The sequence below is a fragment of the Musa acuminata genome, chromosome BXJ1-5, assembly GCF_036884655.1.
Source record: "Musa acuminata AAA Group cultivar baxijiao chromosome BXJ1-5, Cavendish_Baxijiao_AAA, whole genome shotgun sequence".
NCBI classification, from domain to species: domain Eukaryota; kingdom Viridiplantae; phylum Streptophyta; class Magnoliopsida; order Zingiberales; family Musaceae; genus Musa; species Musa acuminata.
In genome coordinates this window covers 33405158-33477246 of record NC_088331.1, presented here as the reverse complement: position 1 = coordinate 33477246, position 72089 = coordinate 33405158, and the positions used below count along the sequence as shown (strand labels likewise).

The 72089-nt window shown below is 36.5% G+C and overlaps 1 protein-coding gene across 3 annotated transcripts; it reads right to left on the bottom strand.

Annotated features, from left to right (window-relative positions):
- Positions 1-17715: 17715 nt before the first annotated feature.
- On the bottom strand, positions 17716-59247 carry LOC103974022 (sucrose nonfermenting 4-like protein). Of its 3 annotated transcripts, none has more exons than XM_009388744.3 (14): positions 58933-59247; positions 58459-58868; positions 57791-57878; positions 57429-57614; positions 37576-37683; positions 37406-37465; positions 35699-35788; positions 33391-33525; positions 29510-29648; positions 29213-29386; positions 28404-28467; positions 28189-28258; positions 17986-18103; positions 17716-17902 (listed from the first exon to the last, which is right to left on the bottom strand). In XM_009388744.3, the coding sequence occupies exons 2-14, from the start codon at positions 58581-58583 to the stop codon at positions 17805-17807; spliced, it is 1455 nt and encodes a 484-aa protein (XP_009387019.2). In that variant the 5' UTR covers positions 58584-58868; positions 58933-59247; the 3' UTR covers positions 17716-17804. The 3 variants fall into 3 exon arrangements, with proteins under 3 accessions (XP_009387019.2, XP_009387018.2, XP_009387023.2); XM_009388743.3 differs by having other exon boundaries at positions 58942-59247; XM_009388748.3 differs by lacking the exon at positions 17716-17902 and having other exon boundaries at positions 18038-19874; positions 58942-59245.
- Positions 59248-72089: the final 12842 nt, after the last annotated feature.

Genomic DNA, 72089 nt, shown 5'->3' with positions numbered 1-72089 from the left:
TCTTCGAGAGGAAAATTATTCAAAACCTTGGCCTCTTGAATGGTCGTTACTTTAGGGCCCCAACTCTTTGGACTGGATCTCAATATTTTATCAACAAGTTCAAAGTTCAAAAAATATTTACCAAGAGCTTTTAAACTTTTGACAACATCTGTAAAACGGGTGTATATGTCAACAATAGTTTCACTTGGCTTCATCTAAAACAATTCATAAGTATGAACTAAAAGATTTATCTTAGACTCCTTTACTCTACTAGTATCTTCATGAGTGATTTCGAGTGTGTGTGTCAAATATCAAAAGTCGTTTCATAAATAGACACTCGATTGAACTCATTTTTATCTAAAGCGCAAAACAAGACATTCATAGCCTTTGCATTTAAAGAGAAAGTCTTCTTCTCTAACTCATTCCAATTGTTCATTAGAAGAGAAGACTTTTAAAAGCTATTTTCCACGATGTTCCATATTCAAAATCCATAGAAATTAGACAAATCTTTATTCTAGTCTTCCAATAGGTATAATCCATCCCATTGAACATGGGTGAACGTATGATTGAGTGACCCTCTTGGTTGTCGATAAATGTCATCTCTCTTGAGTTTCAAACCAAACCGTGAGTGACCTTGCTCTGAAACTAATTGTTAGGATCAAGAACGACACTAAGAGGGGGGGGTGTGTGAATTAGTACAGTAAATAAAAACATCGATTTTAAAAATATTGTTTGATAAAATCGTTTCGACAAAGTGAGTTTAACTTGAAAGCATACGAAAGAGTATAGCAAGTAAGGTAGTTTACAATTAAAATGAAAAGCTTAAAGTAAATGCAAACTAATTTTTTATAGTGGTTCGGTCGTCGTGACCTACATCTACTCCTGATTCCTCTTCCGTCGAGGCCACCGACATCCACTAGCGGTCTTCCTTCAATAAGCAAAGACCAACCACCTTCTTACAACTCTATTCTCCTTTTGACAAGCTCAGGAGAGAACCTTTACACCCCCACTACCTCCTCTCTTAAACTTTACTAATACTTAGTTTGAGAGGAGTTCTCACAATATTACAATAGTGTTTTCTTTTTGTTTTGCTCTTAATTATTGTGTAATCTGAGCAGGGATGAGAGGGGTATTTATAGGCCCTAAGTAGATTTAAACATGGAACCAAAAGGTGTCTCATCCTCGATTTTCGGGATACTAGCGATATCACCGCTTGTGTTGGGCAATAACACCGCTTGCATCACTGACACTGGGCAGTACCACCGCCTAGTCTGGTGGTACCACTGCTAGGGAGATTATGTCTAGGTAGTACCATAGCTTGATAATCTTAAAGACTGAGTCTGTGTGGTACCATCGCCCAGACTAGTGGTACCACCGCTTGACATAGTCTCGGAGACTATGCCACGATGGTTCCATCAGTTGGGTTACTATTTAGGCATTTCACTTGGCCCAACACAGCGCAAACTTAAGTCCAATTAGCCCCTAATTGAGTTGGCCCAATTCCAACCCAATTAGGCCTAAAACCTATTTCGATCTAGATAATTATTACAAAGCTAATCAAATTTTGTTCGATATGTCATTGGTTCATTGACGCTCGTCCGATTCTTCGGCACATTGTCCTCTTTTATGGCCTATTGCCTAATTGGTCAGTTGACCTCCGTAACTCCAATTTTCTTAGCGTAATTTCCACTCTTCTTGGCCCGATGCCCGATCTCATAGCCCGAGGCCTTCTATTGATATGTCGACCTATCCTCCAACTCGACGTCCAATCTTCTGACATATTCCACTCTGACCCAACATGATTCTTCTTGCTTTAATTGTCTCTCCCTAATCGAAGCTTCCCGCGTCACTCAAAACGAAGATCAAATAAACACTATCAATTGGTTTTATCAATAAGATTTGAGATTCAACATAATATACTCCGCCTCTATGGTTGAGTTAGTAGTAGTATCTTGCTTGGAACTCTTCTAGCACAATGATCCTCCATTCAGGATATACACATGCCCTAAATTTGACTTGCTATCATCGACATCAGACTAGAAACTCGAGTCCGTGTAGCCTTCAACCCTATGGCTACTACCTCCATATATCAGTAAAAGATCCTTAGTCCTTCTCAAGTATATAAGGATACACTTTACCGCTTTCCAATGCTCCAAGCTTAGATCCGCCAGATACCTGCTCGTGACACTCAGAGCATGCACTATATCAGGCCTGATATATAGCATGACATACATAATAGACCCTATTAATGAGGCATACGGTATCCTATCCATGTTTGCCTTTTCTTTGAGAGTCTTTGGGGACATATTCCTAGAAAGCGATATTCTATATCTCATTGGTATGAAACCTCTCTTGAAATTTTTCATGCCAAACCTTTTGATAATGGTATCTATGTATCTGGACTCATACAAGCTAAGTATCCTCTTAGATCTATCTCTATAGACCCGAATCCCCAAGATATAGGTTGCTTCCCCTATGTCATTCATGGAGAAGTGTCGAGATAACCAAGTATTTACTATGGATATCATTCCTACATCATTCCCAATGATCAGGATGTCATCTACATATAACACCAAGAAGGTGATAGCGCTCCCACTTACCTTTATGTACACACAAGGCTCATCTTTATTTTGAACGAAGTCATAAGATCTAATTGCCACATCAAATCTTATGTTCCAACTTTGAGAAGCTTACTTTAGTCCATAAATAGACTTAAGCAATCTACACACCTTATCTAGATAATCCTTAGACATGAATCCCTTAAGTTGTATCATATGCACCTCCTCCTCGAGGTTACCATTAAGGAATGCAGTTTTCATGTCCATCTGCCAGATCTCATAATCATAGTATGCTGCAATAGCCAATAGAATTCAAATGGATTTTAGCATGGCTATGGGTGAGAAGGTTTTGTCATAGTCAACCTCTTTCCTTTAACGATACCCCTTAGCCGCTAGTCTTGCTTTATAGATCTCCCCTTTTTTATCTACTCCGATCTTCTTCTTGAAGATCCACTTACAACCGATGGGTATAATACCCTCAGGTGCATCAACTAGGTTCCAAACCTTATTGGAGTACATAGAATCAATCTCAGAATTCATGGCTTCTTGCCACTTCCCGGAGTCTATACTCGTAATAGTCTCTTCATAGGTCTGAAGATCAATATCCTAAACATCCTCTCCTTTAACATGTCCCACATATCTCTCAGGAGGATGAGATACTTTGTCGGACCTACGTAAAGTCAGAACTTATGTGCTAGGTACTTGAAAAGACTTGGGCTGTGGAGTGGTGCTTGAGCTAGGTTCTCTAACCTCTCTCGTGTTCCTTCTCAAGGAACACCACTCTCTTGGCTACAAAGACCTTTTGGTCCACAGGATGATAAAAATAATACCGATAAGTTTCCTTTAAGTATCCCACAAACTTACACCACTCTGTCCTCGATTCTAACTTATCGGGGTTGTATCTTTTAACATGGGCAAGACAGCCCCAAATTTTAACAACCTTAAGATTGGGCTTTTTCTCTTTCCATATCTCATATGGTGTAGACACTACCGACTTAGTTGGAATTCTATTCAGAAGATAAACTGTAGTCTTTGTTGAATCTCGTATTTTGATGATGAAACTCCTTGATATATATTTATGATTTAATCTACGTTTTGAGTGATGCAGGATGCCTTGATCAGGATGAGACAATTAAAGCAGGAAAATCATGTTGGGCCGGAGGAACATGTCAGAAGATTGGACGTCGGGCCGGTGGATCGGTCGACGTATCGACAGAAGGCTTCGGGCTGTGGATTTGGGCATCGGGCCAAGGAGAGCGGATATTGCGCCAAGGAAATCGGAGTTGCGGAGACAACTGGCCGACTGGGCAATAGGCTGCAAGAGAGGACGATGCGCCGAAGAATTGGACGAAGTGTTGAGAGACCAATGACATGCCAGACAACATGATTAATGCTTAGGATTAATTGTCTCGATCGAAGTTTTTGTTTTACATGTGCAAGATTAACTACGATGAAAGTAAGACATGTAGCTGGAGTTGCGCTGGAGTCAAGACTATGATCACGTTGGGAGTTCGAGAGTTCGACGGAAGTTCGGACGGTCGTCGGAGGTTTTGTGGGAACAAATCCGAGAAGTCCAGAAGCTTGCTAAAGAAGCTCGTCGGAACTCGCCAAGATCAAATCGTGAAGTCTAGGAGCTTGCCGGGAGTCCGCAGAATGGTTTCCGAGAGTTTATCGGAAGACCGCCGGAAGTTCACCAGAAGCTCGCCGGAAGAAGTCTTGACTTGCGGACTTTGTAATAGCTTAAGAAATGTCTTTAAATTCGTAGTTAGCATGTTAATTAGGGTTAGGATTAGATGTTAATCTTATAACCCGGTTAGGGGCCAATTGAGCCTGAATTCGGACTGGTTTGGGCCAAGTTTGGAGCCCAACCAATGATCTGAAATAGTGCCAAGAGGTGCAACCGCCCAGGCCAGGAGGTAGCACTGCCTGGGCTAAGTCTCCCAGCGAGGAATTCGGACTGGTTTGGGCCAACTTTGGAGCCCAACCAATGATCTGAAATAGTGCCAAGAGGTGCAACCGCCCAGGCCAAGAGGTAGCACCGCCTGGGCTAAGTCTCCTAGCGAGGCTGGGCGGTGCAACCGCCCCAGCCAGGAGGTGCAACCGCCTGGGCTCAGTCTCCGAGTGAGACTGGGCAGTGCAACCTCTCCTGACAAGAGGTGGCACCGCCTGAGCTCAAGTTTCGAGCTCTGCCAGGCGGTGCAACCGCCCCAGTCAGGAGGTGCAACCGCCTAAGCTCGGTCTTCGAGCTCTGGCAAAGAGGTGCAACCGCCCTTGACAGAGGTGGCATCGCCCAGAGGCTCGGTCTTCGAGCTCTGCCAGGCGGTGGAACCGCTCCAGTTAGGAGGTGCAACCGCCTGATCCCGGAATTCTGGGAATTGACAGTTTTAAGCTCCAAATTTGAACTGGGTTGGGGCCTACAAATACCCCACCCATTCAGCACAGAAAGCACACAGACATACACCGAAATCTTGATCCTTTCTATGATTCTTAGAGCTCAAAATTGTTGTAAAGGCCAAAAGTTCTTCTCCCTCTGTTCTTCCAAGTTCTGAGTTGTAAAGAGAGGAGAGAAAATTTCTGTAAGGGTTGTCTCCTAAGCCCGTCAAAAGGAGTGAATCTGTAAAATGGTGGTTGGCCTTCGCCTATTGAAGGAAGGCCTCTAGTTGACGTCGATGACCTCGTCGGTGGAGGAAGCCAAAAGTGGAGTAGGTCAAGATTGACCGAACCACTCTAAATCTCGGTTTGCATTTCCTTTGAGCATTTTACCTTCACTACAAGCTTCTCAATAGCTTACTGCCTTCGGCAATTTTACGAACGAGTTTCTAAGTTCAGAACTTTTCGAATCTGCGTTTAGACGTAAATCGGCTTTTCTCGTACGATCATCATATTTCAGTTTACGTTTACGATTTGATTTCAATCATAACTATTTACTTCCTTCTACGATCTTACGAATAAGTTTCTAAGTTCATAACTTTCTAAATCTGCGTTTAGACGTAAATCGGCTTTTATCGTACGAACGTCGCATTTCAGTTTGCGCTTGTATTCTGCTTTCCATCATAAACTACAAACTGCTTTTGTAGATCTACTTTAACGTCATCTCGCTTAATCTTAAGTTAAAGTAATCTTAGAATCGGCTTTCACATCAAAATCATTTTTATCGAACGAACGCAGCTTTCGTTTTAATCGCTGAAAAATTTCCGCTGCACTAATTCACCCCCCCCCCCCCCCCCCTCTTAGTGCTCTTGATCCTAACAATTTGTATCAGAGCCCAGTTTTTCTTATTTCGGATTTACACCCGTGAGAAATGGCTCTTCATGGCTTTCAAGAGGGCTTTTCGATTTTTCGTCCACCGTTGTTTAACGGATTGGACTACACTTATTGGAAAACTCAAATTAGAGTTTTCTTGATTTCTATGAATTTGGATTTATGGAATATCGTTGAAAATAGCTTTCAACTTCCCTCTAAACCGATGAACGAATGGTCGGATTTGGAGAAGAAGTATTTTTCTTTAAACGCAAAGGCTATGAATGCCTTATTTTGCGCTTTGGACAAAATTGAGTTCAATCGGGTTTCTTTGTGCGAAACGGCTTTCGATATTTGGCGCACTCTTGAAATCACACACAAAGGCACAAGTAGTGTAAAAGATTCTAAAGTAAATTTTTTGATGCACGATTTTGAACTTTTTCATATGAAACCAAGCGAAACCATTGTTGATCTGTACACCCGTTTTACGGATGTCGTCAATGGTTTAAAATCACTTGGTAAAAGCTTTTCGGATTTTGAACTCGTTAACAAAGTTTTGCGCTCACTTTCTAAAACTTGGGATTCAAAAGTAACTGCTATTCAAGAATCGAAAAACTTGAACCAATTTCCACTTGAAGAACTAATTGGTTCATTGATCACATATGAAATGACATGCAATGCACGTGAAGAACTTGAGAACCACCTTCCAAAGAACAGGAAGGATTTGGGACATAGAACATTTGAAGACCACTCGAGCATAAGCTCAAGTGATGGTGAACTTAAACTACAAATGAAACAAAAATTAAAAAGTAAAAAGAACGGAACTACTTGCTTTGAATGCAAGAAGAAGAACAAAAATTGGGATGAATCGAGCTCCTCCGAAGACGAGGAGAAAATCAACAAAGGCGAGGTGGCAAACTACGCCTTTACGCCTTTCGACGCTGAGGTAATCAAAATGCCTTTAATTTACTTTGAAATTACATGATGCTTTTCATAAAGCATTTTTCTTTTTTAATTTTCTTGAAAATTGTATGTTTAATAATTTTATAATGAAAATACAAACAATTAGGAATCATGCTTATCATTCTAGTAATTTTGAAAATAATCATGAAAATTGCATGTTTATGATAAACAAAATGATTTTGATTAAAAATACCTTATGAAATCATGCTATATGTGGTTGAGAAGTAATAATGTGTATCATGTTGATTTCCATTGTTATTTCTCGATTTTGAGTATATGAAATCATGTTTAATTTGAAGTTATGATTAATGAGTATATATTTTTGAAATTATGTATGATGATTCTTGATATTTATGGATTATCGATTTTCATGATAATAACAGTGGCTTTAAAAAATTGATGCATGTTTTCATAAATGAAAAGGCATGCTAACATGAAATCGATCACTTAAAATGAAACACTTAAAAAGGGGGAAAATATATTATCAATGAAATCATGAATCTATTTATGTTATAAATTTTGTGAGCCATAAAAATGATTTTGATGATTTAAATTTGAAATGAGTTTTATCAAAATCATGATCTTGATTTATCAAATTGAATGAATTGAAAATGAATGATGATTTTTCTCTTGAATGATTGTGACTTGTATTCCTTGTATTCATGATATGATTTTTATGCAATTCTTTGTATTCATCTCATCACCGAATTATTTCTTTTCAATATTCCTCAAGTGATGATATGAATGCATGAGATATTCATGAATTTATTTTGATGTATGCAAATGAGAAGTTTTGATCATGCATGGTAGGATGCAATGTGACAAATTAATACCATGATGATTTGAAATATTTATGATTTGGAATGATGCATATGCTTTTTATTATGATAATGTATGATGTGTATCATGAATGCTTAAAAAAATTAAATAAATAAATGTTTATATCATGTTAGATGGTTTTACATATTATGCATGATAAGCTATAGTGATGAGTGAAACAATGATTGAAATAATATGAATGATGATTTGGAATCATGCATATAATAATGAGTTTATATGTTTTGAAAATGTGCATGTTTTAATTTGAAAATATAATGATGCACAAATGAGATTGATACTAACCTTTGTCATGATTGATGTAAAGGATTTTTCCCTTCTTTTTGACAATGACAAAAGGGGAGATAGCTAGCTTGCACAATTCAAGAAGAAAGCAAAAATTACACTTCTCAAAAGAGAAGAAATTGCTATCTTGAACATCACCAAGAAGTGCTATCTTGTAAATCTCAAGACACACAAATGCAATCATGCAAAATTTGTAATTTTGCACATCATTAAAATTTATGATGCTTTGGTGATTATGCATGTTCTAAAATGTTATAAAATTCACTAGCTTGCATGATGTTGAACTTAGCTATATTGAACATCACCAAGGAATGCTATCTTATCTATTTCAAGAAGCAAAAAGTTAACTTGCACATCTAGCAAAACTTATATTTCAAGAAGCAAGAGTTGCTTTCTTGAACATCTCAAAATTGCTAGCTTGCGGGCCTTAAAATGTAGAAATTTTTTACTAGCTTGTATATGATAAACTTGCTATCATACTACCATGATGATGAGCATGCCTTATCTTCATGATTATATTTGAAAAACTATGGCAAAAATATGTCCGAATGATTAAACGTGTTAAAATTATTTTTCAGACTTTTTTGATTGAATGATCAAATCACTTGATTGCCATAATGATTTTACACAATTACTTGCCATGATTACATGTTGGAAATTATGTGCTTGAATACAAAAATTTACATGATAATAAGCATGTTTTACTTTCATGATTGTAATTGAATATCTCTAGTAAAACCCTGACCGAATGTATCAAAATGTCAAATTTCATTTTCGGATTTTCTTGATCCTAACAATTGGATTTTCTTGATACATTATCCTCTTCCGAACTTAACAAGCATATGTCATATCAAGTTTAATTCACATCATTGATTTTTGACATATGGAATCATCTAGCAAATGCACTTATCATGTGAAAAATATTTTTCGAGAAACATATTTGATGATTCCCTCTTATAAAAGGAAGATATTTTTACATACAAGGATTTGACTCACTTACATATCTTAATCCTTGCAAAAATGAAGTGTGCTTTAATATCTTATCAATTTGAACTTCACATATGGCTTTCCTCCTTCATGTAAAAAGATAACAAATAAAAAGGAAGAAGCAATAAAAGCTATCTACATGTCATGTTTTCCTCGAGATGTTTGCATAATTGGTATCCTATCACTGACTGTTGGAAAATGACATAAGCCAACTTATGGCATCGCACTTATATTTAAAATTTTCTTATATCGTTCTTCTTGTTGTTGATGACAAAGGGGGAGAAATATATAAATTGATACTATGAGTGCCATATTTGAAGAATATGAATAGATGTCATGAATGCCATATTATGATGAGATATCAAAAGCAGCATTCATACGAATAGGTGCTAGGATATCAAGAACTTGAATCGCAATTTTACATGTTGATATCTTACCATTTGATGATAGTAAACTTGCATGATGATAACAATAGATATTATGTTTTTCATGCAATGAGTTAAACTTATATCACAAACACTTGATTGTGGTACTTCTCCTTTTTGTTGATGACAAAGGGGGAGAAGTATGTTGATAACATGACATGTTATGCATAAGTTTATGATGACATGTTGCTTGGATTTTTGAATCCAAGAGTTTCTATCAATATGGCATATTGATAGGGGGAGTTTGTTTAAACTCTGGGAGTTAAGGTTAACTCCGTTTATGATGACATGTTACTTAGATTTTTGAATCTAAGAGTTTCTATCAATATGGCATATTGATAGGGGGAGTTTGTTTAAACTCTGGGAGTTAAGTTTAACTCCGTCATCAAGTGGTTGTCATCATCAAAAAGGGGGAGATGGTTGAATCTCGTATTTTGATGATGAAACTACTTGATATATGTTTATGATTTAATCTGCGTTTTGAGTGACGCAGGATGCCTCGATCAGGATGAGACAATTAAAGCAGGAAAATCATGTTGGGCCGGAGGAACATGTCAGAAGATTGGACGTCGGGCCGGTGGATCGGTCGACGTATCGACAGAAGGCTTCGGGCTGTGGATTTGGGCATCGGGCCAAGGAGAGCGGATATTGCGCCAAGGACATCAGAGTTGCGGAGACAACTGGCCGATTGGGCAATAGGCAGAGAGGACAATGCGCCGAAGAATCGGACGAAGCGTCGAGAGACCAATGACATGCCGGACAACGTGATTAATGCTTAGGATTAATTGTCTCGATCGAAGTTTTGGTTTTACATGTGCAGGATTAACTATGATGAAAGTAAAACATGTAGCTGGAGTTGCGCTGGAGTCAAGACTATGATCACGTTGGGAGTTCGAGAGTTCGACGGAAGTTCGGACGGTCGTCGGAGGTTTTGCGGGAACAAATCCGAGAAGTCCAGAAGCTTGCCAAAGAAGCTCGTCGGAACTCGCCAAGATCAAATAGTGAAGTCTAGGAGCTTGCCGGGAGTCTGCAGAATGGTTTCCGAGAGTTTATTGGAAGACCGCTGGAAGTTCACCGGAAGCTCGCTGGAAGAAGTCTTGACTTGCGGACTTTGTAATAGCTTAAGAAATGTCTTTAAATTCATAGTTAGCACGTTAATTAGGGTTAGGATTAGGTGTTAATCTTATAACCCGGTTAGGGGCCAATTGGGCCCGAATTCGGACTGGTTTGGGCCAAGTTTAGAGCCCAACCAATGATCTGAAATAGTGCCAAGAGGTGCAACCGCCCAGGCCAGGAGGTAGCACCGCCTAGGCTAAGTCTCCCAGCGAGGCTGGGCGGTGCAACCGCCCCAGCCAGGAGGTGCAACCGCTTGGGCTCAGTCTCCGAGCGAGACTGGGCGGTGCAACCTCTCCTGACAAAAGGTGGCACTGCCTGAGCTCAAGTTTCGAGCTATGCCAGGCGGTGCAACCGCCCCAGTCAGGAGGTGCAACCGCCTGAGCTCGGTCTTCAAGCTCTAGCAGAGAGGTGCAACCGCCCCTGACAAAGGTGGCACCGCCTAGAGGCTCAGTCTTCGAGCTCTACCAGGCGATGCAACCGCTCCAGTCAGGAGGTGCAACCGCCTGATCCCGGAAATCTGGGAATTGACAATTTTGAGCTCCAAATTTGAACTGGGTTGGGGCCTATAAATACCCCACCCATTCAGCACAGAAAGCACACAGACATACACCGAAATCTTGATTCTTTCTGTGATTCTTAGAGCTCAAAATTGTTGTAAAGGCCAAAAGTTCTTCTCCCTCTGTTCTTCGAAGTTCTGAGTTGTAAAGAGAGGAGAGAAAATTTCTGTAAGGGTTGTCTCCTAAGCCCGTCAAAAGGAGTGAATCTGTAAAAGGGTGGTTGGCCTTCGCCTATTGAAGGAAGGCCTCTAGTTGACGTCGGTGACCTCGTCGGTGGAGGAAGCCAAAAGTGGAGTAGGTCAAGATTGACCGAACCACTCTAAATCTCGGTTTGCATTTCCTTTGAGCATTTTACCTTCACTGCAAACTTCTCAATAGCTTACTACCTTCTGCGATTTTACGAACGAGTTTCTAAGTTCAGAACTTTCCGAATCTACGTTTAGACGTAAATCGGCTTTTCTCGTACGATCATCATATTTCAATTTACGTTTATGTTTTGATTTCAATCATAACTGTTTACTGCCTTCTGCGATCTTACGAATAAGTTTCTAAGTTCAGAACTTACTAAATCTGCGTTTAGACGTAAATCAGCTTTTATCGTACGAACGTCGCATTTCAGTTTGCGCTTGTATTCTGCTTTCCATCATAAACTGCAAACTGCCTTCGTAGATCTACTTTAACGTCATCTCGCTTAATCTCAAGTTAAAGTAATCTTAGAATCGGCTTTCACATCGAAATCATTTTTATCGAACGAACGCAGCTTTCGTTTTAATCGCTGAAAAATTTCCGCTGCACTAATTCACTCCCCCCCCTCTTAGTGCTCTTGATCCTAACAGTCTTTAGAGCATATCCCCAGAATGAGATGGGTAGGTCAGCAAAACTCATCATGGACCGTACCATGTCTAATAGTGTACGATTCCTCCTTTCAGATATACCATTGAGCTGAGGTGTATAAGGAGGTGTCTAATGGGATAGAATCCCATGGGCCTTGAGGAATTGGGTGAACTTTGTACTCAAGTACTCACCTCCTCAATCTGATCGAAGAGTCTTGATACTATTTCTAGTTGGTTCTCCACTTCAATCTTATACTCTCTAGATTTCTTAAAGGCTTTAGACTTGTACTTTATTAAATACACATGTCCATACATTGAGAAATCATCAGTAAAAGTAATAAAGTAGGAGTAACCACCTATGGCATGAGTTGATATAAGTCAACATACATCACTATGTATGAGTTATAGGAACTTAGTGGCTCTCTCCCCAATTCCACTAAAAGGAGAGTTAGTTAGTTTTTTATGAAGGCAAGGCTCATAAGATGTATATGAATCATAATCGAATGGATCTATATATCTATCCTTTAGCAACTTTTGAATCATTCCCTCACAGATGTGACCTAGCCTATAATGCCACGGGCATGCACTGTTCACCTCATCTTGTTTCCTCTTGGCCACACTGACATTCATGATATGTGGAGTAGGGTCTAGTATAAATAAACCATTATATAATGTTTCTCTCGTGATGATCTTATCATCTAATAATATTGAATTATTATTTTCTAAAAAACTAATTTATATTCACTAATTGTCAAACATGAAATGAAAATAATTTTTTTGATAATAGAAGAAACGAAATATCATGCATCCAATGCAATAATAGCTCCACTGAATAGATGTAGAGTGGCCTCACCAATAGCTAATGCGTAATTTTTGCTCCATTGCCTATCTTGAGGTCCATCTCGCCTCTTGCCAATCTTTTAGGTCTTGTCAGAACCTACAACAAATTACAAATATGATAAGCATTCCCTGTATCTAATACTTATGTGTTATCATAAGAGTCTGTCAAATGGAGACTGATCATGAATGTCTCTAAAGCTTCTCCAAGCTTCTATTTTGCCTTCTCTATAAGGTGTTCTTTGCGGTTCCTCTTCTAGTGCTCATCTTTGTCATAGCAAAAGCATTGCCCTTTGTCCTTTGTTGGGTCTTTCTTAGCAACCTTTGCTTTACCTAATTTGCCCTTGCCCTTCTTAAGGGACTTTTTTGTTTTCCTTTTCTTTCTGGTCTCACCAGTATAGGGAACTAACTTATCTTTCTTGATAGTGCTCTTTGCCTATTTCAATATATTGAGGAGATCAGGGAGAGTCACCTCAAGCTTGTTCATATTAAAATTTATTATGAATTATGAAAATAAATCTAGTAAGGACTGAAGCACAAGGTCCACACACAGGATATCCTCTAGGACCATTCCTAGACTTGTGAGTTTCTATATCCACTCAATCATTTTTATGACATCGTTCTGAGTCGGTGTCCCCTTAGTCATCATAGTGCAGAAGAGGCTCTTGGATATCTCATATCGCTGAGTCCTTCCCTATTCCTCAAACAATTTATAGACATGTAGAAGAATGGATCTAGCATCTATCTTTTCATGTTGTCTCTGTAACTCAGGAGTCATGGAGCCTAACATATAACACTAAGCAAGAGTGGAGTCATCTATGCACTTCACATAGCGAGCAATCTCATCCTCGCTTACCCCTTCCTCGGGCGTCGGCATCACTGTATCAAGGACATACATGATTTCCTCCGCTGTGAGAATAATTCTTAAGTTGCAGAGCCAATCCATATAATTCGGACCAGTGAGGCAGTTGACATCAAGTATGCCACGTAAGGGATTTGAAAGCGATATTTTCTGAAAATAAAGATACAAAAAAAAATAATATATAGATTTTATAAAAATAAACAAATAAGATATAGATTTCCATCTTAATGTGCTCCTACTATTTTACTAGCAAGTCATGCGACACCCTCAGCACGTGAAACGGAAGACTCCGACAGACTTCTAGTGGGGATCGGGATCCAATCAACGTCTTAGTGTAACCTTAAGGGACTCGACCAATCACACTAAGCCCAAAAGGTAGGCAACTCTTGCTGATCACAACTCCTTATGATTCTCATCCTATTTGGCCTCTGAACCACCATGGTCTCGAGGGACTCGACCAACTATGATGTTTAGTTAAGTCAACACCATCGTTACAAGATGAGTCAGATTCAATGATATACCCTTGAGGGACTAAACTAAGCATGCCATATCCTCAAGTCACCAGTTACATCTCTTATCGTAAGCAAGATAGCGAATCGCGATATAGGTGAGCCTCGAGGGACTCGACCAACTCAACCTACATCGAGAATCGATCCCTACCTATAACGATGAAAGGCCACGTGGGTCAATCTAATTGCCTCATATTTACCAACTTAATATTGTCGAGAGAGGGGTTTCTTTGATTTGGTCTCTAATATGATATGTCACACATATACATATTTAATATATATCTACATCGTATGCAAATTTATATGCATAGTAAGTGTACAAGCAATCACACCATATGATCATGGACCACAACCTAATGTTATTAAGCACAAGCCAGTGAGCCTAATCACTTACATGAAGGTCTATGTGTGCAACGATGCATCTCCATGCCCTGTGATCGTCCATTTCGTCCTCGTCAATTTTGTCAGCATCTCGACGATACATCTCAATGCATCGCGATCATCCGTCTCGATATCGTGAGTCCTGCTATCGCTTCCACGCTCCCGCTATGCCTCCTAGTGTGATTACAACTTAATCATAGGCATGTAAGCCCGACAATAAATGAGAAATAAAATGAAAACTCGTATGCCCCAATAATAATAATCACAAGTACACACATCACACGGTCCATGATCATCCGTCCACATATCATACTACACATCATCATGTAGGACTATTAGATAATAATAATAGTAATAATAATAATAATAATAATAATAATAATAATAATAAATTTTTTTAATTAATTAATGTTTTTTGAAATCAAAGACATGTAGAGAATTTTCTAAATTATAAGAGAAATTTTTGGACAAAAGATTTATTCCAATTCATTATAGCTTCAATTTTCTTCTGCCTTATATTTTTAAAAGCTCATGTTCCAATTCATTATAGCTTCAATCATAAAGTTATCGAAACGATAGAATATTCAGTTCACAAGATCCATAAAAATAATTAGTGCATTAGTTAAACCAAAACACATCACCAAGAAAGTTTCTTATTAACTATTTCTTGTTCTAAAGATAGTCTTCTATATATCTCCTTCTTTTATTTTTCAATTAATGATATCTAGATATCAAATCAATCATCCAATATACTTGAAAACTTTAAAATTTATCAAATAAATCATCTATCAAGGATATTTATTTTTGCTGATCACTTAGTTGAATTATCTATAATTAATATTTAATCTCATCTCGCCATATTTATTTATGAGGATATTTGTTATCCATATTTCCTCTTCACAAACAAAACAAGGACAACGGATAGATATGCATTTGGTCGAATAAAATCATTATCCAATAGTTCTTGCATTGGCCTCTTTTAACTCTTTTAGTTCAATTGGAGGTTTAGAAATAGGTACAGTGTGATGGTGAAAATAAATAGTGAACTTGATTTTTCAATTATAAGGCCATTCAAGAAAATTCTCATAAAAGACATAAGAAAAGTCTCTCACCATAAAGATATCTTCCTACCCAAGCTTCATAAATATTTTTTGAAATATAAGCTAAAAATCTTTATAATCTTTAGTCAACCATCTCTAAGCATCTAATCAAGGGAGTGAAAAGGTAACCACCTTTGAGAAACAATTGACATTAGCATAGTAGACCGTGAGTTACTCTAAATCTAAAAAGACCATTGAAGTCTTAGAATTATGTCAAGTTGAGAAGTGTAACTTCTGACTCCACAAGGATATGTTTTTTAAAACATGTGCTATCCAGTGTAGCCATTTCTATTAATACTAAATAAATTAGCATCCCTCTAATGATTGAGATATCATGAGCTTTATTAGATTAGTTGGTTATTATAGAAGATTTAACGAAGGATCTTCAAATATAGTAGCTCCCTATACTAGATTGACACAAAAAAAAAAAAGTTTATTTTAGATGATTAATGTCGATGGAGTTTTGAGGAATGAAAACAGAGATTAACTAGTGTCTTTGTTTCAGTGATTCCTATAGGACAAGGATTTGTGACATTTAGTAATGTTAAATGTATGTTTAACACAAAATTAGATATTAGTAGAAAATGCATCTAAACAATTAAAAGCACACAAAAATAATTATCCCACAAATGATTTAAAATTAGCAACTATTACTTTTTACATTAAAAATAGAGATATTATTTTTATAGATAGTTTTTTGAGATTTTCATAGGAGCCTTAAATACATCTTGACAAAAAAAAAATTAAATATAAGACAAGGTATGTGGATGATTTCTTAAAAAAATTATGATTTGAATATTAATTATCACCATAGGAAAGCCATCGTTGTAGTTTATTCCTTGAGTAGGAAGTCACCTAGTATTTTCATTCATTTAAATATTTCAAGAACAAGGTTGAATCGATCCAAAATGGAGGTAAGTTCTCTGATTCTCATCGGTTTTTAGTTATCATATAAATTTTATAGTTTAACATTTAGAAGTTATATGATCTGATTTAGATAAACTGTAAATTTTCTGAAACTTTAGATTTATTATTTGTTATTTTTAGATTTAAATATACAAAATCTATGATTTGTTAACTGTTTAGAAACATAAATTTAAATCAAATTTGAATTATATGTATCCTCTCTGACATGAAATTTATTCATATTATTTTATCTGAAATATTCATTTATTTATTGAATTTTTAAATTCATAAAACATAGTTTATTAATACTTTAATTCATAAAATATATTTTTTTTAATTGCAAAAATTATATTTCAGTTCTTAATCATCTAATCTGATTCCTAAAATTTTATATTTTATTGATATTTTTATATTGATCGGATCATGCTAACCGAACCCTATCAGCCTGCACGGTAGTGCAACTCGGGTTGAGCTTAAATCCTGGCCCATAGCTTGGCCCAGCACAGTTTGGCTCGGGCTCACTGCGTGTGGCTTAGAGACCGGCGTGGGACCAGTGACGTAGGTGACCAGATGGGCAGGATGATTCCAACAGGTTAGGCAAACATTAAGATCTAGGAATTAATAAGAGAGAGAGAGAGAGAGAGAGAGAGAGAGAGAGAGAGAGAGAGAGAGAGAGCATCAAGGTTGCATTCTATGAATACATTGCGAACACATGTATGAACAACTGATTGGAAGTTCCATTGCAGAAGTCCAGCTTAAATTGGACTGACAAGCAACACGACAGGACCATCACAGTTTAAAAAATAAAATTTTCCTCTATATAATAAGCAAACTTGATGCCGTTCTCAACCATTAATTGTCAAAGATGATATCAAAAGTACGATTAAATACTCCCGAATGCTGTCTCATTAGAGTCTGGACCACCGTTGCATTCTAGGAAGACCACGGAACATTGTAAACAATCCTTTTTCTTCACTGGTATGTTCCAACACAGGATTAAGTTGTTGAATACAGCGTATCAAGTATATAACTATCTTTCCATCATAATGCTGACCCATCAGCTTAATGATCACTATAGGGTACTCTACCCAAGTCATTAGCACTAGACTACTAAATAGAGAATAATTTTCCTAACTGAGTTCAAAACCTTTCCCTCTAATTTAGAGATCTTGTCATGACCTTTCTTAAAGACACAAGGCTCTGAACCATTATAGCCCATTGATTTTTTTTTTTTCAAAGGATAAATGATAAAGATCAGATTCGAGCCCATGACTTTTCGATAAACTATCCAAGTTTTAACCAAGTTAGCTGACACATTCGAAATTAAAATAGAAAAACCATTTGAACAAAAATAATTTCATTTGCCTTTCTGAAGGTAGTGGTTTGAACACATTGACAGAAAGTTGAATGATCGATTGCTTCGTGACACTTAAGCCAAGCTGAAGAAGAACCTGAATACATCACTCAATGAAATGATGCCTTCCACACGGTTGCTTCCAGCTTCGACAACAAAAAGGCGTCGAACCCCTAAAAAATTTCATTAGGTAAAACTCAAAGCATAATATTCAATAGGGAAAGTGATGTTTTTAACTTTTTATGTGGTTCAATACCAGGATTAGCCAATTGCTCCATTACTTTCTGTAGAGAATCTGAATGGAGGCACATTTGGCATCTCTGCCCTTTGTAGAATCCATAATGAGAATTTGACTCTTGTCTGAGTTGCAAAGCCTGAAATTAAAGACAAAAAAACGATTACCTTTGAATGTATACATCAAAGTGAATTGAGTAGAGGCCTAAGTGACTGAACAACAATAACAATATCATATATTCCAACTATTTGAGACTGGTTACATGGATTTTTTACCGCCATTAAGACCATAAATAACTGTAAGTCCTAGGTGACTAAACAAAATTTTCATAATTTATCCACTAACTCTAACCTACTCTAAGCGCATAACATGATAGTTCAATTTAACAACATGGCAATAGCATAACATATTCACATGGACTGAAATTGATATTTATAGAAAGGAAGAACAAAAGAACTGGGAAACGGAATTGGATGTGACTAATTCCAAATATCCCACACGAACCAAACGAAGCTAATTATGGAAGCCATGACCTGAAGCTATGGTATTTATGGACTCCGATGATCCATCAAACTTCTATAACTTCCACCCATGAGGCAATAAGATGATTGCCTTCTCAACAAGTCAAGAGATATTTGAGATACAAAATGAAGATAGGAGGATGACAGAAAGGAAAATAGATTGCCATAGACCTAGGCATTCAGGAGCAATATATTAATTCATCTTTTATGTTCTTACTAAACAATCAAGTGAGACCAGATAGATGCTATATTGTAGAGACTAGAGAGTAGAGACTACAAATAAAGGGGTCAACTGTAGCACTTCAGATCCAGAAAAGGGAAGGCCAGGCAGTTGTTATTTGTAATAAAACATAATTAAAGAAACTAGGCATAAGTGTTGAAGTAATCTTTGATAACTAGAACTACCAACATCTTAGAGTTGGTAAAGTGTTGAAGTAAATATATCATATGTCCTTTTGTGTGACAAGTTAGATTCATAACTTGTAATTCTAGACTACACATGACTAAAAGTTTACCAAACTGAATTAACATATTAGATTTACAGAGATTTTTTTAAGCCTCAGAAAACAGATTGTGGAGTTGTTACTTGTTGCTAAGACTAGAGAAACCCATAGTCGAGTTCCATTTTATAAGAATTGATCTCCTAGACTGATAGGAAAAAATGCTAGAAACAATGGATGGAAAAAGAGAACAAAAGGTAACGTTGATCAGGGTTTGCCGTGCTGCAGTATATCGCTCAGTATGGGCAACACATACCGGTCCAACAAGGGATCGATACATGGACAACCTTGTACTAGATGGTCCAGTTAAATTAATAAAATATTCAAAGAAATGGTGGGGCCTATGTCCAAATCAGCATAAAAAAAAAAAGATAAGGGCTTGCGAACACATCGTGCAAGGTATCGCCGCCTCATAGTCACCGCTTTGCCTCTACTACCACTGCTACTTCGCCATCATGTAAGATGCCACCACCTAGCTGTCGTTGCTTCTCCTATACTATCACTATTGCTTCGCCGTCATGTAAGATGTCGCCAGCTCATCGTCCCTGCTTCCCCTTGCTGCAGCTGTCACTTTGATGTCGCATAAGATGGCGTCGCCTCGCTGTCGCTGCCACTAATTCCCAGGAACGCTGCTGCAGTTCTTTTCCTCTTCTTTCTTCTTCTTCCTCCACTTCCCTCTTCCTTCCTCCTCCCTCTATTCCTCCACTGCTCCTTCCACTTCTTTCTTTTTCTTCATCGCCGAGCCACTGGTATGCACCGGCGTACCATGGTGGTACACCAATACAAACCGATATGTACCGTTCCAGTAGTTTGTCGAAACGGGTCCGATACTCGAAAAGGCAAACTCTGATATTGATTGCTTGATTTTTAATTAATGGTTGACTGGTGGCTGAAAGAACAACAGAACCAACAAAATAAGAACAATAATAATAATAATAATAATAATAATAATAATAATATAACCAGAAAAGAATTTCATGTTGATGCAATCTGGAGGCCCAAAACAGCTAGCAGAAATGGATGATAAGCACAATATTGGCATAAAAATGAGAACAAATCAAAAGAAGCTTGGCCAGTGTAGCTCCATTTCCTACATAACGTGGTGACATTAAGATGCACATACAAAGGCCTTTGAACACAGGCATAACAAACAGAATTAGGACTTAGCTAGCTTAAGGTCAAAATTGCCCAATCTAGTAGATATAATGACAGCTAATCTTTTTGTTGAAAAGATACAAGTAACAATGGTATATACCACAATAAAAGTTAGAACTGACCCTTGAGTAAAATAGTAATCAAACTTTTATTCTAACACGAGTAGTCATCTTAAGCAATGCAATATAGCCATCAATTTGCAATGCTTTGACGGTATATGATCAAACACGTCTTGCATTACAGTGTTGCAATCTAGAACTGGTATTTTGTTGCATATATTCATATGGACTTTTTTAGCCTTTCTTCAACAATCCTCTAGTGCCTGGCCACTTGCAAAAGAAGACAGGTATTTTCCAGCTTAAATGAATTACAAGGAAACAGCCAATTGCAACAACAAAGAATGAATGATAGTATGAATCTTTGCCAAAAAGATGTAGTAATGAATCTAATTGTGCTCTATATCTTCTTAAGTGCCTACCAATGGCTCTACATCTTCCAAAAGCACCCAGTAAAAGAATCCTTCATTATCCTGCGTCAATTTTGATCCATGCTCTCAGCTACTAATTTGATAAGATGATTATTTAAGCAGGTTCTTTTGCTACCATTCATATTTGGTACAACAATTGTTAAACAAAAATCATTAGTTGAGTTAATTATATATAATATGCACTGTGCTTTTCGTCATACACCTACCAAACAAGTAAAAAATTGTTGCCTTATACCAACTGATATAACTCAGATTATATATTCAATTAGCAGTTCTACCAACTGGAAGGTGGAAATTCTAGAAAAGTTCAGCAAATACATAAGTGTCCTGTTCTTCCTCTTTTTTCGTTCTACTGAAAATTCTAAAAGAAAATAAAATTCTTTGAGGCAAGGCAACCTATACTTTAAATAAAATAATAATATAAAAAGAAGGCAACAAGGAATTGTACAATAGCCTTCAAGAACTTCAATGGTACACTCCAAGAATTTTATTCTTGATCACCATGAAATGAAAATAAAAATAAAAAATGATTGGTACCAGTATACCAGACAGTATGTCAAACCAAAAAAGTAATAAAAAGATACTTACTAGTACGAACTTTACATACCACTCTCCTCTATCGACATGGATCAACTTCTTTCCCTCCCTATCCAACCTTGAAAGCCTCATTGGCAGCTTGATCATAAAAAGGAAAGAACCACGTTTATCGCTTCTTTGCTAATGTGGCAGTGACTTTTAGATCACAGTAAAGGGTGAGGTTTCAAACTTTGATCTTCACACCAACAGGATCATTACCTAGTTGTGGAACTTTGACACGGGAGTGTCTAATTTGGTACAATCAGCTCGTGTGGATCTTGCTGATCCTATGATATTCTCTACAGCCCACAATGTTGTCTCATAGCCTTTAACCCGACCCACTCAAATATGACAGCTCATAAGCATATTCCTTAGACAAAGTTAAAACTGTTTTAAGATGCTTTTCTTCATGACCAAGGAATGCATTAAAGGGGTTAATTACCAACTGTAAAACACTTAATTTCATAATTCCCTATGCATGAAGGGTTGTTTCATGTACTAGTACTTATTTTTGTGTTTTAGGGCTAGAAAGAGTTTTAGAAACTGATGATATTAGCAGAAGCTCTCTGGGAGTTCTCTCTTAAACTCTGTATCTCTTGGATGTTTCCTTGAGTGATGAGTCTTTTGTTTTCAGTTCTGTATCTTTGTTTATTATCCTTGGGGTGATAAACTTTCTATATCCCTTTGTGATTTTAAACTTGGTGATGAGCTATTTTTCGATTTTATTAAAGTATTATCATGAGTTTGTTCCTTTTCTATCAGAAAAACTTATTCCAGCAAACAATTGTACTATCGGCTTTCTTTCAAAATACATTCTGCATTACCCCCATATCAAACTTGCTAACAAGATGGCCTTTTTTTTAAAAAAAAATGTAGCCTTTTTGACCAATGGGAAAGAAGCCATTTTAGGAAATGGACACAAAATGGTAAACCATGGGGGTACAAGAGAGGCTAAGGTCGAGCCCACCACCCAAAATATCACTTTGGTTTGGCCTCTAATTGGTTGACCTCACAAACATTGTGATCCAACAGTTTTCTGTTATACACACATTTTCTATTGACCTCCTAGCAAAAGAAAAAGGCAGACACAATTTGCTAATAAGAGAAGAAATTGACATATCATATGGTACTAATTTTAAAGCGCAAAAGAAAGGGAAGAACTGATGGAAAAGAAAACAAAAAGAAATATGTTTAAGGACATAGGAACTCATCCACAAAGCAAGACAATGATAGAACAGTTTAAGCAGAAACAGAGGAAAGGAACAGCCCCCCTGATGCATATCACATCCGCCAATGGCAACTTAAGTCATTATCTAAGTATTAACAGCAGCACTTATTAGGAAACCCCTTTTGTGTTGTTTGAGACATACCTGAGATAATCTAAAAGTTGATATATGTCAGATGTAATTTCTTTTGTTCACCAGCTATTTGGTAGAAATGATATGCTGGCTAACCTGATTTACCTACTGAAGAGCCAATAGCTACGATTTTACCAACTCAAGCTGACAATCACAGCACTGTTTTTTATTATCATAATTATTGAACAAAGAGTATAAGTTTGAACCAGCAGATCATAAAGAACTCAGCAATGGACGAGGTCCTGTCACGTGCAGTAACATGATAGAACATGACAGATCAATGGCCATTCAGAAAAGAATAAATAATGGACTAGTGATTTGAACTAAGTGGTAAAATATGTAGTAACATGATACCTCAAGCCTCACTAAAGAAAATGAAGAATATGCATAGTTGAACAAATTAGCCAACAATGAGATGACTTGTGTCTTTTGGACCACATTAGCAGTACCACCCCATCTTAGTCACTCATTAGTTGTGTAGGTCATGCAAAAGAAAAAAAAAAAAATCAGAGCATCCTTACAAATTCGTCAACTTGAGTAATGCACCATAGACAGTTTGCAATCTAAGGAACTGTTACCCTTGCTTAACTTGAAGTATACAGATCATACAGATTTACTACCAATGGGACCACAAAGGACACTAGGCCATATTTAATGTCCTAGTAAGGATGGAATTTAAATAAGGGAGATTAGGATAGAAAAAATCAAGGATTTGATTCGTACCGCCCATACCAGACGGTATGTACCGGTCCGCCAACAGACCGGTATGCAGACCGCCCGCTACCAGACGAAACACTTGATATAGCCCCATATCGGACGATACGGAGCTGTATCAAGCAGTAACAGTCAAATTTTCGATCGTTACCGCTCGGTACAGTTAGTAACGGTCGAAATTTCAACCGTTACAGACCAATAATGATTGAAATCGACCATTACTTACATGTAATAGTGTTTCAACGGTCAAATTGACTGTTGGAGCCCTTTCTCACGGGTTTTTAAACTCATCCTCCCTCCTATTTTACTCTATTTTACTCTCGTACTCTCTTAAATTATCTCAAACTTATTTTTCTCACATTCTCTTTTTTATTCTCACATTTGCACTCTTCTAAACTCTATAAAGTAACGATTTGTGAATTGAATTATGGTGAATTTAAGAGGATTCAAAGGAAGAACTTTTTAATCAAGAGGTATGTATTCTCTTTCTTTAATTAAAAAGTAATTAAGATCTTTAATATTACGATTAGTGTATTTAATATTGATTAATTCAAAATTAGATACTTAATAGGTCAAATATTTATATTTCATGTATATTAAATATTAAAAGATATTTATGATGGTAAAATAGGTTTAATTAGGTTTTATTAAAGTTATTTAATACTGCAATTAGTGATTTTAATTATGATTTAATTGAAATTTGATCAATTTTGGGTCAATTCACTGTCTTTAATACCTATTAAGGTGTTTGACATGTTTATATTATCGAAAGAGAAGTAATTAATGGGATTTAATGATGATTCATATATTTATGCATTTAATGATGATTTCATCATCATTAAATCGTGTGATTAGTGTATTTAATGATGATTTCATCATAATTTGATGTATATTGGATCAAAATTACGTATTTAATATTTTTTTATATGTTTTATATATTAATGATGGTAAAATAGGTTTTATTAGGTTTTATTAAAGTTATTTAATGCTGCGATTACTTATTTTAATGATGATTTAATCAAAATTTGATCGATTTTTTGTCAATTCAATGTTTTTGATCAATACCGAATGATACTGCCCATACCGAGCGGTACGTACCGGTCCGTCAGCATACTGGTACACAAACCGCCCACTACCGAGCGGTACCATCGATTAAGGCGTTATCGTCATCAATTGAGGCATTATCGTCGATAGTGATCGAGGGAGAAGAAAGAAGAGGGAGAAGGGGAAGAAAGAAATAGGAAAAAAAGGGAGAACCTGGATATCACCACTCTCCTCCTCGTCTGTCGGCGACTTCTCATTCGCGCACGGGAGAAGAGGCATCAGCATCACGAGGCAGATAGAGGCAAAGATTTTTTTTTTTTTTCTTCTCTTCTCAAGCAACATCGCCTGCAAATTTTTTTTTTTATCTACGACGTCGCAATTTTTTTTTTTTAATCTGCGACATCGCCCAAGAAGGGAGGCAACATCACTATTTTTTTTTTATCTACGACATCGCCCCGTATAGAGGTAAATCGAGCGGTTTACCTATATATATATATAAATATATACCGAGCGATATACCGAAATATACCGCTTAGTATATAGTACTGTACCATACCAAATAAGTCAAAATTTCGATACAGTACGAAATTTCAATCCTTGTTTTTAATACCTATTAGGGTATTTGACATGTTTATAGCGTTGAAAGAGTAATTAATGAGTAATTAACTATGTTAATCATATGATTAGTGTATTTAATGATAATTTCATCATAATTTGATGTATATTGGATCAAAATTACATATTTAATATTTCTTTTATATATTTCACATATTTATGATGGTAAAATCGATTTAATTAGGTTTTATTAAAGTTATTTAATGCTGTGATTACTGATTTTAATGATGATTTAATCGAAATTTGATCGATTTTAAGTCAATTTAATATCTTTAATACCTATTAGGGTGTTTGACATGTTTATAGTGTTGAAAGAGAAATAATTGATGGGTAATTAATTGTTAATCGTATCATTAGTGTATTTAATGATGATTTGCCACCAATGAGATAGCACCTACTGGGATTGTGCTTTAATACCTGGGTAATTAACTGTAAACGATGAGATACTCCAACTGGAGTCACTCAATTTGCCACCAACTTCATTGCATTAAGGTTATTACAGCAAAAGAGGCATGACATGAAGGCAATCGTCACCTCACATTCCAGATATTCGATATCGAGCGATAGAAAGAAGATAAAAAAGATCATTCTTTCCTCTAGATTTTGGGAGACTACGGTTGAAATCATAAAAGGTGTGGAATCACTTTATGTTATTCTTCATAAGGTCAATATGGACAAGCATCCACAAAAATCGTATCTTAAATATATGCTAATTTTAGCGAGAGGAGGTTAGGAAAGCATTCAAACATGATTTTAAAGCCAACTAATACGTACGAATCATTGATCATCAGACTGAAGTTCATATGGATCAATAAATTCCTATTCAAAATAATTTAATTTATTATTTTTTGTACAATAAAAAATCATACTAACAAAATTATGTCTCACAACATATTATCTAAACATGACAATTCAATATTAGTATGCTCTCGAAACGTAAAATAATTTACTAACGGCACTACGAAATGTTATATATCGACTCTTGCTAAACACTGCTGATGCAGCCAATGCTCTTATAGAGGGTCGGTTATTTCGAGAAACAATTAGTTCATTCTCCGACGTTGTAGTTGTATCGTGTAGTTACACTATGAATCCTGATGAAGAAAAGTTACACATATTGATTATCAATTATATTTAATGTTAATTATTTGTTATGCTAATAAAGTCTTATTTATATCTTTTTGCAGTCGAGTGGTGGCTACAATTTGGTGGGGATGCACCACATTGAAGGAAGATTATTGTTCGTGTACTTTCACAGACGACGACATCTAGTGGTTGCAAACATAATTGGCCAATGTTCGTACTGATTCACACAAAAGTCCACAATAGACTCTCGTATAGACGATTAGAGAAACTCGTATATGTCCATTATAGCATGTTGTAAAGGTTACAGTGTGCCAAGCTAGATAAGGAGCTAGAGGAACCAGAGATTGATCCTATCGACCTCCAATTCTACAGTGAAGATTCAAAGCCGATGTTAGAGTGGATTGAAGCGGCAAAGAACCAAGAGGATCCTCTACTTGATGAGGTGGGAGATCCTCAATGTCCTTCACGTTTTATCACCGAGGCAAAAGAAGAAAAGAAAGCACAATCCCAGTAGGTGAAAAATCTCCCTCGGTCACAACGTGGCGGAAAGAGTCAAACAACATCAAGTCAGACTGCTCGAGGAACTACAAACACCCAACTGTCACAATCGTTCGCCCAGCATACAAAGGCAAAAGCAAAGGGGAAGGTAGTAGCATCAGCCGCATCATTAGAAAGAATCGAGTCGGACGATGAGACACCTTCATAATCGCATTCAGCAACTCGGTCGGTCTAGAGACATGACAGCAACACGGACAGCAGTGCCTCGACGGATGATGGCGGCGACGCTGGGCAATCGTTGGTCTCGTCTACACAACTTGAGGATAGTGCATGGACTGAGGAGCAATGTTTTACACATGCCACCCAAGATTCAAATTATGGAACTCGACAAGGTACTGGTCAAGTTTATATGTGGAAGGAGAAGAGAAAGGGGAAGACAGTGGATGAATTTGAGCATATGCGACAGAGCCTACACAATGTAGACATAGAACGAAGCTCATCGTATTCACAGTCATTGTATTATGGAGAATCTTATGGCCAACAATAGTACGGTGATAATTGGCTATACTTCTCTGAGCAATAGTATGATACAGAGCAACAGATTAGTAGCGAAAATAGAAGCTCTGACATTCACCAATACATGTCTCAGGAGCCACCTCGGACATATGTGATTCATCACGATCAACCTATGATCATCACCACATTGATGCACCGATGGCAAACGATGTTTCAATACACTATGTCGTGGGATCAATTTCAAGATTGGGTCCAACAAACATATCATATTGATATGCAGATACATAGGATCGAGGACCCCGATCCGTCACCCATGGAGGCCCGTCGTTCGTTTTGGTGGTAGAATCAACAATCAAGTATATTTACATATGTGATTATTTAATTCATTTGAATCTTAAAGTTTATATTGTAACAAGATGCTCTAACAATTCAAATGATTTTTTTTAGATATTTCGATATTTACAGAAAGATGATCCGTAACGGACCGAAATTGCGAACCTTGCACAAGGCTATTCCTTAAAAGCCCGAAAAAGATATATGATAATATTTTTACCTAATTTACATTGATTTTACTAAACCTATACTAAATGTATATTTATTTCTAACTTAAAAACCATATCCTAACTTTTGTTTCTTATTTTTCAAGTATTTTCGGATGATTTTACACCTAAATTAGGTGTACCGCTCAGTATGTCGTACTGTACTATACCAAGCAAAGCTCGGTACACTAGTATGGTACGAAATTTCAATCTTTGGGAAAAACAGCTATATCACAAAAGAAGATTAAGAAGGACCTACATATATAAACTAAGTTGGTTAATATTCATAATCAAGGATGATCATTTTATGCAACTCTGGCAACCTCCTCCATATTAGTTATTACAAAGTAGGGTTGTTTAGAGCATAACAAAACTTTATTATATCATAACCCATACTGGTGTCCAAAAATAAAATAGAGTGACAACAAAATTTAGATGACAAAGCAAACAAGAATAAGTTCTTAATGAAAAAAAAAATCACTAATTACATCATGATCCACCAAGTAATAAAATGTTACAAAGACAAAATCCACTCTACATGAAAAGCCAGAAACATTCATGATCCAATAATTTCAAAATAAAAGCAAGTTAAAGTGAAGAGGTTCCAGCTTTTACCTGGTAAATTCTCATGTCATCCAGGTGAATTCGTGCATAAGCATTGTTTTTAGCCAAAGATGTAATGTCACTGCAGTCAGAATAAAAGAAGAACAAAATCTTAAAATAGAATAAAGTAACCGCAATGCTCCACCTGTACTCAATCAAATAGCACAAGTGACTAAAAATAATATTTTAAATAAAAATTTCCAACTTCAATAGCAAAGATGTAATACCTTCTGGAGTATGCATCCAGTAAACAGTCATGATCATCAATTATTGGTATTGAACTAACTTGAGCTACATATAGAATAATGAGTGAAATAAGAAAAACATATTCTGTAATAATAGATAAAAAGGGTGAACCAAAAAATGAATTGTGAAAGGACCATGCATTTATAGATCGCAGGAGAAATCAATATATGTGCAGCATAGAGTAACAAAATTGATTCGAGGATTACATTAAGGTTACAAATCAACGAAAACATGAAGTCCTCCAAGTCACATAGGATTTGAGAAGTTCAAACTGGATCTCACTCTAACTATCCCCACATGAGGAATTTAGTGACTCCTTTTCAACAAGGAATACACAAATCAACATTAGGAATATGAAAAAAAAATTGAGTTGTGTAACACAAACTTACCATTTAAAAAGATACAACATATGACGATAACTTTAACAGCAAATAACCTGAATAGTTTTCTATGTACGGAGAGTTGACATGCATGGGCTAAAAACCCAAGTGATGCAAAAGTTAGCCTCATCTATATCTAATTCTTCGCCATCAACTCATCAAAAGACAAAATTTTAACAAACCAACAGGGAAAACATATTGCTCGGAAGATCCACACTGAGTACAGAACTTTATAGGTCATATTTGCATGCATAGCCCTAAAAAGATTCAACTCATATTCTCATAAAGAGGCCCCTCTGGAAGGTATTATAAAATCTGAAACACAGCAGATCTTATAATGCTATGCAAAGATAACATTTTATGTGTATACATATACTAAAAAAATTGATCAAAAATGTAAACAGTCAAACCTTGCACTAACAGTGCTAGGGCAGAGCTAAGTGATTCATTTGGTCTAAGCATTGCCAAGTGCTTCCCTTTTGATTCACCGATTTGTTGAATCCATGTGCCCACAGGAATAGTGCATATTGCTTGTTGCAAAATGGGCAATGAAACAGAAGAATGTCTAAAATGCCTGCAGATACCTGAAATTTTAAAACCAGAATTGCTGAAAATGCATCAATCTCACTGTCATTAAGCCCAATAAACAAGAAAATTGTAGAAATAGGTGCAAGGTTAACTGAGAATAGCCAAATGTTAGAGCTTACATTTCATTATTTCTGAAAGGGATGCAAGATAAAGCAAATGTGGAAATGATTCCCCACGTGATGAAATAATTGGTACTGTTGCTACCTGATTTTGCAATATCTTCAATGCAACATCTTTCAATGAATCATAGGGCTCAGCCTGTAACAATGTAAATGATTTAGTAAATGACAGCAATTATAACATTTATAAGATAAAAATCTGACATAGTAAAGATACATGGATGGTAGCTTCAAAATAAATATGATAAAGAAAACAACAAAAAACTAGGCTAAACTAAAGGCAATCAACTTGAACTTAATGGTAGATGAAGAACAATAAATTAATCGATCCGGAAAGTAATCAATTTACATGTCTAATTAAGAAAAGCATATATTTATGTGAACAAATGCATATGCACTACATTTGTAAAAAGGTTCCCTGATGAAACTAATATCATGATTATGAACACAGCTTTTGCTAGAACCAAATACAGAACATACTTGGGTACAATAACTTAAGAAGACTAAAATTTTTTATTAATATTTCATAATAAAAACAAGCATGCATGTTCAACTCTAAAATTTTCTTTACACAATCACATGTGATGAAATATAAATATAGAAGGCAAGAATGTAGGAAAATAAATTGACTCTAGTCGATAATGAAAGATGACAATTTAACAATTAATATTTGTATAAGCACCCATTAAATTAAGAAGGGAAAAAACAAATCTAATGAGCAACACATGATGTTTTGCTACTTGACTGTTTGGAGTGTCATCATGTTTCAGGGCCAAATACTGTACATACTTGATTAGTAGGGTTTTGTGACAGAAACCCCCCCTATAATCAACCAAATCTTGAGTTAATTACTAACAGATCTACATTTGGCACTTCCATATATTCTCCTATAGAAGTGGAAACTAGAAGAAAGGTTAGATCAAAGGCTTCTCCATTCACCTTTAAGCAACAGGGCCAACAATGTTGGACTAGGAATGACTGACCACCCATAAAAGCAAAAGATACCTATCAGTTCTGATCAGTTAGGAGCTGACAGGACAGACATTAACCAGCAAACTAGCTATTTTCTCATTTGCGACAAGTTGAGAGAAATAGGAACATATTGGTGAGATTTAGAGAGGACATGTAGAAAACAAGCAGAAGAAAGAAAAAGGGACAAAATAATTGACAGGAGCCTAAAACATTAATTTTTTACTTCATTTGTAAAAATTTCAGACATACTACTCAGAAGAAAAAAATAGCTACACATCACTTTTCCATGATCAAACTGTTTGGCTTGATGTAGAGCTCATGTCTAACAAAAGAAAAAGAAATTAGCAGCAACCAATGTCCTGCTAAGAGTGCTTAATACTATTAAGGTTCTCGATATTAAGAGACAGAGGAACCTTTTGTAGGGTTATGTGGCACATTCCTCAAACTTTAAAATGACTTCAGGATAAGAAAAGCACAATGAAATATTTGGCTAAGCGTCTACCTATTGTTAACGCAAAATCAGTCCCTTACTATAATGATAACCAATATAAATCTGATGATTGATTCTCCCATATCGAAGTTACCCTTCTTTAAGTGAAAGTTGTAACTCCATGAAAACAAGAGAGCAAGAATGAAATATAACTAAATTAAATGTATTGCACATAAAGAGAACAAATATCCAAGTATATCATTTAACTGATTATCTCTGTTAGATACAAGAGTGGCAGTGTTGTCAAAGGCACTAGGCACTCAAAGGTATCCAATTATGTCATTTAATTGACAATCTTAGTTACATATAAGAGTGGTAGTGTTGTCAAAGGCATTAGGCACTAAAATGTGCCAAGGCTCCAAAAAGCCTCAGGTGCTAGGCGCTTGAGCAAAACGAGGCACCCCCCCCCCCCCCCCCCCCAGTATAAAAAATGGCCTCGACGACGTCACCCCACGTGGGAGAAGGAAAAGGCGACATTGCCGAGGTGATGCGACATCACCTTTTATAAAAAATATATATAAATACATATATAATATTTTATATATAAATATATATTTATTAATTTATATATATATATAAACGAGGCGATGTCGCCCTGCGTGGGAGAAGAGAGAGGCGATGTCGCCGAAATATATATATATATATATATATATATATACCGAACGATATACCGCTCAGTATACAGTATCGTACCGTACCGAATGAACGTCGAAACTCCGGTACAATACGATAGTATGTTGGGGCATCCCAATAATATGCCAAAATCATAAAAAAAAACCTCCAAAAATAATTAAAAATAGAAAAAAAGTTAGATTAGAGTTTTTAAGTTAGAAATAAATATAAATTTAGTATAATTTTTATAAAATTAATATAAATTTGGAAAGAATAGTGTCACATATCTTTTTCGAGCTTTGAGGAATAGCTTTGTGGTACGTTATGGATCGTTCTCTCGTTTATTAAATTATTTTTTATATAACTTAATCTTTAAGATTCAATTAAATTAAATAATCAATTGATGGATATACTTGATCTACCACCAAAAATATATTCGTCGCCTTGTCGAACCCAATCCTAAGATTGATCTCATGACATAGTGTAATGATATAACATATATCATTGGTGCATCAATGTGGTGATGGTCATAGGTTGATCATCATGAACCACGTGTACAAGAAGGCTCTTGAGGCAATGACGAATGTGGCATATATTGGTATGGAGCATAGCAAATGTCAAAACTTCTACTTTTGCTACTGATTTGTTGCTCCGTATCGTAAGATCGATAATTGTATGGTCAAATTGACCTCTTGAAATAGGGCAATCTCAGCCCTTAATCAATAACGATCGAATTTCGAACATTACCGCTAGGTACAGACCCTATATTGCCCGATATAAAGACAAGTGACCGATACCGCTCAGTAGAGGGCGGTCAGTGTACTGGTACCCTATCGAACTAGTACATATTGCTCGTATCAAGCGGTACGCATCAGTACAACAAACCTTAATAAAAAAGTATAATAAGGAAAAGATAATAATTAGAATAAAATAGACAGTACATGAGTTCCATATCATTTCATATTCAAAATACTAAAACTAAAACCTCAAATTATGCATATTTAACCACTTCCCATGGGGAAGAGATTGCGACAAGGAGACAGATGGAGGCACCACCGAGTCGATTGCCAACAAGGAGAGTCGGTCACTAATGGGGAGAAGAAGTGGTCTTCACTTCGCAAGTCATGATCTAGGTTTTCCTACAAAGAAGTGGTCGAGGGGCATGTGCCATACTAGGAGGTTTTAATTTGGACTTGATAAAATCAAATCAAGTGGCTTAGGTCAATTTAGACTTGATCAAATTAGATCAAGTGGCCCGAACCAAACTCGAGCTAGGATATGATCCAACCTAGCAAAAGTGATCAAATCAGACACCTGCTTGGGCCACCAAGCACCCAGGCACAAGCGCTCACCTAGGTGGTGCTCAAGCCCAAGCACCTCGCTTGGGTAATCTTGAGGTGCTCACGGGAGCCCGAGCGCCCGATGAATTCACTATGACAGACAATTGATCTCATCACTTCGGAAAATTCACTAAAAGAGATATCCAGAACTCTTGGACAATACAAACATGAATAATAAACAAAATCTATACACAATATACAATGTGAAGCTTGGACACTAGGTAGACTAATATACACAGATAACTCTAGTAGAATCTATACACAATATACACTAATATAAAAAGTGTGCTATATAATAATTCCTGCCAAACAGAAAAGGCTTCATTTGACTCATTTCTGGTGTCTTTTGCAACAATTAATGAAATCACAAACACCTATTAGATCAAAATCAAAATATTTGAGACAGATTATTCCTTAGGTAGTAAGGAAGAATGGATGGAAGAGACAGTAATGACAGAAGAAGGTACATGGATTAATTGTCTCTGAGATTGTCTTTGATGCATAACTATTTGCCTGCTTAGGTGTTGTTTTGCCTCTTTCCAAGCAGAAATAGTATGGCTCTCAAGCTCTTCCTCCGCCAAATTGGAACCATGATTACTGAGCTGCAAGAGCGAAAAGGTTAGAGCAATAATAAAACACAATATGAAATAAGAAAAACAAAAATGTGAGAGAAGAATAGTTAAAAGAGGTATCAAATCAATAGTTCAAACTTCAAAGCAACGAGCCAGCTGAGAATTTCATTGTTCACTGGCATGCCCCATGTACATCATGTCCCAGCAAACTCCATATATTGTCACAAGCCCGCCAGCTTGGTACAACATGAGGTCCATGCCAACAGAGTGCCAGGAAACCCTTGTCAGAGAGGCCTGTGCCGCTACCACAGTGGCATGGCCAACACATGAAGAGTCCAACAATTTTAATACCACTACATAGCTCCATAGGCATACCAATCCAATGAAAAACCAGAACATGGAGTAGTATTGTTAGCAAAGGGAAATAGAATTTGACTCAAGAAGGAGATCAAAAGAAATTCTTTTATGGCAGCAAGTGCAACTAGTTATATACAAGTTATGAGCCAAGGTAGTTGTTTTCTGTACTTGTGCAACAAACAAATAACAATAGTAAATGCATTGGTTTGTTAAATCTTCTTTATCAGAAAACTTCTTCATCCATGATTGGTGCCACTATGTTTTAGTAAATTGTAATATGTCTTTTATTCTTTCTTTTTCTTTTTATTTGTGTTACTATTTTAAGAAGTATTTTCCATCAAAATGCTTATAAATAGGACATCAAATTCAATATTCAGAAGTCCTAGGATTGTAACTGGACCAATATGAACAATGGATGTTAAATCTCCATTTTATATAATCATAGTAAAATTGATGCATGAGGATTATGCAAGGTTTATCATATATGATTTTTGCATTAAAGAAATCATGAATAACTAAAAGTGTTGGAAACTACACAAATTTAAATTATTTTTATGGTATGTAAAGTACCTTGGTGCCAAGACACTTCCGTTAGACATCATTAGATTCAATGTCAACATTGTTAGTGAGAAGGGATGAAGAAAGAGAAATATTGAAGTTGTTGAAATATGAATAAGCTGGGTGTTGAGAGGGTAAAGTTGATGTAAGAATAAATTAGATGAGAGCTGGACAAAAGATAAAACAGATGACTTATAAATCCAAGTTTCAAAAATTAGGATTGGGTTAAGGATCAACCATCTTAGTGTAGCAGAACATTCCATAGAGGAGTGTACATGCAAGAACAGAAAATAAAAAGTCACCGATGTTTACTGGTCTGATTGGCCATCGAGATGCGGACCTAGCTAATTGCGATCAGGTCAAACTCAGTATAGGTGTAATGATTGAGATTGGAGGTGTACCACTTGGTACACAGGTCATATTAATCAGAATTCGACTGTTACCAAACAATACCAGTTGGTGAACAATTTGACCGTTGGGGCATAGTTGGAGGGTCGATGCAGATCTATTTAAACAAACTCTCGCTCATTTCTCCTCCTCTCTCACTCTGTCACTCACATTCTTTCTTAAACTCAGTCTCCTTCTAATTCTTTTGATTTCTTGGGTTAAACGAGTAGATCTTCTCTAACTGCCTTAGAAACTGATTAAGGATGGTTGATTGGCAACTGAACAGGGGTTTAATCTCAATATTGATTGTAACTGTCTTCGAATCAAGATAACTTGAAACATAATCTCTATGTTAATTTCATGTAATTAGGGCTCAAAAAAGTCTCAATTGCTATTGCCTCTCGAGAGGGAGGTTTTCAATAATCTGTCTCATTTTTCCCAAAAAAATGCCTAATTTGATTGTACACAACCATAAAAGGGAAGAAATTAGAACAAAATAGGTTTTTATTTATAGGGTTATTTTATTGTATTTATTGAAACCCACCACATACCGGTGTACGAACACTCGGTACACCGGTATGGACCAGTATTGTACCAGTTCACAGCAGAACCATCGAGATTGCATACTCTGATTTTCATCCTAGAACAGATAGAATATGTATCAGTTAATAAATAGCAGTCCCATAAACCACACATAAAGAACAGAAAGTCAGCCATCAGGATCCACTCAATTTAAAGGCAATCTTCCAGAATATATCAAATGAAAGAAACTTTGAATTGAAGAAAACAAATTCAGTTAAGGATCCCATAGCTAACCTTCAGAAAGATTCAAGAAGCAACCACAAGAAAACATTAATACTTTTAAATGGAAAAAATCAGATAATTTGTATTCCACTCGTACCGCTTTCAGAATCAATATAAAATCTAATGGACTGAGTACTCCAACAAATTCTCCCTTGTATGTGTCCAATAAAGGAGCAACAGGAATTCCCTGACGAAAGTAAGGTTTAAAAAGAAAAAGCACACATCAGTTACTGAAAAAGAAATGATCAATCAACAAAAGTACCAAGTGAAACATCTATAGCCTTTTGCATAAATTTTTTTTATTTAAAATATTTTTTTTTCTGAGAAGCTCACTATGTCTAAGGCATAACAGCAATTTCTAGGAGTGTACAGTAAAGCCCAAATAACCATTCAATTAAATAAAAAGATAAGATGGATAAAAATAAGCAATATGTGAAATGCTTAATACATAATAATCCATTGCAGCTACAATGATGCCCTAAAACATTGACATAGAAAGTACAGCTCTATATATAAAGATCAAGTATTAAACAGACTAAGATTATGGCTTGCCAGCTCTAACAGTTTTAATTTCCAAAGGAATAGGAAATGAAATAATATAAACAGATGCAGAAATCTATATTCAAAAAAAAAAATCTATGTAAAAGATAATAGAAACAATGACAACAGAAAGCCCAAAATCCTATTACCAGCGGTTCACTCCATAGATCCTTTCTGCCATTTAGGACAGCAAGGAAATCATCTTCAAATCACCTTGCATAATTTAAGAAGTCTTCTAAGGCCTTCCACTCATCCTATTGAAACCTCAAATTTTAACAAACTTAGCATTCCTTACTGGTGGAAATAGAGATATCATTTAACACGGATAAACAATGAACTGTCATCACCTTATCCTTGAATGATGAATCTGAATGAAGATCCTCTTTAAACATTCCTAAACAATACAAAATATATATTTCCCTAGTGATTTAATGAAATTTCAGCAGGCACAGGTACTATGATACTGAGCTATTCATGATGCACCCTTTCATTAACTATAATTTGGACAAATCATTTTTTGGCTTGTTTGGCAGCATAATGTGATTGGTTGTGTGGAGCTGAGTCAAGCTGTGATGATATAATGCAGAAATCCCTTATACCAACCAGCACCACATGGTGTCATTAATGCCAGAACCCCCGTCACTAAGGAAGTCCTTGGCACTAAGAACGATGATCCACCATATTTGGCCCTAATAACAGCATCGCTAAAGAAGGCTTGACAAAGAACCCCTCGAACCAGCTGAAAAACTTCAACCCTCAATCCTGGCACTCCTTTAATTAATTATAATGGGATCAACTGCCAGTTGATATTCTATTTATAAATAGCAGAGATTTGTCGACAGAAATATACTCATGACAATCAATTACATCTATATTAAACAGTTACTTGAACATCAATAATAGACATATGACCAATGTCTTGTAGAGCATTCTAAAGACCTTACTCATGGTACTCATTTGCGGTTCTTCAAAACAGGTACAGAGTAGACAAAATCTAAGGCGCAGAGTTTTCATCCTAGAGACATATATTATTTTATTTTCCTTGAAAAATCAGTGACCTTCAGATGTTCTTAATTTGGCGATGTCCTTATAAGAATACCAACCAGTAATGTCATATATAACTCATAATCCTTTCATTTAGCAAGGATTACTAAAATAGTGCATCACTCTAGTATTCAGCAAGAGATATGCAAGACACAGAAAAGCCAAACTTTAGCATAAAATCACTTTTTCAATGTAAATCAAAATCCGATAAAAGAGATACCTGCTCGTAGAGGATATGAAATGCTTGTTTTACTGGCAAATTGCTATCAAGAGCAATGACCTAAAGAACAATGTCAATAATGAATCAAGGAGTCAAAAAATGCAAGACACAGTTTATAATATGCTAGAAGCCACATAAATCTTATTCATTAATAAAAGGAAATAATGTACCTTTCCTGAATCTGGAAGCAATTCATAAGCAGTATGGGTGGACAAAAGTTCAAAAATATGATCACGAAAAAGTCCAATATCAGCCTCTGGAACCCTCAAAGTTGTCTCCTGCAACAAAACATCTGGCATTGAAATTGTTTGTTGAACAGAAATGAGAATGAATCAAAGATCAAGATGTAGCATTTTCTAACCAGTGGGTTCTTTCCCCTTTGATAGTATAACAATGTTCAATTTGATCATTGGAAGTTATGCAAACAAATTTCTTGTTACAAGCAGTATAAAAGTATAAATATGCTGGTTGTGCCTCTGGTCACTCTGGATTTAACCAAAGTTCAACATGGCAATCCTCTGTTTCAACATGTTAATGGGACATCATTTCAATCTATCAAGTTACCTAATAACCAAGCTTCTGAGTTGATGAGTTGAGGCATGTGTCTTGAATTGTTTCTAGATTGCAACAGAATTATCATTACTTAAGAGCAGGGTCTGCCATACCGAACTGTACCGCCCGGTACGGGCGGTACATATCGGTCCGACAGGTTGTCGGTACGCGGACCGTCTGTTACCGGTCCGAGTGCACTGTAGCACTGTAGCAGTGTAGTGTAGCACTGTAGCAGTACTCGGCACACCTGGGTGTACCGCACACCTGGCACACCTGGGTGTACCGCTCGGTATACCGTACCGTACTGGTACCGAGCCCAGGTCGAAATACCGGTACGGTACGGTATTGCGAACATTGCTTAAGAGTTAGTTCTTATCTATGTCTCCCTCTCATCCTTATGAAGCCAACTATCCTTGAATTAAATTAAACCCTGATTCAAGTCATATCCTATCAAAACATAATTCCATGAATTCAAGAGAGCGAGACAACCACATTCAGAAAGCCTACAAATGATGGAAAATTGAATGCTTACCAAGGTTTGCAGTATCGACTGGTATTGGTTTGGTATAGGCGGAATTTACCGATCTGAAATGTTATCGGTAAATATCAGACCTCTTCCAAGCGGTACAGGTTCATGTTCCGATTTCCTTTTTATTTTTTCAGTTTTTTTTTTTTTTGAAATGATACATACTGACATACCAACACTCGGTACACTGATACTTGATACTGACCAGCATGATACTGGTTTGAGCCATAACCAGTACAGTACCGAAACTCAAAATTGCAAGCCTTGAATCAGGGTATGGCCAATAATAGAAATTGAATCCTAATGGAATTATCAGTTTATATTCTTCTTGTTCATCACATGAAATTGAATCCTACAAACATCTGTTAAGCACCATGAATCACATGAACGTCATGTAACAGAAATTATCAGTTTATATTCTTCATGTTCATACTTTGAGACATGGTATTTGGCGAGGTAGGCAATACCGAATGATACCGCCCAGTACGAGCGGTATGTACCGGTCCGACGACATACCGATACGTGGACCGCCCGCAACCGGGCGGAACATTTAAAAGCGCGGGTAATATCGAGCGTTAACGGTCAAAATTTCGACCGTTACCACCGGGCACAACTTAGTAACGATCGAAATCGATCGTTACCGCACTGCAATAGTGCTACAGTGCTCCAACGATCAATTTTATCGAGCGTTAACGATCAAAATTTCGACCGTTACCGCCGGGCACAACTCAGTAACTATCCAAATCGATCGTTACCGCACTATAACAGTGCTACAATGCTCCAACGGTCAAATTGACTGTTGGAGCCCTTTCTCATAGTATTTAAACCCTTCTTCTTCCCTATTTCACTTCATGAGATTCTTATACTCTCTTAAACTATCTCAAACTCTTTTTTCTCTCCTAAACTCTACAAAACAACGATTTATGAATTCAATCGAGACTAATTTAAGAAGATTAAGATGAAAAACTTTCTAATCAAGAATTATGTATTCTCTTTCTTTAATTAGATAGTAATTAAGATCTTTAATATTATGATTAGTGTGTTTCATGCATATTAAATATTGAAAAATATTTATGATGCTGCGATTAGTCATTTTAATGATGATTTAATTGAAATTTGTTCGATTTTATGTCAATTCAATGTGTTTAATACCTATTAGGGTGTTTGCCATGTTTATAGTGTTGAAAAAGAAGTAATTAGTGAAAATTTAACTATGTTAATCATGTAATTAGTGTATCTAATGATGATTTTATCATAATTTGAATCATATTAGATAAAAATTATATATTTAATGTTTCTTTTATGTGTTTGACATATATATAATGATAAAATAGGTTTAATTAGATTTTATTAAAGTTATTTAATGCTGCAATTAGTCATTTTAATGATGATTTAATAGAAATTTGTTCGATTTTATGTCAATTCAATGTGTTTAATACCTATTAGGGTGTTTACCATGTTTATAGTGTTGAAAGAGAAGTAATTAGTGAAAAATTAACTATGTTAATCATGTAATTAGTGTATCTAATGATGATAGTAGAAAACCCTATCCTAACTTTTTTTTTTCAGGTATTTTCGAAGGGTTTTACACCCTAAATTAGGTGTACCGCTCAGTACGCCCTGGCGTACCGCTCGGTACACGATACCGTACCGTACCGAGCCAATCTCGAAACACCGGTACGGTACGGTACGGTATTGCAGACCTTGGTATTCGCAACTGGACGATCACCTTCCTGTTTTGATCTTCATACCAACCAACAATGTATAGTTCTCTGTCTTCAATAACAATGGATCCATATATATTTGCAGCTCTCTCAAAAAGTAAAACCCCTCAATTTATTTAAGCAGGCAAGCATTTAACATGTTGATATGTACAAAATTCAGTTGTCCAACTAAAAAGGATCCTATTGTTGCTTTGTTGTGTTTGATAACTTTTCACTAGCAGTGTCATCAAACAGATTGTGAAATGTTACCCTAGTTATTATGATCCTTAGTTTAATTCATAATTCTATTGTCCTTTCATCATCAACATCATCATCATCCAAGCTTTCAGTAGATGAAAATGACAAGAGAACACATGTCAAAGTCAAGACTAGTTACCAATAACATCTCAGATCACTAATTACAGTATTAAAATATATATATAATTCAGGGCTTTGCGCTTTCTTGAACTTAGTTCCACTGCAAAATGAATTAGAAATGGAGTACTGGGTTTAATTCTAAAGGATCCTAATTAGACATGGATCTAGGCCTTCATTATATGGGTTAAGTTCCAACTCATTGTGTTGTTGAAAACAAGGTTTGTTGTGTTGTGGTATATTGTGCAGTATGGGTGGTACATACTGGTCCGATAGGGGAACGATACGTGAACCACCTTGTACCGAGTGGTATATACTAAATGATCTCGTATTGCCCGAAACAAGGCCTGTACCAGTTGGAGCGATCAAAATTTGACCGTTATAGACTTGTACTGATCAGTAACAGTTAAATTTCGACTATTATCAACGGATGGCTTAGATTCAACCAATTTCAACAATCAGACCCATTTGGAAAAGGTTTTTAAACTCTTTCCTCCCCCTCTTTCACCCATTTTCACTCTCTCAAACTCTTTCTCTCTATCTCTTTCTCACTCATTTCTTTCTCTCATTCTCACATTTGGACCCTCTTAAGACTTCACAACGCTGCGATTTGTGATTTGGATCAAGCTTAGAAGACTAACTAGGGAGGATTAACACCTAAGTTAGAGGAAGAACTCTCTAACAAAATATATGTATTTTTTACATGATTTTCAATGATTTATGAGATGATTAAGCATATTCTATGTTCTCAATATCTAATATGTTATTTGAGGTCTTTATGATTATAGAATGGTGTTAATTAGGGAGTAATTAAGGCTTTTGATGTTGTGATTAGTGTATTTAATGTTGATTTTTTTAAAATTAGACATTTAGTGGGTCAAATCTTTGTATTTCATAATATTAAGGTGATTTACATGATTGTGATAGTATAATAGGTTTAATTAAATTTTTTAATACTGTAACTAATGATTTTAATAATGATTTAATCAAAATTTTGACCCATATTGAGTCAATTCAATATCTTTAATATATGTTAGAGTGTTTGATATGTTTACAGTGGTGAGGACTAATTAGAGATTAATTAACTATGTTAACGCTGTGGTTAGTGTATTTAATGTTGATTTAATCAAAATTTGACCTATATTGGATCAATTGAATATCTTTAATGCCTATTAAAGAGTTTGGCGTGTTTATAGTAGGGAATAATAAATTGTTAATGGTGTTATTAGTATATTTAATGATGATTTCATCTGAATTTGACTTATATTGGATCAAATTTACATATTTAATACCCCTTAGGGTGTTTGACATATGAATAATGACAAAATAGGGCTAATTAGGGTTTAATTAAGTATTTTAGCACTGTAATTAGTGTATTTAATGATATATTAATTGTTATTTGATCCTTTATTAGGTAAATTTTATGTATTTAATAATTATTTGAGTGTTTGACATGCTTATTGTGGTAAAGAGGGCTAATTAAGGAGTAATTAGTATTTCTAATGTTGTGATCAACAAGGTTTGACTTATCGGTCTGAGCCGGTGTGCTGGTCGACAGACAGCACGACACATGCTACTCCGTACCGGTGTATCGACACATGGTACACCGATACATACTGATGCTTCGATGAGGAAGAAAAAGAGGTTAAAGAGGAAGGTTCGATGGAGGAACATAGCAGGAAGGAGAAAGAAAGAAAGGAAGAAGAAGAAGAAGAAAGAAAAGGAGAAGTGAAGCGATACTTAGGAAGCAACGACGGCAACATCGAAGGGAAGCAGTAGCATCACAACAGCGAAGAGGCGATGTCACTACAACATCGCAACGGCGAAGTGGCAGCACCGCTGCAGCATCGCAGTGGCGAAGCAGCAAAGAGGAAGTGCCGTTGCAGCATCACAGCGGTGAAGTGACAAAGAGGCAATGCTGCTGCAGCATCGCAGTGGCAAATCAGCAAAAGAGATAACGCCGCTGCAGCAACGCAACGGCAAAAAGACACTGTCACGGCTTCGTACACGAGAATAGCCCTAATATGCATTTTCTTTAAACTAAAATGAACTGAGGCCCACCACTTTTTTATTTCTTTATTATTTTAATGCAGACTGCCGGAAACAGGGTGGTCCATGTATTGGTCCATGTCCGAACCAGTATTTACTGCCTAAACCGTACCATTTCGAGGGGTACAATAAACCCTAGTGATTAATATATTTAAGTACGAATTCATCGTAATTGCACCTATATTGAGTCAATTCTATATATTTAATGTCAAATAGGTTGATTGACATATTTATAGTGGCAATAGGGTTCATTACTTCATTACGTATAACTGAATCCTCGTTGTTTCAAATTAGAACAAATCATAGCTTGATTATTTAATTCAATTTTGGTACGAATATGACATCAAAGAAATAGGCACATGATTAGGACAAACGTAGCTTGATTATTTTATTCAATCTTGATAGGAATATGACACCAAAGGAACAGACACATGATGACGCATGAAATCATGCCCAAAAGATAAACGGGAATCGTTATCATTGGTAGTGCATTTATTGTGACTACATCAGCAATGGTGAAGAAATCACACAGGTGAAGATGCATTTGATCGATGGGTATCCCGATTTTGCAAAATGTAAAGAGGTTCCAACGAAGGCCCGTAAATCATTTCAAGACAAATTACAATAGGTAAAGGAAGATACAATTAAAAAGGAGACAAGAGTTGAGGAAGAATACTATAGGCCTATGCATAAACCAATTTATGATGAATATAAGAGTCGTGACAATTATAGCAACTCAAATCTCAAAGCTGGTATTTGTGCATCACTAGAGCATCAAAACATATACGAGGAAACAATGATGGATCGACAACCTGACTCTCAATGGGAGCATGGCAATGGTAGTGAGTCTACATCACAAGAATTCCAGAGGTCAGCCAGCATTAGGTAACCAACTGACCCTCCTCCTTAGTTAAGTCGAAATGGTAACATGAGGCAAGGTAGAAGAATCAATGGTTTTATCAAAAGACTTGGCAGGAGGTCAACACTAGATATTAGTGATATTGATCTGTAAACCTATCATCTACAAACAGCAAAGAAGACACGAATTAACGATGCATATACAAAAGAAAGAAGAGGGGTATTAGAAAGGCAATAGCTACATAGTTCAAATTCCACAGAGTTCAAGCATACATAGCCCAAGGTCTATATTATCATAGCATGATCTCCTCTATTCAAAAGGTTGGCACGGGAACCCAACCTCCATTAATGAAGGAGATCCACAACGTGTATTTAGATGACGTGGCAGAACTAAAGAGGATTGGATCAAATCCTTCAAGAGGCAACGAGATGAATATGGGTGACATTGATGTGTGACAATTGGACAGGCCAACAAAAATAAGTCTCGTCAATTTTCTTGTGTATTACAACAGATGTGTGGTTTTTCATAAGTCAGTTAATGCTTTCGACATGATTCAATATGCAAATTATATTGAAAACCTAAGGGACACCATGGTAGAGGAGATCGAACCATAGTACATTGTCCAGATGGTCACCAACAATAGAGCCAATTTCAATAAGGTCGATTTACTATTCATAGAAAAAAGAGAAACATTGTTTTGGACTCCGTGTGTAGCTCATTGCATAAATGAAATGTTAAAGGATATTAGCGAGCTACCATCAGTCAGCAAGTGTGTAGCGTGGGCACAGTCGATCATAATATTTATATATAATCATCATTGGGACCGCTCTTTAATACAAAAGTATATAAATGGTGAGATACTCCGACCCAGAGTCAGTCAATTTACTATAAATTTCATTGTCTTATAATCAATACAGCAAAAGAGGTAGGGCCTTAAGGTTATAGTCACCTCGCAGGAATGGTCCAACTCAAGTATTCGAGACCAAACGATAGAAAAAAGGTGAAATTTTTTCTAGATTTTGGGATACCATAAATGAAATAATAAGAGTAGAACAACTTTACATTGTCGTTCGTAAGATTGATATGGACAAGTGTCTCCAAATGTCTTATCTTAGACATATGCTGATTACAATAAGAGAGGAGATCAAGAAAGCATTCATAGATGATTTGAAGGTCGAGCAATACTTACAGATCATCCATCACAAGACCGAAGCTCATATGGATCAAGACATCAATAATGCAAGTAAATTCATATTCAGTATAATTTAATTCATAATTTTCAATATTTAAAAAATTATTACTAACAAAATTATTTGTCTTGTAACGTATTATTTAAATTCAGCTATTCAGTTTCGGTATAATCATAGAACGCAATTAGATTTAGTTAGCACTAAGAAATGTTATATATCAACTCTTATCAAACACTACCAAAGCTATCATAGAGGGTCAATTCTTCCAGAAAACAACCGGTTCATTATCTGACGGTGTAGTTATATCGTGTCATTACAATTTGGATACTAGTAAAAGAAAGTTAATGATTTAAAAACACTAAGCATCAAAAGACGCAAAGGTCCCAAAATGCCTGAGGCGCTAGGCGCTTGCCCAAGCAAGGCAAGGCGCTCTAAAATATTAAAATATAAAAAAAAATATTTTTAATATTTTAAAATATTAAAATATTAAAAATATATTTTAATATTTTAAAATATTCTATACTGTTAACAGCAGTAGAGAAGAGTATAATGTAAGAAGGAGACCGAGGTGAGAAGCTAAGTCATGGTGAGAACTGAGTCGCAGACAGGAGGTTGTTTGAGACTAGCGGTAGCGGGCAATAGCGAAGAGCAGCGATAGCGAGCAACAACGAAGAGCAACGGCAATAACGGTGATAGCGGGGAGAGACAGCAGCAGCAACAGTAGCGGTAGCAGTAGCGATAGTGAAGAGAGGCAGTAGCAACGAAGAGAGGCAACGGCAGTAGTAGCGATAGTAGAGAGAGGTAGCGCCAACGGTAGAGAGAGGCAGCGGAATCAATCGTAGGGTTAGGGGAAGTCGTGAGGAGGGGGAGAATGATATGGGTGCATTAGTTGGTTCAATCGAACCAACTAATCGGGCGCTCGCTGCCTCTCTCCGCTACCGCTATTACGATTGGTCGCTTGGATTAAACCAGGCGCTCGCCCGAAGCGCCCGGTGCTTGGACTCGGGCAAGCACCTAAGCGGCACCTCTTTGAAGTGCGCCGCTTGGCCATTAAACAAGGCATTCGAGCCTCGCCTTGCCTCGCCCGAGCGCCTTTTAAAATCACTAGAGAAAGTTACACACATATCGATTATAAACTATATTTGACATTAATTATTTACTATGTTAATAAAATCTTATTTATATCTTTTTATAGTCAAGTGGTGGCTACAATTTGGAGGGGATACACCAAATTTAAGGAAGGTTGTCGTTTGTGTACTTCTGCAAATGACAATATCTAGTGGTTGCAAACATAACTGGTCAACATAGATATTGATTCACACAAAGGTCCACAACAGATTATTGTATAAACAGTTAAAGAAATTAGTATATGTCCACTACAATATACAACTAAGGTTACAATTCACCGAGTTAGACAATGAGCTAGAGTAACTAGAGATTAATCTCATTAACCTCCAATACTACAATGAAGATTCACAACCGATGTTAGAGTGAGTCGAAGCAACGAAGAACCAAGAGAATCCTCTACTTGATGAGGCGGGAGATCCTCCACGTCTTTCTTAAAAACCCTAATTTAACTGTTTTTTTATTTTTCAAAATTTTTTGGAACTATTGTCGACCATTTTTCCATGCTATCGGTATGGCCCGTCGTACCGACACATGGTTCGTCAACATAGAGCGATACATGCCATACTATCGACCAATAAATACATTGGTTCAGACTGGCAAGGCGAACCTTAGTTGAAAAATATACAATTGTGTGATTGAAAATATTTTCTTTTATATAAATCTATTTCAAAAAAAACTTTTATATAAATCTTTTGATGCAAATTGCACAAAGAATTGTTTTAGAAAAGCTCTTAGGCCGTTAATCATGTCCTACAATCTAAAATACACAGAGAATAAATGGTTTTGATTTTAATATCTTTTACTATTTATGATCTTTAAAGAAACTAATCAATTTAAAGTGTTTCTAGATCCTTTCCACTTCTTTGATGCTCCTTAGGTGTAAAACTAGGTATAAAACCTAACCATGATGAAAACGACAACTTATTTGATCCCTTCTAAAGTTCAAAATTTATTTGTTAACTAACTTCCCCCTCTTTAGCTAATCTACTAGCTATGTGAACGACAAGTTTTCTTTTAATATTTGGTAACACTAAAATGTGCAAAGCACTTAACTATCTTAGGCACATGAAGCACTTTGTTTTGTTCCCTCTGTTGTTATGAATTCCCTGGCATTAGTTTATAGCTCAAAGTCTCAGACAACATTTTCAAGCTTCACTAAATTTTCCAGTGAGCTTTAGCTCTTTTGCAACCCTATAAAATATCTACATGGCATTGTAAGATGTAGAAACCATATCATAAGATTGGTTCTCGTTTATGTAATAGAATATACTAGATTATTAGATCAATATCCTCTTCTCTATTTTTCTTTCTCGTTAGAAGACATTTTCAATCCATAATTAAACAACTAGCCCATCAAAACTTAAATAAGGATTCTATGTGCTAAGATTGAACATAACAACATATTTATCTTATCAAATAATAAATTTATCCACATAAAGTTTTATTTGAACCTATGTAAATAATATGAATGAAATATTTATCTAAAATAATAAATCAAAGATAGCTCCATATGTCACATCCTAGATTTATAAAAAGAATAATAAAATCAGTATTTTATTATCCATAATTTACATAATAAAATTTCTCCTTTCTTTTTTCCTTCATCCTTGAATTCAAATCATTGTTTTTACAATAGTAAATGTTCTATTAACTAGAAAAAGGATGACATCTTCTTGGTAGAGTCACAAGTCTCTTCCACCCAAACTTCAGATCTATTACAAAGTAGTAGATTACTCTGAAAATAAATATAAGATAAAAACATATCAGCAACCACACATGCTGGTAGGAACCTTGAAAAAATCATAAAAATAATCTTTAACATTCGTGTAATATAACTAAATATCAATAATTAAATAAGAAATGATAATATATCGATTCATTATAAAATTTATGCATCAGAAAAATAATAATAATTTTTTACATAATAAACAAAATCATGCATCAACCACTTACAACACATACATAATAATTAGATAACAAAGACATACATTATACTCGATGGTGCACTCTCCCAACAACGGATGGAGTGGTATTCCTCACCCGCCTAAGTGGGGACACGTTCCTCCCAACAACGAATGGAGGAACCATCTAACCATCACGTCTGACGGTCCGCTAATCCCCGAAGGGAATCGTTATGCCTACCCTCAATAGGGATACATAAACATTCATGATCATTCATTTACACTCATCCATTCACTAGCGCATGCATCAAGAAATCAATATGATTAAATATTATGAGAAACCATACTTGATGTAAATCTACTAGACTATGTTCATTTGTGGCACCGCACCGTAATGGGCCCATAGCCCCTTTCATAAGTTGCACTTCCAATGTGAACTACTAGCCTAGTTACATCTACTACATTATAACAATCATATCAATATCATAAACTTAAGAAAAGTAGAAAATCAATAATCATTTTCAAATAATATCTTCAGATAAAACCTTTAAATTCATCAAATCATAAATGCATGAAACATCAATCTCTCAATAGTCCTCAATCAACCAAAACCCTAATTGGAATAGCTCAATTGACTTAAAACAAGCTCAATTCGATTATAACCTAATAGAACCAATCTTAAATCCTTATAGAACCGGTCTGGAATCACCCTAGACTGGTCTAATTTAGATTTGATTGATCTCGATTAGGTCGAGTAGGTTTAAATTAGTCAAGTTAGTTTGGAATCACCCTAAACCGATTTTAACTGATCAAACCTATTTGATTTAATCAATTAACAAGCTCAAACCAATAAAGGAAGAGGAAATTGGACTATGTTATGTAATGCCAGCCCAAACCGAACCAACCCACCTGAGTCTTGGATGGGTCACATGCGCTGCACATGCATGTTCCAAGTAATAAGTTGAGTTGAGGTACAACAGGCTACATAGAGGAGCGACGATGTGTCTACTGCTAATCGCATAGCTGGGCAGGCTTAACTTCATGGACTAGGCTAAGCCTCACTTATAAGTTGGGTTGAGCCTTACCACTGAACTAGGTCATGCTTGACTCGCAAGTTGGTTGTACCTAGACACATGAGTTGAGGTCATACCTGACCACATGGATTGAGTCATACATAGCCGCATAAGCTGGCCCATGCTTGGCCATATAGGCTGGGTCATACATGGCCACATGGACTAGATCATACCCAGCAACATGGGTTGGGTCATGCTTGGCCACATAGATTGGGTCATACCTTGCCACATAAGCTGACTCCTACCTGGCCACATAGGTTGGGTCATGCCGAGTCACATGGGCTAGGTTGTACTTGGCTATATGGGCTAGGTCGTACATGAACACATGGGCTGAGTCGATCCGGTTTGACAGATCAACTTGACTCAAGTCAGACCCCAATTAGACTCCTCTTATCAAATTAGATTTCAATATCTAAAATTATTAAAGAATAATTCAAATCTATTAATTAAATATTTTAATTCACAATCTTAAATTTAAAACTAATTACATTATAGAAATTCACATATAATTATTGAAACATAGATATATCTAATTAAATAAATTAGAACTATTATGCTAATCTAAAAATAAGAATTTAAATAATTAAATCAATATTAAAATTCACTTAACTTAAGATATCAATATAAATCAAATAATTATTCTAACATCATAAATCAATTATCATTATTTACTAATCATGAAATTTTTAAATTACAACATCATTATACATTAGAAAATTATAATAATCTCAACATCAAGATTTCAAAACATAAATCAAAGTTAATTAAAAAAGAAAGGATCCTACCTCTCCTCGGCTATCCTTTCCTCGATATCATCTCCTCAAGAAGTCCTCTCATCAATCCTCCCATTTTTAGGCTCGATTAGGAATGAGGGAGGAGTCGCCCCCTTTATATATAAGAGAAGATGAGATCTCCCCGAAAGGTAAGTAATAATTTAATTTAATTTTTTATTTTTTTTATTTTTTTCACATACAAAGAAAGAAATATAATATTCATTTCTTGTAGTTCACACACGAAAATAAAATATAAACTATTTACTTCCTAAAAATTAAATCATTCATTAGAAAATAAATCAATTAATAATTTGATTAATTAGTAGAATTCCTAACTTATCCACATGATTAAGAAAACCAAATTTAATCATTTCCTTAACTATAGTACACAAACATAAAAGTTATTAATAAAGCAATACATCATTTATAGTAATTAATTTATGTTAAGGAAGAAATTATCAGTGATTACATTTCTCCCCCACTTAACAAAAATTTGATCCCCAAATTTGATTAAAAATAACATTAATCAATATAGTTAGTTTTTGAAATACTAAGTCAAAGGACAAAACTAAACTAGCTTGAAAAATATTTTGATTAAATATGTCACTCGAAAACTTTTAAGTCAAAAATATTTTTTTTAACATAAAATATATAACAAATTAATGAAACTTATTGAATAAATTTGGTTTTAGATTACCCAAAACAAGTATATCAAATTCTATATCTAATAAATCAATAAAAATTTTAAATTTTAAAAATTAATTGATTGTTGACATAAAATATAAGTTGAGGTACAACTCAACAAACAAAAGCAATTGAAATGATAAAAATTTATCCAACTATTCAACATATATTCTTTTATAATTTCAAATGATTTATATATTATATGTGTCAAAAAAATAACATTATATTTGATTCTCATTAGACTAATCATTGCATTAAACAAATAATATCTGATAATTAATTTGACATTAAATCAATACTCTATTTAAATTAATTACTTATACAATTAAGTTTAAATATCAATGCACGATCAAATTTATTCAACTTCAAAGGCACATATTTTATTAATATCAATAATAACTTCTACAAACCATCCTAGCACATGTCAAATCTAATATTAATTTTAAGAATAATATATGGTAACAAAATTTATAAAGGTAAATACTTTTTAATTTATATTTTTAAAAGATCCTATAAAATTTTAAACTTCAAATTTTCAAAACTTTTACATCCGAGAGAATAATTGATACTTATTATAATCTTCAATTAGTAAAACTAGATATATTAACTATAAACATTCATAACAATGTAAGACAAAACTGTAAAAGATAATTAATCATTAATCCTAAAGAATCCACACAGTAACAAATATGTTTTATTAAATTTACCATATTCATAATTATAGATAAAATAATATTCTAGAACAAAGGGTAATAAAAATAATACGTCAAACTATAATAGAAATTATGTCAAACTTCCTTTATTATAATCTACTTTAAATTTATAACAAAATTATATGAATGAATTTTAGATCCCCAACATAAAAATGATATGGTCAAAATAATAAATGATATAAGACTCGTGTAATAAACTTAATTTATTTATTTTTTTATAAAATAAAATATAAATATAAATATAAATATTTTACAGTGAACATAAGCATCATATAATATTTCTAGTCAGATTGCCATATTATTACTATTATATTTTTTTCAGTATTAGATATAAATCTAATATGTGCATCTTCACGAATAACTAAGTTAATTAATAATATTTATTTATTATATATGTCTGAAAAGGAAAATAATACATTCTATAATTAAATTAACAACCCTTATCTACTTTGCAAAAAGGAGAGAAGAGAGTAATGGCAAAATCATATTCAAAATGTAAAACCTTATGGGAGTTTATAAGATAAGCTAATACAACACTTATTTTAATTTAGAGAAAAAATCAAAATTTTGGCCTTTTACTCAATAATCTCATTTCAAGTCATTTAACGAGATTCTCTTTAAGTAACATTTTTAATCATTTTTTTTTATAAAAAAACTAATATTTGACTCACTAAAATGATCCTAATATCTTAAATTCATGTTTTAGTTGTATTATAATATAATTCTCAAAATCTAAATTTCAAAAACTAATTGAGTAATCCAATATTCTAACCCTAGAATCCCATATTCCAATAGGTCCTCAAAATCATTGCTCTCATACAATTTAATTGTCACATCCCATATTTATAAAAAAAATAATAAAATCAGTATTTTATTATTCATAATTTACATAATAAACTCTCTCCTTTTTTTTTTCCTTCATCTTTGAATTCAAATCCTTGTCTTTAAATAGTAAATGTTCTATTAACTAGAAAAAGGATGATATCTTCTAGGTAGAGTAACAAGTCTCTTCCACCTAAGCTTTAGATCTATTACAAAGTAATAGATTACTCTAAAAATAAATATAAGATATAAACATATCAGCAACCATACATGCTGGAAGGAACCTCGAAAAAATCATAAAAATAATATTTAATATTCGTGTAATATAAATAAATATCGATAATTCAATAAGAAATGATAATATATCGATTTATCATAAAATTTATGCATTAGAAAAATGATAATAATTTTTTACATAATAAACAAACTCATACATTAACCACATGCAACACACACATAATAATTAAATAATAAAGGTGTACATCACACCCGATGGTGTACTCTCCCAATAGCGAATGGAGAGGCATATTCTACGTGATGGATTCCTCCCAACAATGGATGAAAATAATCTATATCGCACTCCCAACAGCGGATGGAGTGATATCCTTCACTCGCCTAAGTGAGGACACGTTCCTCCCAACAGCGGATGGAAGAACTGTCTAACCATCACGTCTAACGGTCCGCTAATCCCCGAAGGGAATCGCCATACCTGCCCTCGGCAGGGATACATAAACATTCATAATCATTCATTTACACGTATCCATTCACTCACGCATGCATCAAGAAATTAATATGATTAAATATTATGAGAGATCATACTTTATTTAAATTTACTAGACTATGTTCATTGGTGGCACTATACTGTAATGGGCCCACAGCTCCTTTCACAGGTTGCACTTCCAATGTGAACTACTAGCCTAGTTACATCTACTACATGATAACAATCATATCAATATCATAAACTTAAGAAAAGTAAAAAATCAATAATCATTTTCAAATAATATCTTTAGAAAAAACATTTAAGTTCATCAAATCATAAATGCATGAAACATCAATCTCTCAATAGTCCACAATCAATAAAACCCTAATTGGAATAGCTCAATTGACTTAAACCAAGCTCAATTCGATTATGACCTAATAGAACTAACCTAAAATCCTTATAGAACCGATCTGGAATCACCCTACACTGGTCTAATTTAGATTTGATTGATCTTGATTAGGTCAAGTTGGTTTGAATTAGTCAAGTTAGTCTGGAATCACCCTAAACCAGTTTTAACTTATCAAACCTATTTGATTTAGTCAATTAACGAGCTCAAACCAATAAAGGGAGAGGAAATTGGACTATGTCATATAATACTAGCCTAAACCGAAACAACCAACTTGAGTCTTGGATGGGTCATATGCACTGCACATGCCTGTTCTAAGTAATAGGTTGAGTTAAGGTACAACGGGCTAGATAGAGGAGCGACGATGTGTCTAATGCCAATCATATAGCTGGGCAAGCTTAACTTCATGGACTAGGCTAAGCCTCACTTATAAGTTGGGCTGAGCCTTACCACTGAACTAGGCCATGCTTGGCTCGCGAGTTGGTCGTACCTAGACACATGAATTAGGGTCGTACCTGACCACATGGATTGAGTCGTACCTAGCCGTATAAGCTGGCTCATGCCTGGCCACATGGGCTGGGTCATACATGGCCACATGGACTAGATCGTACCCAGTCATATGGGTTGGGTCATGCTTGGCCACATGGGTTGGGTCGTACCTTGCAACATGAGCTGACTCCTACCTGGCCACATAGACTAGGACATGCCGAGTCACATGGGTTAGGTTATATTCAAGTCAGACCTCAATTAGATTCCTCTTATCAAATTGGATTTCAATATCTAAAATTATTAAAGAATAATTCAAATTCATTAATTAAAAATTTTAATTCACGATCTTATATTTAAAACTAATTACATTATAGAAATTCACACATAATTCTTGAAACTAAGGTATGCAATACCGTACCGTACCGGTGTTTCGAAGTTGGCTCGGTACAATACGATACCGACGTACCGAGCAATACACCAGGGCGTACCAAATGGTACAGCAGGGCTTACCGAGCGATTTCCTCTTACTGTAGCACTGTAGCACGGTCCGTCCGGTAGCGGAAGGTCCGCGTACCTGTATGCCATCGGACCGGTACGTACCGCCCGTACCATTCGAAATTGCATAACATGCTTGAAACATGGATATATCTAATTAAATAAATTAGAACTATTATGCTAATCCAAAAATAAGAATTTTAATAATTAAATCAATATTAAAATTCACTTAAGATTAAGAGATCAATATAAATCAAATAATCATTCCAACATCACAAATCAATTGTCATTATTCACTAATCATGAAATTTTGAAATTAAAATATCATTATACATCATAAAATTATAACAATTTCAACATCAAGATTTCAAAACATAAATCAAAGTTAATTAAAAAAGAAAGAATTCTACCTCTCCTCGGCTATCCTTTCCTCGATATAATCTCCTCGGGAAGTCCTCTCCTCAATCCTCTCATTGTTAGGCACGATGAGAAATGAGGGAGTAGTCCCCTTTATATAGGAGAAGATGAGATCTTCTCGAAAGATAAGTAATAATTTAATTTATTTTTATTTTTTTCGTATATAAAGAAAGAAATATAATATTCATTTCTTATAGTTCACATACAAAAATGGAATGTAAACTATTTACTTCCTAACAATCAAATCATTCATTAAAAAATAAAACAATTAATAATTTGATTGATTAGTAGAATTCCTAACTTATCCACATAATTAAGGAAACCAAATTTAATCATTTCCTTAACTATAGTACATAAACATAGAAGTTAATAATAAAATAATACATCATTTATAGTAATTAATTTATGTTAAGGGAGAAATTATCAGTGATTACACCAGATGTCCCTGCTATAAATATTTTAGAAATAAAAATATCTATAATTATAACTTAAAATTAACTTCATCACAAACAATGACCCCACAATTTTCTAATAGTTAATAACTAAATAAGCACAAAGCACAATAACACAAATTCATATCAATGGAAGTTTCAGATATACCCATTAAGATATGGAACTCGGTTTTAAAGGGATTACATTTTCATAAATGGACTTATGATGCAAAGAATAAAAATTCTAGGGAAAAAAGTGCCTATGAGTTGGAATGTAGGGAGATGCAATTCCAGATTGGCCAATTTTTCATCATTTGCAAGATTGTTGTCTCTAAAATCTCATAACAAGGACCCAACCAAAAAACCCTTTAATTTTCAAAGCATCAGCCAAAATCAGTTGGATTCACCAAAAATAACCGAATTTGTCTATTCCAGTTCTCTCAGCTAACCATACTTGTCCCAATGTGTTACTGATATGCTCCCACCAATTCTCAACAGGTTACAACCAGTCCTAACCAATGTTTGGGCAAGTCCCAGTTAAAGGTTTAAAAAAGTCAGCAATCCTAATCAAGATTGACTGATTTTAGTTGGGGTTATCCACAGGATGCACAAAAGATGTGATAAACCTGTCGGGTCAATCCTCTTTGACCGTAGTTGAAGAGAGAAAGAGAAGAGAAATAACCAAAGTCACCATGAAGAATGGTGAACCACAATAACAGCAGGATTGACAACTCCTCAAAATGTCATGCGATGAAGACTGCATAAGGTGGAGCAAGACACCAAGAGGAAGTGCTCATGAGAGTAGAAGGCAGACTCTACAAGGGCAAATCCCCATAGAGTCCACATTTTTTATGGAAAAGAAAGATATTGATATTAAATAAAAAATAAACACTAAAATAGTCAACACAAGCTAACATATAGTGCCTCAAATAGGGTTCAGGCAGGCGCCTTCTATTAGGTGTTGCTTAGTCGCATAGTTGGGCCCAAGCGCTTGCCTAGCCCAATTTAAAACCCGATTAAAATTAATTTGGTTGAAGTGAACCCAAATGTTACAATCAGTTCAATCAAGCCAAGTCCCATCCCCAATCTCATTTCGTGAGCCCATTGGTGAGAGAAAGCATGTTCTTGTTCCCTTGATCACTTGATCTCCTTATTGTTGTTTTCCTATCCTCTTCAGATGCTTTCCCCCCTCCTCTTCACCAACGACCAAAGCTCCCTATCGCCACCTCTTCAATGATGATTCCCGTCACTCCTCCCCATATCCATGCATAAGGCAGCCCTCCATTGGTTGTGTCATGGTGAAAACTCCTCCCCATATCCATGCACAAGGCAGCTCTCCCTTTCCCATTCGCTATCACTCTCCCTCTTTTTCCCTCTCCTCCTTCATTGTCGTACCCATTGAGACTCCTCGACACCCCCCTCCCTTCCACCTCCTCCGTGCTTGTCACCCCCTTCCCACCCCTCTCCTTCCTCCAACTCTCTCTCTCCCTCCTCCGTAGTTGCCCCATCAAGCCTCCTTCATACCACCCCTCCCCCCTCTCCTTCCCTCCTACTGCATGTCTCCCTCCTCCACCATCGCCCCCTACCGAGTGTCCCAACAGCCCCCTCCCCCTTCCCTCCTCCATGTTTCTTCCCCCTCGCCCTCTTCTTCCCTGCCACTATCACTCTCCCTCTTTCTCCTCTGCATCCATTATTGCCCCTAAGCCTTCTTGATAATCTCCCTTCCTCTCCCTCCACCTCCTCTTCCTCCTCGCTTTTCCCCTAGAAAGCCCTTGTAGCTGACATTCTCAGTTTCTCACTCTATCTGCTTCTCCCAGTAAACATACCTCCCCACCATTCCCCATTGAATATCATATTATTTGTTCTACCAAATATTGTGTAAATTGAGATGCAGCACACTTTCTGAAATTCTCCCATGATAAGACTTCCATGTTCAGGGTTTAATCAGGAAATGACTCAATGAAACAAGAAATTTGTTGAAAATTCAACCATCTAATGAGTAACATCACTAAAAAGAGTAACCTAGTGCACAGGGCTTCTGTCAATGCGGCATCTGAAGAGATCCAATGATATGTGCAGCCTCACCAATAAAGTACATAGGTTGCTTATGTTGAGAAGTACCACTGGTCAAAAAAAAGAGAAATACAACTCAATTTGTCATTCATTTTTTTCCTACGAGCTATCTACAGCCAAGCATTTAAAAATGGGTTCACACTCAAGGACTCCAAAGACCACAGTGAAGATCCTAACAAGATGAATATGCAACAAACAAGTAGCTATATCTTATCAAGTCTCTTGAATCTATATATTGTCTTAGTAAATGCAAACATAATAGATGCAGGAAATAGTTAAACAATGTTCTAAACACGTCCAACTTAGTGATTTGGTGGCAAGCATTACAAGTCAAACCATATATACGTATTTAAAGTACAAAACTAAGCATATACTTAGCACAAAAATTATTATGACTCGGGCCTGATAGGCTAACTGGCCTATCAACTTTATTTGGTCTAAATCACTGACCAAAATGCTTAAGCTGAAGTTGATAGTAGTACACTCATCAGACCCTTATAAGCCAATCTTAATCTTGCACACTTTCGATGTGGGACTAATCAGGGGTGTTACAAAGATGGTGATGCATGAAAGTATATTCTATAAAAGCACAACATATGTATGCAATAAAGTTAGTCATGGACATGGATTACATATGGATGCAGTAACATACATGCAGACTTACCACATGCCGGAAGTTCCAATTGTCTACATCCATGTTTATCCGGTTACTAGGTTTCTCAAGGCCTAAGGCAGTCAGTATAGGATTAGATTCTTGGGCGAGAATAAGAGTGTTCACTATCCCATAATTTCCCACCACATGAGGTTGCTGATCATCATGCCGCCATTCACCGTCAACAAAGAACTTATACTGCAGATAATAGTAATAAAGTTCATGAATTGGATGCCAATGTTCATAAGAGCAAATAATAGTATATCAAGAGACATGACATATTTAAAGGATTCAAAATGCATATGATAAGTGGACAACGCGATGTTGACATGGTCCATCCATGTCAAACTCTAATATGACAGATTTATGCTGACCTGATGAATGCCTGGTGTTAAGCTGTAGACAGCTTGAAATATGTTAGGACAATCCTCCGCAGGGAACATTGGATAACGATCAGTCCACCTATGATGAAAATTAAAATAGATAAGCTGTAGCGTTAAAGATAAAATAACAACAAGCTAGCCTGTATTCTCTCAGATTCCAAAGTTTAATACATCATAAGGATTTCACAAGCCAAAATGTCTTGACTAACCAGAAAATTAAAATTGTATATCCCTATATGGATACACGTCAGACAATTACACAAATACAAACAATCATAGTTGCACTGCCTATTTATATGTAGTCCAGTATGGTTGATATGTCATGGCATGCGCACTAAACTTCCATTCACCACAAGTAACCTTGAACTCTGCATGTGTTAAAGAAGAACATTTCCATTTTAAGAACAGGATTGACTTTTATTAATCAAAACCAAGATGTTTAAGAAAAGGAACTTGATGTAGTTTCCCACTGTATGGCTGCAAGCCCTTATACTGAAGCTAACTCTTTAGAATTCTGAGAAGCATATAATCACACTTTCTAACAAAAGATAATTAAACCAGTCATTTTGGTGGTATTTCTTTAATTCACAATTACACAAATAGAAAGCAAAATAAATTTTAAAAAAATGAAACGGAGTGAAAAAAGAAAGAGATCCCACCCTGTAAAAGAGCCAATCAGGGAAACCGTTCTCCCACCATAGGGCCAGACAAACTTCGTTGCAATAAGCACCTGACCGGAAATTCCAGCTGTATCGTGTGTACAGTCGGTTCTAGAAGAGAACATCAGGTCAAAACCTTCAGAAATTGATATCGAACAAAAAATGCCCGCAAAACTTCTCCCACAACTTCTGATTTAAAGATCAATCATGCATAGCATGTCATGTTTTACTGCGACGGTTCTGTTACAAAAGCAAATGATGAAGGAACACTTCGTCGGACTAAAGCCCTAAATTTAGCTTCTTCTTGCGATGGTAACTTCCCCGACTTGCAGAGCACCCATTAATGACCACTCCTTTTATGCCAGAAAGTCACAAGGCTACCTACTACCCCTCGAGTTGCCAAAGAACACCTGCAAAGATGCAGTCTTATTCACTAAAATTCCACTCTTCCTTTAACGGAATAAAAAAACATACCAAATTTACCCGATTCGAACTTCTTCTTCATCAAATTTCTACCCCAGTTCAAACCCACGACAGCGGCTCCTCCAACTTCAGACAAGCAAGTAAAGCATCAAAAACTGGCCCTCAAAAGCCGCAATCGATCCAACCCCTCAATTTAATGCGACAAGGGAAACCAAAGAAAGGAATGAAAACCCTAATCTTCGGCAAGAACGAGATAGCGAGAACAGACAATAAGTGCCTGACGACGAAATCAAGGAGGCCCCTAATCGCAGCGAATGAGAGACGAGGATTAGTGGAGACCGAATTGTGATGGATTGCTCTCGTCGGAGTGACGAGAAAAAGAAAATAGTATTCCATTTCCAAATGGAATATTCTTTTTTTTTTTAGTTCCGACGGCAGGGGATAGTTGAAATGCGACGGGGCGCGTCACAAGCACGTCGAGGGGATCAGACCGCGATCCCCAGATCGTGCGGTGGATGTTCCATGCCCTTCTGAAACAGCTACTGCGTCCCGGACAGCTGTTTTTCTGTTATAGTTAAGTAATGCGGGGACATGGCGGAGCTTCAGTGGCAAATTGCCGAAAACGTGAGGCGGGCCCTAGGCGGAGCCAGCTTATTCCCAATGAAGAGTTCCCACGTCACCACGTGCTGTACAGGCCAACCGAAGTATCACATTTGGAACAAGTTATAAATTCGAGTCGTTAAATGCATGGATAAAAAGCAGTCGTTCTTTAACAGGGTCCAACTAATTTAGCTCTATAATCTTAGTTTTGTTAACTCAACGAGTCATTTCACTAATTAAAAACTATATAAGTAAATATACACATACATACATATAAATGTATATATATACATGTATATATACATATATATACATATATATGTGTATATATACATATATATATATGTGTATATATACACATATATGTGTATATATACATATATATACACATATATATGTGTATATACACATATATATGTATATATATATATATATATATATATATATGTGTGTGTGTATATATGTATATAAATATATAAGTATATGTATATACATATACATATACATATATAACATATATGTATACATATATGTATTATATATATGTATGTATACATATATATATTATATATATGTATGTATACATATATATATATATATATAAATACATATTATACATATATACTCAATTCCTCAAGGACCATGAGATTCTATCCCAAAGATTGTCTCCTTATGTTAGACATTGTGCGGTCTATGATGAGCTTCGTCGATCGACCCATCTCATTCTGGGGATACGTCATAGAGACTGCATCTTACCTTCTGAACAGAATCCTAACTTAGTCAGTAGTATCTACACCATATGAGATATGAAAAAGGAAGAAGCTCGATATTAAGGTTATTAAGATTTGAGGCTACCTTACTCATGTTAAAAAATACAACCCCGATAAATTGGAATCAAGGATAGAGTAGTGTAAGTTTATGGGATACCCCAAGAAAACTTGTGGGTATTATTTCTATCATCCCGAGGACAAAAAGTTTTGTAGCTAAGAGAGCGGTGTTCCTTGAGAAAAAACACATTCTTAGACAGTGGGAGCGTGATAGAGTTGAGCGAGGTTGGAGAACCTAATTCAAGCACCACTTTGATAGCTCGAGTCTGTTTAAGTACCTAGCACATAAGTTCCGACTTTACGTAGGTCCAACAGAGTATCCCAACCTGTTGAGAGATATGTGAGATATATTGAGGAGAGAATGTTGAGGATATTGATCATCCAACCTAAGAGGATGCTATTACTGCTAGTTATAGGTGCCCTGTAAGTCAATCACGTGAGTGATGACACGTATTCTTTTTGCTTATTATATTTTGATATTTATTATTTTATATTACTTGTTGCATATATATATATATATATATATATATATATATATATATATATATATATATATATATATATATATATATATATATATATATATATATATATATTGTGATGTCCTTGGATCTATGCAATGGGAATCAGATCGTGATGAGATCACGATAATGAGACTAATTCGCCTTTAAACACAAATCCTAAATAATCCCGATCATAGGTTACTCGAGAGGGACATCGAGATAACCGGATAGACTAGTGTATTATATACCCATTCATATGATGGATGTAGCTGGTCTCATAGTTGCTCGTGTGGGGACAGTAGGGATACAATACAGGTGCTTATTGGGGAATGAGTTCACTGATTGATCCGCTTACGGAATGCTGAATGATTGATGATACATTATTATCAGACAATGATTTCGTAGTCTTAGTGGTATATTTGGTCCTTCGACATGAGATACCAAGGATGTCTTGTATGAGTGCTCCACTCTTTGATACCGAACTTATAGGTTTGGATATCGCAGATCTAACACAGCTGGTCATCGGGAGTGGTAATCAACCTTACGAGAGCTATTGAGTGTCGATAGAGGATCATCCATTCTCGGTGTTATGAGAGGAATGTCTCATGTGTTATTGCTCAAACAAATCCCAGGCCAGGATCATTCGGATTGAGAGAGAAAGAGTTCTTCGGGAGAATCCGATTAGAGCGAGACTCGAGTAGAAACCATATGGGTCTGATAGCACCATGCCCAATATACGGTCTTTGGAATATTAGATGGATGAAGGACTATAGGTACACAGTAACTAAGGATAGATAGGTCCAATAGATTGGATTCCCCTGTATTATCTGGGGACTACGGGGTAGTGGCCTAATACAATTGATGCGAAATTTGAAGCATTAGAATCTCGGATTGAATCGCGACTTGAATCGCACTTGGAGGACAAATTACGTGCTTTGTTTGTAGAATTCAGAATTGGACAACCGTTGAGTCCAACCAAATTTGAACGAGGAGAGAGTTCAGAGAGGCCTCCATAGAAGGAGGGACAGCCCTCGGATATGCTTCAGCCACGCAAGAGGGTGGACTTCCTGCGATGGGAAGAAGGAGACTCGACGGGGTGGATTTCACACGTCGAACGTTACTTTCGCTACTATCGAATATCGGATGATGCTATGGTGGAAATTACTGTCATTCACCTTGAAGGAGATGCTATACAATAGTACAATTGGCTAGAATACAATCATGGGGCTCTGTGTTAGAACCCTTGCGGATTCTAAGGTTAGGGTTGATCTCTTTAGGGGATCGACCTCCTTGGACCTCTATAGGGGTTCCTTCCTCTAAGTTGCTGCTCAAAAGCTACTAAGAATATTCATCTATTGCTTATCAAAAGAGGATGAATACATGACTATTTATAGGGCTTCTAAACCCCAAACTCCTAATAGGACTCTTACTCAAGACTCCTACTTCTAACCAACTCCTAATACTTCTATAAGAAGCAACCTCCAAACTAATCCTAATCTTAGCCAGCCTCTTCATTTCTTTAATAAGGGTCGACTAGGTAGGTTTTACATGAATGCCCCTTTCAATAAAACTCAATTAGGACTCTCCTAGCTAGAGTCATAACAGGTCTCCACCTCATTACTACGTGCACAATAGCGAGCATCTCCTTATCATATATTGACATTTTCTGATAGGAGGGAGACAATGCCCTACTGGTGTATGCAAGTGATCAACCATCTTGCATGAGAATGACTCCAATTCCGACTCCAGATGCATCAGCCTCAATGATGAAGGGTTGGCTGAAATATGGTAGTGTTAGCACCGGCGTCGTCATCATGGCTGCCTTAAATTTGTCGAAGGCAGCAAAGGCTTTATTCAACCATTGGAAGACATCTTTTTTCAATAGAAAAGAGAGGGGTGCAATGATCTTCTCATGGTCCTTCACAAATTTTTGGTAGTAGCCCATTAGTCCAAGGAACCTGCATAGTAATTTCACGTTTGTAGGTTTCGGCTAGCCCTACATTGCTTGAATTTTTATTGGGTCTATCGGCACTCCTTCTGATATTATGTGCCCAATGTACTCTATTTTTTGTTGGAGAAAGTTATACTTTAGCAACTTAACAAAAAGAGTATTCTCCCGAAGGATCATCAAAACAACTGATAAATATTGAAAGTGAGTCTCAAGAGTAGGGCTGTAAATGAGAATATCATCGAAAAATACTAGGACAAATTTACAAAGAAAACTCTAAAAAATATCGTTCATGAGATTTTAGAAGGTTAAAGGAGCATTAATGAGTGTAAAAAGCATTACCAAGAATTCATAATGGCCATTATGTGTGCGGGATATAGTTTTTGGAATGTCGTCTTCACATACCCGAATTTGGTGGTAACTGGATTGGAGGTCCAACTTCGTGAAGACTCGAGCTCCTTTTAACTCATCAAGAAGTTCATCCACCACTGGTATTAGGTACTTATCCTTGACGATGATGTCATTTAAAGCTCGGTAGTTGATGCACATCCATCAAGTTTCGTCCTTCTTGCGTACAAGTAGCACTAGTGAGGAATAGGGGCTGCAACTTGGCTGAATCACCCCTGTTTCAGGCATCTCCTTTATAATCTTTTCAATTTCATCCTTTTGGATATGAGGATAATGGTATAGCCGAGTGTTCACTAGTGTTTGCTTGAAAGAATTGAAATCCGATGGTCATGTTGTCTTGTAGGAGGAAGACTGCACGGTTCAGTAAAAATGTCAACAAATTCAGCAAGCAATTGGGTGAGATTTTAATATTCAATTTCTATTTTCTTCCCCTCTGGTTGCTGCTAGAGATGCATCAAAAAGCCATCATTTACCTTGTATAAAACTTTCTCTATTCGTTGGGTCGAAATGGTAGTTACGCTACTTCCGTGCTTCTCGCATAGGATGATCTGTTCGCCTTTGTAGTAGAATTTCTTAATTAATTTAGAAAAGTTTCAAGAGACATCACATAGTATCATCAATCACTCTATGCTAAGCATGGCCTCATAATAATCAATTGGTAGGAGGAAGAAGTCGACGAAAATTTTTTGGTCTTACAGTAATAGTTTCACCTATGAGCATCTTTGGTCGCACTTTATGATTCTACCGTCGGCAACCTTTACGTCAAACTTGTTGCATCCTTCGATATGGAGTGCCATCCGAGCAGCAACCTTTCTGTTTAGGAAGTTCTTAGTGCTGCTTGTGTTGATGAGATCAGTGATCGGTTGTTGTTTGAGAAGGCCTCCAACTTTCATCATTTACGGGTTTGAGTAGTCGGCTAGCGTGTGTACCATAAAGTCAGTCGATTGTGGCTCTTCTTCTATATCTTCTTCTTTATGTTTAAGGCTCTCTTTTAGATATTCAATGACCTCTTCTTCTATTAGTTCAATCATAAAAAGTCTCCCTTTTTTATAGTGATGCTCGTGGCTCCACAGCTCGTCGCAATGCCAACATAACCCCTTCGCAGATTGGTCCCGAAGCTCTTCTCATGTCAACTTTTTTGGTGCAAGGGCTCGGCTAATAGCAGGGGGGGCTGAGGGCTTCAGTATTGTTAGTTGAGGAGCAACCTTAGTTCTGTAGGCTTCATGGTTCAATCGCTCATCTTGAAGTCATGCGAAAGAGATGGCTGTCATAAGCGTTTACAGTTATTACGCTTTAACTTCTCCTCGGATCTTTGGCTTCAAGCCCTCAATAAAGGTCCCCAGTAGCTATTTTTCATACTAATCATGAGTTTGATTAGATAACTTTTGAAACCTAGCTTGATACTCTTGAATGGTGGAGGTTAGTCGGATCTTTGCTAGTTGTCTGTCAATGTTCTCATAATCGATTGGTTCGAAGTGGATCAGCAGTCCTTCTTTGAATTATCGCCATAAGAGGACTCCATGAGTGTGTTCAAACTAGTTAAACCACTATATGGTATCCCCTTCAAGATGTATAGCTACAATTTCTACCATAGATGCATTTGCGGTTATATGGTACCGAAAATATCGCTTCACGCATGAGATCCAACCAATCGGGTCTCCTTCTTCCCATCTAGGGAAGTCTACCCTCATGCGTGGATAGAAGGGATTAGTCACAGAGCCTCCCCTCTCTTGGAAGTCATCTCTTCGGTTAGAACTCTCTCCTTAATGTGATTTTTTCAGGCTCGGTGGTCGGCCCAAACTGAGTTCGGTAAAGAGAGTTTGAATCTTATCCTCCATTCGCGTCTCGAAGGCTTCGAATTTAGTATTGATTGCCTCCTCAGATACCATAGAATATGCTTCCAAATCTATAATGTTAAGATCTCTCTTTTGTTATTGGGTTAAATGCATATATCGGTTGAGAGAAATGGTGGTCGAACGGGTTGGTGGATTGGTGTGTGTAAGAGTAGAATTATCGTCGAAGAAACAACGGATTCACGATGAAATTTCTAGCAAAAACTGAGAGATTTGATGAGTGAATTTGACAAAAAAATCTTAGTTTAGATAATAGCAATGATGACAAATTTGATCAAAAAGATTTTGATAGAATAATAGCACAAAAATCGATGCAAGTAGTGATAGCAAAATTCTCGTCGAAAAATTCTAGCGGTTTGCGACAAAAATTTACAATAACACAAGAACGTTTTAGAGATGAATTCCTCAATAGATTAATCTCAGATGGAAGCCAAGACGATCTATGAAGCTTATAAGAAATTTTATTAAAAAAGGATAGCAAATAGATTGGTTAAAGGCAACAATATGTAGCTGAAATTTTCTACAGCAATCCTTCATTCGCAAAGATGATAACTTTTACGGCGAAATGAATTCGCAGCACGAGATAGATAAAAATACTTCTTCTTGGTATTTTAAATAGAAAATTATCGCAGTAAAAGGTATTAGTGATAAAAGAAGACCAGATCTCTTGATGCAATTGGAGGTGATGACAGTAGATTGATTTGATCAACGATAAAAGATGACGGTAGAGATGGCGACGTCAAGAGCAATTGTGAATTTTTTGGTTATTGGTGGGCAGCAGGGGTGGCATCAAAAGCAGTAAGATCACTACTCTGATGCCAGATGATAGAACCCTAGAGGAATTCTTTGTAGATTGATCTTTGAGGGGGATCAACCCTTGGAACGCTATAGGGGTTCCACCCTCCCAGAAGTCTGCCAAATGGCTGCAATTGTAGATAGATCTCATTCTCAAAGAGATGGATGCTACATGCTTATATAGGGCTCCAAACCCTAGCCCTAGGGGCTACTTCCGAAGTGAGTTATCCCTTTTGCCCTCAATCCTAGCCAACCAGCCTAGTAAAAGGGGGGGCGACAGCTAGGAAGCCCAAAGGCCCAAATATAAACCATAACCACTCTTCTTTATAGGATAGAGACGGCTAGGTGGGGTTTATAACAATCTCATAGATTTTTTATTAGCTACCTTTTGGTTGAGTAGGACCCAACCCTACTAGGGTCCTATTAGAGTACTTGAGTACAGAGTTCACCTAGTTCCTCAAGGACCATGAGATTATATCCTAATGGACACCTCCTTATACACCTCAGCTCAATGGTGTATCTGAAAGGAGAAATCGTATACTGTTAGATATGGTGTGGTCCATAATGAGTTTCGCTAACCTACTCATCTCATTCTGGGGATACGCTCTAGAGACTGTAGCTTACCTTCTGAACAGAATTCCAACTAAGTCAGTAGTTTCTACACCAGATGAGATATGAAAAGGGAAAAAGCTCGATCGTAATGTTGTTAAGATTTGGGGCTGCCCTACTCATGTTAAAAGATAACCCCGTTAAGTTGGAATTGAGGACGAAGTGATGTAAGTTCGTGGGATACCCCAAGGAAACTTATGAGTATTATTTCTATCATCCCAAGGACTAAAAGGTCTTTGTAGCTAAGAGAGCGGTGTTCCTTGAGAAGGAACTATTGAATCTCATATTTTGATGATGAAGCCACTTGATATGTGTTTATGATTTAATCTGAGTTTTGAGTGACGCGGGATGCTTCGATCAGGATGAGACAATTAAAGCAGGAGGAATTGACGTTGCGCCGAAGGAGATCACGTCAGGATATTGGACGGCAGAACGCTTCGGATGTTGGGCATCAGGCCAAGGAGAGCGGAATTGCACCAAGGATATCGGGGTTGCGGAATTGCGCCAAGGACGATGCGCTGAAGAATCGGACGAAGCGCCAACCAATGACGTGCCGAGCAATAGAATATCAATTCGCGTTGTAATAATTGTCTAGATCGGAGTAGAGTTTTGGTTTGTGTGTGCAGGATTAACTACGATAACGATGAAGACATAAAGCGAAACAAAGTGCCAGAGTCAAGCGCGAAGGATTCGTTGGGAGTTTGAGAGTCCGATGGAAGTCTGAAGGTTCATCAGGAATGCTGCCGGAACTAGCCGAGAATGAGTAGGGAGCTTACCGAAGGGTTTTTCGGAAGCTCGTCGGAAGGTTCGTTGGAAGTTCGCGGAGCTCACCGAGAAAGATCGGAGCTTGCCAAAGAAGCTCGTCAAAACTCGCCAAGATCAAATCGTGAAGTCTAGGAGCTTACTGGGAGTCCGAAGAATGGTTTCCGAGAGTTTATCGGAAGACTACCGGAAGTTCGCCGGAAGAAGTCTTGACTTGCGGACTTTGTAATAGCTTAGGAAATGTCTTTAAATTCATAGTTAGCACGTTAATTAGGGTTAGGATTAGGTGTTAATCCTATAAACCAAGTAGGGGCCAATTGGGCCCGAGTTCGGACTGGTTTGGGCTAAGTTTGGAGCCCAACTAGTGAGCTGAAATAGTGTAGGCGGTGGCACCGCCCAGAACCCGAGAACTGAGCGGTGGCACCGCCCAACACCCGAGAGGTCGGGCGGTGGCACCGCCACCAACAGGCGGTAGCACCGCCAGCCTCGGAAACCCAAGAGAATTCAAAATTTGGAGCCCAAATTTGAATCCTCTTGGGGCCTATAAATGCCCCTCAATTCTTAGCAAAGAACACAACTTTTGGAAAAGCAATAGATTTAAAAAAAAGCCTTAGCATTGCTTGAGTGTTCACTTCCTTCTTTCTCTTTGAAAATTTGTAAGAGAGTGAACCACTTGTAAAATGTTGTAAGAGGGGTATTTGTTCTTCCCCTTCAAAGTGATTTGCTAGTGGAAGTTGGGAGCCTCATCAAAGAAGGCTTCGCAAGTGGATGTAGGTCACATGACCGAACCACTATAAATCGGTTTGCGTTTATCTTATTGTCATTTATATTACTACAAACCATCTTCACTTTGATGCTCTACTTCTTTGTCTCCTTCTTACATTTGCCTTCAAGTTAAAACATAATCGAAACGGTTTCAAATGAAACGTTGCTTTTATCATATGAAGTTTCCGAAAGTGTTTAAATCGTCAAAAATTTATCGTACTTTACCGCTGCACTAATTCCCCCCCCCCCCCCCCCTCTTAGTGCCGCTCCGATCCTAATAGGAACACATTCTTGATGGAGACAATGGTAGCATAATAGAGTTGAGCGAGGTTAAAGAACCTCGCTCAAGCACCACTCCACATCCCGAGTCTGTTTAGATACCTAGCACATAAGTTCTGACTTTACGTAGGTTCGATAGAGCATTATACCCTCTTAAGAGATATGTGAGACATATTAAAGGAGAGGATGTTAAGTATATTGATCTTCGATCTACGAGGAGACTATTATGAGTATAGACTCTAGGAAGTGGCAAGAAGCCATGAATTTTGAGATGCATTCCATATACTCCAACAAGGTTTGGAACTTAGTTGATGCACCCGAGGGTATTGTACCCATCGGTTGTAAGTGGATCTTCAAAAAGAAGATTAGAGTAGATGGAAAGATAGAGAGAGACCTATAAAGTAAGGCTAGTGGCTAAGGAGTATCGTCAAAGGTAAGGTGTTGACTATAACGGAACCTCCTCACTCATAGCCATGCTAAAATCTATCCGAATTCTATTGGTTATTGCAACACACTATGATTATGAGATCTGACAGATTGATGTGAAAATCATATTCCTCAATGGTAACCTCGAAGAAGAGGTGTATATGATATAGCTTGAGGGATTCATATTCAAAGACTACCCAAATAAGGTGTGTTGGTTACTTAGGTCCATTTATGAACTAAAGCAAGCTACTCGAAGTTGGAACATAAGATTTGATAAGGCAATCAGATCTTATGACTTCGTTAAGAATGAAAATGAACATTGTGTGTACAGGAAGGTAAGTGAGAGCGCTACCACCTTCTTGGTGTTATATGTGGATGACATCCTGATCATTGAGAATGATGTAGGAATGCTATCCATAGTAAAGACTTAGTTATCTAGATACTTCTCCATGAAAGACTTAGAGGAAGCATCCTATATCTTGGGGATTCAGATCTATAGAGATAGATCCAAGATGATGCTTGGTTTATCCCAATCTAGGTATATAGACATCATTGTCAAAATATTTGGCATGTAAAATTCCAAGAGAGATCTCATACCAATGAGACATGGGATATCATTTTCTAGGAGTATATCCCAAAAGACTTCTGAAGAAATGACAAACATGGATATGATACCTTATGACTCAGCGATAGGGTATATCATGCATGCCATGCTATGTACCAGGGCTGATATAGCGCATGCTCCGAGTGTCACGAGCAGGTATCAAGCAGATCTAAGCTTGAAGCACTAGAAAGTAGTAAAGTGTATCCTTAAGTACTTGAGAAGGACTAATGATCTTTTACTGATATATGGAGGTAGTAGCCTTAGGGCTGAAGGCTATACATACTCAAGTTTTTAGTCCGATATCGATGATAGTAAGTAGAATTCATGGTATATGTACACCCTGAATGGAGGAGCAGTATGCTGGAAGAGTTTCAAGTAAGATACGACTGCTGACTCGACCACAGAGGTGGAGTACATTGCTACAACAGAGGCAACAAAGGAGGGAGCCTAGATGAAGAAGTTCTTCATAGATCTGGGAGTCGTGCTGAGCAGCAAGGAGTTAATTTTTTTATATTGCGACAATAATAGGGCGATTGCTCAAGCCAAGAAACATAGGTCTCATCAAAAACGTTTGGAGGAGGTTCCACCTGATCAGAGAGATCGTGACCCGAGAAGATGTAGTAGTAGAAAGAGTTCCATCCGAAGATAACATCATAGATCCACCGACAAAGCCATTGTTTCAGATTATCTTTGAGCATCACAAGGGTCTGATGGGGATCAGACACATATGTGCTAGTCATAGGTGCCTTACAAGCCAATTACGTGGGTGATAATACGTGTGACTTGACACACAATATTTTTCTTACTATATTTTGATATTTTATCACTTTATATTAATTATTGTATATACACATATATATTGTGATGTTGTTAGATCTATGCAATGGGAATCGGATCGTGATGAGATCACGATGACGAGATCGATTCACCTTTAAACACAAGCCCTAAATAATCCCGGTCATAGGTTACTCGAGAAGGATATCGAGATAACTAGACAGACTAGTGTGCTATATACTAGTCTATATGATGGATGCAACTGGTCTTATAACTGCTCATGTGGGGACATTAGAGATAAAGTACAGGTGGTCATTGGGGAATGAGTTCACTGATTGATCCGTTTACGGAATGTTGGATGGTTGATGATGCCTTATTGTCAGGCAGTGATTTCATAGTCCCAATGGTGTATCTGGTCTTTAGACCTGAGGCACCAAGGATATCATATATGAGTACTTTATTCTTTGATACCGAACTTATAGATCTGGAGGTTCCAAATCTAGCATAATCGGTCATCGGGAGTGGTAGCTAACCTTACAAGGACTATTGAGTGTCGATAGAGGATCATCTACTCTCGGTGTCATGAGAGGAATATCTCAAGTGTTCTTACTCAGACAAATCCTTGCTAGGATCATTCAGATTGAGAGAGAAAGAGTCCTTCAAGTGAATCTGATTAGAGCGAGACTCAAGCAAAAACCATATGGGTATGACAGCACCATTCCCGGTATACGATCTCTGAGATATTAGATAGATGAGAGACTATAAGTACATGGTAGCTGAGGATAGATAGGTCCAATGGATTGGATTCCCTTGTATCGTTTGGGGATTATGGCGTAGTGGCCTAGTATGTCCGCAGTCGATGAGTCGAGTGAATTATTATGGACATAATAATTCACAGAGCTAGAAGGAGTTCTGACAGGTATGACTCACAGCCAGCTCGATATTGGGCCTAGAGGGTCACACATATATGGTAGACATTGCGATGAGTAGAGGTTTAGATATGAGATATTCGTCGGAGCCTCTATCTTATTGGATATCCAGTAAGCCATTGAATTATTGGATCCTATGGATAAGATCCAATAAGAGCCAATGAGAGATTATTGGATAGAGATACACTAATCTAAGAGGCTTAGGTAGTTGGATGGAGATCCAATACGAGGGAACCAATGGTTCATAGGCTAGAGCCTTTTTGGGTTGCCTCTTCTATTCTTCTCCCCCTCTCCACCTCAGATAGCAGGCCTGGAGACTAAAGGAGCATCGTCGCATCCCTACTATGTAGGAGGAGGGCACTTGACCTCCTTCACACTCTCCTAGAGATCTGCAAGGATTCAGGGACATATGATCTCCTAGGTAATACAATCTTTCATATACGTAGTTTTAAGTTTTATGGTTTTTGCACACCAATCTTCGCATAACAACGAACACATCTTTGGGAAATTAGGGATTTTATTTTTAATGTTATTCTACTGCACATGTGATGTCACCCCCTAAGATTTTCCTATAGTCAAAACCTACAACGAGTTGCAAATATGATAAGCACTATCGGTATCAAATACCCAAGTGTTATTATAAGACAAATGTAAACTAGTCATGAATGTACTTGAAGCTTCTCCAAGCTTCTATTTCACCCTCTCTGCAAGGTACACTTTGTAGTTCCTCTTCTAGTACTCATCTTTACCGTAGTGGAAGTACTGACCTTTGTCCTTTGCTAGGTCTTTCTTAGTAACCTTTGCTTTACCCGGTTTGCACTTGCCTTTGCCCTTCTTAATGGACTTTTTCCTTTCTTAAGGGACTTTTCTATCTTCCGTTTCTTTTTTGTCTCACTAGTATATAGAATTGGCTTCTTTTTCTTAATAGTGCTCTCTACCTCCCTCAACATATTGAGGAGCTTAGGGAGATTCACCTTAAACTTATTCATATTAAAATTCATCATGAACTATGAAAAGGAATCTGGTAGGGACTAAAGCAAAAAGATCTATATACGTTATCTTCTAGGATCATTCATAGACCTGTGAGTTTCTTTATCCACTCAATCATCGTTAGGACATGGTTCTG

Bases quoted from the DNA above. Each gene is read 5' to 3' on its own strand.
- LOC103974022 (XM_009388744.3), bottom strand. From the start codon at position 58,583: ATGTTCTCTTCTAGAACCGACTGTACACACGATACAGCTGGAATTTCC. The intron at 57,879-58,458 runs GTGGGATCTCTT...TTTTCATCATAG, and splicing joins CTGATTGGCTCTTTTACAGG to GTGGACTGATCGTTATCCAA. The intron at 28,468-29,212 runs GTTTGACTGTTT...TTCTATATGTAG, and splicing joins CCTAGCACTGTTAGTGCAAG to CTCAAGTTAGTTCAATACCA.